At 44.2% G+C, this 60,948-nt stretch overlaps 1 protein-coding gene across 1 annotated transcript; it reads right to left on the bottom strand.

Annotated features, from left to right (window-relative positions):
* Positions 1-18,610: 18,610 nt before the first annotated feature.
* On the bottom strand, positions 18,611-29,137 carry kera (keratocan). The gene is made up of 2 exons (XM_078221133.1): positions 28,270-29,137; positions 18,611-18,783 (listed from the first exon to the last, which is right to left on the bottom strand). Exons 1-2 carry the CDS (start codon positions 29,135-29,137, stop codon positions 18,611-18,613), a joined length of 1,041 nt encoding a protein of 346 aa, XP_078077259.1.
* Between the last annotated feature and the right edge of the window lie 31,811 nt (positions 29,138-60,948).

Raw genomic sequence — 60,948 nt, 5'->3', positions numbered from 1 at the left:
AGCAGTGATGGCCTTCCAGTACTGTTATCTCTTCTTCGTAGTGAACACAGATATATGGCAAAAAAAATGTTTTTTTTATCGGGTGCTTAATTAAAAACAGTTAATCTTAAACCATTTTACTCATTTCAGAACCTCAACATCATGAAGCTACTTGTACAATTTTCCACCCTCAGTAATTCTATAGTGAAAAATGAAACATCCATGGACATTTGTTGAGATTTGAGTCTTTCAAAATTCAAATTTAAGTGCAATCTGCTTTTTGATGAACTTTCTCTCAATGTTGAAATTTTATCTTACTGGGAAAGGAATTTTAGCCACATAAATTTTAAAATAAATTATATTTGAGAAGTACCAGTAGAGGTCAGTATATCAACAGTTATGAAGAGAACCATCAAACTTTTAAGTCAGTTTTTTGTCTGCAGGTTAGAATACGCAGAGTGATTTCGCCAGAGTGATTTCCCAATCCGAGACACGCCTTGATTTTTCCAAGATACATCTCCTGTAGTCAGCGCTACTCAAGATTCCTGCCATTTTTGTTGTTGTTGTCCAAATAAGAACCAGAATGCAAGGGCTGACAGGTGCTTAGTGAAGCTGAAATCTGTAGCTCCCCAGAGCAAAGTCAACGAATCTTCGGAATCTTCCCTGGCATCAGCCAAATCATTAAGGACAGTCACCTCAGCACGTCACTGTACCACAAGCCCACGGATAACCTCACGATGCTCCACTTCTCCAGCTTCCACCCTAAACACGTTAAAGAAGCCATCCCCTACGGACAAGCCCTCCGTATACACAGGATCTGCTCGGATGAGGAGGATCGCAACAGACACCGAAAGATGCCCTCATAAGAACAGGATATGGCGCTCGACTCATCGATCGACAGTTCCGACGCGCCACAGCGAAAAACCGCACCGACCTCCTCAGAAGACAAACACGCGACACGGTGGACAGAGTACCCTTCATCGTCCAGTAGTTCCCCGGAGCGGAGAAGCTATAGCAGCTCCTCCGGAGCCTTCAACATGTCATTGATGAAGACAAACATCTCGCCAAGGCCATCCCCACACCCCCACTTCTTGCTTTCAAACAACCGCACAACCTCAAACAGACCATTGTCCGCAGCAAACTATCCAGACTTCAGGAGAACAGTGACCACAGCACCACACAACCCTGCCACAGCAATCTCTGCAAAACGTGCCGGATCACCGACACGGATGCCATCATCTCACGCGAAAACACCATCCACCAGGTACATGGTACATACTCTTGCAACTCGGCCAACGTTGTCTACCTGCTACACTGCAGGAAAGGATGTCCCGAGGCATGGTACATTGGGGAAACCATGCAGACGCTACGACAACGGATGAATGAACACCGCTCGACAATCATCAGGCAAGATGTTCTCTTCCTGTTGGGGAGCACTTCAGCGGTCACGGGCATTCAACCTCTGATCTTCAGGTAAGCGTTCTCCAAGGCGGCCTTCACAACACACGACAGCGCAGAGTCGCTGAGCAGAGGCTGATAGCCAGGTTCCGCACACATGAGGACGGCCTCAACCAGGATATTGGGTTCATGTCACACTATCTGTAACCCCCACAACCTGCCTGGATGTGCAAAATCTCACTGGCTGTCCTGTCTGGAGACAATACACACCTCTTTAACCTGTGCTTAACGCTCCCTCCACTCACATTGTCTGTACCTTTAAGACTTGATTAGCTGTAAAGACTCACATTCCAATCATTGTTCATGTAAATTGAGTTTGTGTCTTTGTGCCCTGTTTGTAATCAGAACTCCCACCCACCTGACGAAGGAACAGCTTGTTCCAAAAGCTAGTGGCTTTTGCTACCAAATAAACCTATTGGACTTTAACCTGGTGTTGTTAGACTTCTTACTGTATTTACCCCAGTCCAATGCTGGCATCTCCACATCATGTCAGCCAAATCCAACAGACAGGGGAATAAATTGAGAGATGCTGAATGTCTGATGGGCTTATTGTAGGGATTCCTTTACTTCATCCTCTCAGATATAATCCAAAGATATTAGATTGGTAGGATTTTTCACAAGCTTGGTTATTCTCCATTGAAGTTGGGCCTCCTGGCAGATACTTGATTCATGGTTGAAGGGATGTTGTGGTTAAATGAGAGCAAAGCAGGGACAATGGGGGACCAGGAAAGTCTAAATAATGATTTTTTTTCATGGAATGTGGATGTCACTTGCAATTGAGTATTTGTTGCCCATGCCTAATTGCCCTTGAAGTGAGTTGGCTTGTTCGGCCATTTCAGAGAGCAGTTAAGAGTCAACCACATTGCTATGGGTCTGGAGTCACATGTAGGCCAGACCGGGTAAGGATGGCAGATTTCCTTCCCTAAAGGATGTTCATGAACCAGATGGGTTTTTGCAACGATTGATGATGGTTGTCATGGTCGCCATTTCTGAGACAATTTCAGATTTTATTAATTGAATTTAAATTCCACCAGCTGCCATGGTGGGATTTGAACCCCTCTTCCCCAGAGAATTAGCCTGGGCCTCTGATAACATTACCACTCCACCACCATCAAACCTTAAATTTCTACATTTCGCACCAATTCCTCTGGATTGATGTGAACCCATAACCACCCCATCAGATTGCAATGGATGAGATTGTCAAATTTACATCACAAGATTTTAAGGGTAATTGCACCAGTTCCCATTCTCATCCTGGATGGGAGCATGGATAATGAATAATCTGGGTAACCAGTAGGTTAAGGAGAAACACAAGGCAAGTCTTTACTTGGTATAGATTTCTTTACAGAATGAAACATTACAGGTGTATATCTCCTCATTTCACTTTACTCCTGTGTCAGTAAGTATCTCTGTATGTGTGCTTGAGTAACCATTCAATCAATGCCCTCCACTTATTTGCACTTAACCTCAATTGATACAGATCAGAGAGAGGAATATCCTCCCTCAAAAGGCCAATTCCAAGGCCTCGGGATTTTCACAGTAACTTCATTGCAGTGTTAATGTAAGCTTACTTGTGACACTAATAAGTTTTTTTTTTAATCCTCAGCTCAGTCTGATGAGGCTCCACAACTGAAGCAAAACCTTCCAAAATACCCCTCTTCTGTCTTCTCTAATCCCAATAGGATTACCACAGATCAAACAAAAAGAGGTTGTAACAATTTTTTAAAAGACTGAACGGGACCAGTTTTGTGTAATCTTCGTTTCCCTCAGGCCCGCTCACACACGTGTTGCGCAATGGTGGCAATTGTTAACATCCATCGAAAATAGACACGAGGTGGCTCTGGGGAGCTGCATGCCCCAAACGATGGATCAAGTGAAGCTCACCACAAAGCCAGCAGCAGGAGGGCGGAACTGTTTTCATGTTCAGGTTTGGGCATCCAATTCGATCGAGCAAGGGTGGGCAGTTTACCATACTGGATGGGTGTTTGTGGAAAAACTCAGAGGCTCCATGGCCAACTCAGAAAACAGAGTAAACAGAAAGGGTTCACTGGGTTGAAGGCAGGAACGGGGTCTGTAGGAGCTAATCTCATATATGGCACTCATGGGCCCTCAGCTGTCTGAAATATATTTCTGGTGTCAATAGCAGAGACCCTGCTCCTCCTGGCCCCACAAAAATAAAAGAGAAAAGTGATTTTTGGTGTTATTTTTGGAGCTCTTTCCTACCTTATTGGACTGTCTCTGGTAGACCTCCCATTGGGTCACACGGTACAAGGGACAAAGTTTGTGCGGCACACATCTTATTACTTTTTGCTTCAGTATCACAACTGGATTTCCCTACACATTATAGGACTCCAATATTCATATGAAAATGGCTTCCAGCCTGAAAAAGACATGCGCCTTGGCCACCCGTCTAAAGACCCCAACCAAGATGGTGATGAGTCAGAATGCCAGTGTGGACAGGTACTAGTTTTCGGGTTGCCACCATCCCATTTATGATTGGGTGACCAGTTAAAATCAACCGCAGGGACATCTAAGGTTTGAATTTTGGAATTACAGTCAGCTATTTCCAGACAAATTGGTATGACTTTATTTTGTTACTATTGAGCTATGCTTGTCCAGGAACACAAATCTTTCTCTACTCTACCCCAATCTCAGCATCTATCTGGTCTTATTGCTCATCTTCCTGTCTAGTAAACTTATCCATTTGTTTTATGATCACGCCTCTGTAAAAGTATTTTGGAACATTGTTTCATCACTATTTATAAATAATGGCAATGATAGGGATAGGAATAATGGTAGCAGTTGATGTAATAGATTGGAGTGTTGTGTCCAGTTCTGGGTGCTGGACTTTCGGGGGGATGTGAGGGCATGTGTGGGAGAACGTGCAGAAAAGATTTAAAAGATGGTTCTAGGTATGAGGAACCTCGATTACATGGATAGATTGCAGAAGTTGGGGCTGCTTTCTGTGGAGAAGAGAAAGTTGAGAGTGGATTGAGCTATTCCAAATCATGATGGGTTTGGACAGAGATATGGAAAAACTATTCCCATTGGTGCAATGATCGGGAACCAGAGGGCCCAGATTTAAGATAATTAGCAAAAGAAACAATGGCGACACAAGGAAAAACATTTTCTGGCAGCATGGTTAGGATCTGGAACACATTGCCTGAGAGCATGGTGGACAAACGGACAATTGGAGCATTGAAGAAGGAGTTTGATCATTCTCTGAAAAGAAAGAATGTGCAGTGCTACAGGAAGTAGGTGGGGGAGTGACACTCGGTGAATTGAGCCTTCGAAGAACCAGCACAAGTTATGGAATCCCTACAGTGCAGAAGGAAGCCATTTGGCCCATTGAGTCTGCACTAACTCTCCAAAAGAGCATCTTACTCCCCTGCCCCTCGTCTCACCCTATCTCCAGGCATGTACCATGGCTAATCCACCTAACTTTGGACTGTGGAAGGAAACCGGAGCAGCCACAGGGAGAACGTGCAAACTCCACACAGACAGTCACCCAAGGCTGGAATCAAATCCAGGTCCCTGACTCTGTGAGACAGCAGTGTTAACCACTGTGCCATCATTCCACCTTCAAATTAGACACACGAATAGCCTCATTTTTGCGCATTGACAGTTCCAAGATAACAAACCCATCAAATCAGAGAAAACTTTATTCCGAATTTAAACCAAGCCCTACAGCTACAAGTCCAGATTGTTACTCCCAGTGCCCAATGAGACCAGTCCTGCAGTTTAATTCTGACATGGACCAGCTGTCTTCGACAAAAGCCAGGCTTATTTGGCTTGTGATTCCTGGGGACTGAGGAGAGCGTTGATTGCAGTCCAAAAAACAGTGGAGGAAAACAGCAAGCCTCTATTTTTAATGAGTAAATCAGCATGAATTGCCCAGAGAAGTGCCAGAAAATATTAAGACGTGCCAAGAAAAACACTGAGGGAAATGCTTAGAAGCTATGGAACAGAATAATAAACAATAAATAATTTAACAGCCTACTTTTAATCCATAACTGATCACAATTTTGAGTATTTGGAGTTTCACTTATTTCTTGGATTAACCATTAATGGAAAGTACTTAGGAAAATTGACATACATGAACACACTTATTCACAATTCCATTTCCAATTCACAATGGCATCAATCTGTTTTGTGTCAGTATTTTCATACAGATCTATCAATGTATACGTACATTGGAATTTCACCGCAAAGCATTGCAATTATATTTCTTTCCTGACTATTTTTTGAAGTTGCTGTTTAATTTTATTTGCACATTAATCATTTGCAAAGTACCTTTCCAAGGCAAAGCGTTCCATTAAGTTAAATTAATTGTATGGAAACTCACAGCTGGGGATGCAGATTTCCAGAGTGCAACAGGGATGCCTAAAGCAGGAAATCTTTCCCCTTACAAAGAATTTAGGTTCATTGCAATACTTAACTTTGTGTTAATCTTCTTTCTCAGCTGTGTTTTGTTGGTAGTTCTCTTGTTCTGAGTCCTTCCACTCCCCCCCCCCCCCCCCCCCCCCCCGCAACACAACTGGAGATTTCAGTGTAAAGATTAAAAATGACACCCCAGCGTAGCACTATGGGAGTGCTGCACTATCGCAGCTGCTGTCCTTCAGATGGGACATTCTTCCAAGGCCCCGTAAGCCGCTCAGATGGATGGACTGTTTTGAAGAAGAGCCGGGGAGTTATCCCTGAGTCCTGGCCAATATTTATCCCTCAGCCAACATCACAAAAGCCAGATCATTCTGGTTACCATCTCCTTTTCCTCATGTTATGTGGGTTGCCACAATGCTGCATGATCACTCGTTCACATCAACCATCATTTTTATTGAAAAATCAAAAGCTTTGGTGGTTGGTTTTGTAACTAGATGCACTTTTTCCCACTAACCCACCCCATTTACCTGAGCTGTGGGAATCAGAAACAACACACTGGCTAGTTGCTGTGTTCTATAATGGTCACCAAGTCCCAGAGTGGGATTTGAACCCAAACCTTTTCAACTCCGGGGTAGGAGAGCTACCCTCTGAGCCACTCCAGCTCCCTGCAAACTTACGGCCATGTTTGCTAGATTACAACAGTGACAACACTTTTTTTAAAAAAGTACTTCATTGGCTGCCATGTCCTTTGGGACATCCTGAAGTTGTGAAGGGTACAATGTAAATGTAACTCTTTTCCCTTAGTTACTGAACTGCTCAGTGGGGCGCAGTGCTGAGTTTTTCTGTAGAATTTAAAAATGAACAGTCCTGACACAAAGCTTTAACGACACCACACACCATGGCCAGTGAGCCCACATGGTTTTCTGCCACAATGCAGTGTGTACTGATTGCCATGCCTGAGAAACCTTGTGTACTTGCACTCCCAGAAAGAGCCTTGACTGCTCAATGCATAATGCAGAAATTGAGGCATTCATTTAAGTAGATGGAATTTTCCGGCCATTCACACCAGCGGGATTCTCTGGTCCCGCTGTCAGCGCACCCCCTCGAGTGGATTTTGCAGCGGGGTGAGGTGACATCAATGGGAAACCCCCACTGACAGCGGCAGAACCAGCGAATCCCGCCACGAGCGAACGGCTCACTGCCAAGAAACACGCGGCTGGGAGGCCGGAGAACTCCCCCAGTCTCCACTCAGAGTCCCGATGTTTGGAAAGCAAGGCTTATAGTGTGAGGAAAATATTGTTGGAAAATTGGCTGAAGAAAAATATTAATTCATAAAATACTCCTGTCGAATTTAACTCCTGGATCAGGCGTTCTTTACTCATCGAAATGACATTGCACAGATGGCTAGATTTTCTGGAACAGTTTAACATTAAATTAAATTTGCAACACAGAAACAAATCATTCAGTCTAATTATTCCAAGCTCCTCTGACGCCATCTAACTTTATCCTTCTCTTCCTTTCTCCTTCATGTGTTTATGTAGTTTCAATTTAAACACATCGATGCTATTCATCTATTGCGACCACAGCGATTTCTACATTCTAACCACGAAGCGTAGTGGAGGACATACCCCTGTCTACATCATAGAATCCCTACAGTGCAGAAGGAGGCCATTCGGCCCATCGAGTCTGTACCAATCACAATCCCACCCAGGGCCTTTCCCCATAACCCCATGCATTTACCGTAGCTAGTCCCCCTGACACTAGCATGGCCAATCCACCTAACCTACATATCTTTGGACTGTGGGAAGAAACCGGAGCACCCAGAGGAAACCCACACAGACACGGGGAGAATGTGCAAACTCCATACTGACCGTGATCCAAGCCAGGAATCGAACCCAAGTCCCTGGCACTTTGAGGCAGCAGTGCTAACCACTGTGCTACCGTGCCGCCATCAATGGGGACGAAGTAGAAATGGTCGAGAGCTTCAAGTTCTTAGGTGTCCAGATCACCAACAACCTGTCCTGGTCCCCCCATGCCGACACTATAGTTAAGAAAGCACACCACCGCCTCTACTTTCTCAGAAGACTAAGGAAATTTGGCATGTCCGCTACGACTCTCACCAACTTTTACAGATGCACCGTAGAAAGCATTCTTTCTGGTTGTGTCACGGCTTGGTATGGCTCCTGCTCAGTCCAAGACCGCAAGAAACTACGAAGAGTCGTGAACAAAACCCAATCCATCACTCAAACTAGCCTCCAATCCATTGACACTGTCTACATTTCCCGCTGCCTCGGAAAGGCAGCCATGTTTTAGTCTGGTAAACCTTCTCTGAACTGTTCCTTAATGCATTTACAGCTTTCCTCTAATAATTTTGATTAACCCAGGGACCCTCTCCATCCTTATGAAAATTCAGGGTGGTGACTTTCTGTCAACAGGCTGTTCCATTTGGCTAAACCTCTTTGCAGAAATGAGAGACCACACAACCTGAGGATCTCAATGTCCTGGGCAGTCAGTGGGACCAACACACAATGTGTTAAAACATTTTTACTGAGTATGGTGTTGTAAGCTATGTACTGTGTACAGAAAGGCAAGGCATGGGAAAGATAAAAAGGATGACGGAATGTCTGAAAGCCAATGTCCAATGTTGTGACGATCGGAAATATGTCAGATTGGGCACTTGTGTTTATGGGGAAGGGGACTGAATTCAAGACGGCAATGCAGTCTGATTAGAAGAGATTGAGGACAAAGTGCATTTTCCTGACCCTATGTTCTGCTATTATTTGAATGTATGTAGCACTGCTGCCTCACAGCGCCAGGGACTCAGGTTCGATTCCAGCCTTCGGTCACTGTCTGTGTGGAATTTGCACATTTTCCCTGTGTCTGCGTGGGTTTCCTCCGGGTGCTCCGGTTTCCTCCCACACTCCAAAGATGAGCGAGTTAGGTGGATTGGCCATGTTAAATTGTTCATTAGTGTCAGGGGGATTAGCAGGGTAAATATATGAGATTACAGGGATAGGGCCTGGGTGGGATCATCGTCGGTGCAGGCTCGATGGGCTGAATGGCCTCCTTCTGCACTCTAGGGATTCTATGATTTAGATATAGGTTGAAAGTGCGAGTTACATTTAACTACAGTTTGCTTTCCCCGATGATCTTCATGTTTCAGTCAGCTTGACATCAACATATTAAGCAAAAGGTTCTACAAACCACACTGGCACATCAGTATTTTACTTAATTCAAGGTTGGCAGCTTCTATCTTCACTCAATTCCCCCGCCCATTCAGGCTGCCAACTGTGGTCAAGCAGCTGGTTGACAACTTGCCCTGGGTCTCTGCCAGTGCTGCTTTATGCCAACCCTAAAGAGGTGTATAAGTTGTCCCTTGATGCCTCTTCTATTGGCGTTGTGGCCTCAGTTCAAAACATCCTCAGTGAGGCACCTGTCCATGTCCAGCCAATGTGCAATGTACCATACCACTTGGCACAATAAAAATAGATAGAACTGAATGTCTGCCTGAGCACTATCAGTACTTGCTCCATGTAAAGAGAGAATCTGAACTTCCCAGTTTAAATCCTTATATATGGAATCAGAGGAGGCTCCTATGGAGCAGTTGAAGCAAATGGGCACTTTCTGCACTGTATAATCTAGGTAAGTTTCAATGTAAGACCGACCACCCGTTTCCCATTCGATCCCCACCTACTGTCATCTTAACTGGGCCATTTTGTATAGGTAGCCAGCTTACTCTGTAGGAGCCTTGTTACAACATGCAAAGTGGGGCCCATGACATTTGGATGTCAACGCCACTGACCTCTGCAAATCCCAGCAGGAAGAAGGAGACCTTCTTAAGTTAATTCAAACATTTTCCTTTGTGACCAAGAGGAGCTGGAATTCCAACCAGGAAGGAAGGACAATGGAAGGACTTCCACATGGCTGTCCACCATGATGGCCCCGATTTTTCCCTGCCATTGCCTACCTAGCTTGCCTCTGGGACAAACAATTCTTGACCCACTCAAATCTGGCCAGCTGTCTCTTCACATCTGGCAGAAGGCTGGCAGGATGAATATGAGGTTAAAACAGCCCTGCCAACAAACTGATGACATCAGGCAAGATTGGTGCTCACTCGCTTTCCCCTGCTCACCCTAAAACCTGCTCCCATGCATTGATGCTACAGCCCACGGTAGCTGCAATAGCTGTATTAGTGAATCTTGATTTAAAACATACTGAAAGTTTGGCAATGCTGCGATACAGAGAGATTAGTTCCTTTTCAAACAGAGGAGCCTAAATAAAGCAGCAAAACTGAGTTAATTCCTAGATACCAATGCTTGTTTATGAAGGGAACGTTTGAAGAAGGTTAGAAATTTGCCACTTGTGCGGGGACTGTTTGTGCAGGGGTGAGGGTTTCACAATCTGCCCTGATCTAAGCAAGCTACTGTTACAGGAAGGAGCAGGATGGTATTTCAGGAACTGTTCAAAGGAACACAATCTATAGCATCAACAGATTACAGAGCGATAAGATGGGACACTAAATGGAAGGGTAACTTTCTGACCTTTCCAAGCTTCGTTACTTCAGACAGAAATTTGTTTGGAATGCAGGCCTGAATTTTCACCATTTGATCCTGGAGGAGACAAGGCTCTTCATTTAGAGCAGGAAGCCAAAGAATTACCTTCAGAATGAAAGATCTGCGTAACATTAACATTTTTCAGAATCATTGTTTTTGTGCAAAAGAGGAAACAAGCCTCCTGGCATTGAGATTTTTTTTCTTGATAATCCCAGGCAATGTTGTCATGGCCATAGTGGAAATTTGGGAATTCAGGCCTATTGTCATCATGCTGCCTAAGAACCCGTCCCCTATGCTGCTGGTTACATCTTTCCCCATTCCACTGAAAGTAGAAGCTGGTGGCAGGGACGCTGATGGGGTGAGGTTTCCCGTTCAATGTTAGGCACATCTCCCCCCTTGCTGCCTACTACTGGCCAGGCCCACCAGATATAAACGCTATCAACCTGAAACATCAAGCCGAGATTGTCCGGATCCTGATGTACGGATGCAGTTCCAGGTCAGGAACCTAGAAGTACGCGTGGCAGGATGTCAGTCCCGATCTACCCAATTAAGAATCTTTCTCCAGGAGCTCCATCTGATTGAAGATGGCAGGTGGACAAGAAACCAGAAGGCCCAATTAAAGGGTCCAAAGCTATGTCAGGCCAGCAGCTCTATGGGGAGAAATGGACACTGTTCGGAGGTGGCAACGGTGTCTCAATATGGAGGCACCCTTATTGCCTGCCATCACGATATAAATTGAAAAGCCCAAGGTTCTTGGGCCACCAGGTTAAAGGGGAAACCCATCCTATTTGGGGATGAGGCTGCCACCTTCACAGCTCCATCGTGGAGCCTCTGGCCTTCCACCAGGAGATCATCCAATTGAGCTGATGACCTTAGCATTGTAATTGAGGGTTGGGGGGGTGTCATTCTGATGTTGGCAAAATGTAAGTTCAGCTCAAAATGACACCTAAGTTGGCCCTAATTGGAATCTAGAACTAGGGAGCATTGTTTCAAAATTGCGAGTCTTCTGTTTAAGAAAATATGAGGAGGAGTTTCTTCTCTTAGAGAGTCATTAGTGTTTGGAATTCTCCCCCTCAGAGAACAATAGATGTCGGGTCATTGAATATATTCAAGGTTGAGTTTTACCAGGATGTTGCCTGGTATAGAGGCCATTAGCTATGAGGAGAGGTTGTAGAAACTTGGTTTGTTCTGACTTAAATGACGGAAGTTGAGGGGCGACCTGATAAAAGTCTACAAGATTATGAGGGGCATGGACAGAGTGGGTAGTCAGAAGCTTTTTCCCAGGGTGGAAGAGTCAATTACTAGGGGGCATAAGTTTAAGGTGCGAGGGGCAAGGTTTAAAGGCTCTATGGTACGAGGCAAGTTTTTACACAGAGGATAGTGAGTGCCTGAAACTCGCTGCCGGGGGAGGTAGTGGAAGCAGATACAATAGTGACTTTTAAGGGGCGTCTGGACAAATACAGGAATAGGATGGGAATGGAGGGATAGGGTCCCCGGAAGGGTAGGGGTTTTTAGTTCAGTCGGGCAGCATGGTCGGTGCAAGCTTGGAGGGCCAAAGGGCCTGTTCCTGTGTTGTAATTTTCTTTGTTCGTTGTTCTTTGAGTTGAACAGATTTTTAATTATGGCAAGGGAGTGGGGAGGTATGGGGAGGGAGGGCAGGGTGCGGGAAACAAAACAGTGGCGTCGAGGCCACATCAGATCAGCCTTTATCAAATGGTGGAGCAGATTTGAAGGGCTGAATGGTCTCATCCTGCTCCTATTTCTTGTGTTTTTATGGAACAGGCAATCAACCTTGGGAAAGTCCCACGGAGATGGGAACACATCAGTGAACTGTCCTGATGTGACCACCCACCACCACCACCTCTCCTCCCCCCCACCCCCTGCCAGATCCCAACCCAATCTCCACTGGTGCGAGAAAATCCAGGCTGGAACTCTATCTTTCCATAGATGCTTCCTGATCTGCTGAGAATTTCCAGCAGTTTCTGTTTTTATTCCACCAGATATGTGGGGGTACAGGGGGAATGTGGAATTGAGATAAAAGATCAGTCATGATCTTATTGAATGATGGAACAGGCTTGAGGTTCTCCTCTTGCTTCTAATTCTTACGTTCTAATAAAGTAGTGGTGACTGGAAGAGAAAGGCCTAACCAAGACATCCTTTCTTTCCAATTCAACCCCCATGCACTTATTCTTGTGGACTTTGCCTTCATTCTCGGATCCTTTTTGCCCTTTAAGGTGCCACACTGCCTCCCTGGTACTTCAGTGGTGATCTCACAGTTGCACAGTCCCATTCTCCTCTTCAATGTTGGTGAATCTTCACTTAGCCATGGTGGTGTCTGATGTAGCTTAGTTGATAATACTCTCTCTGAGTCCGAAGGAGATGGGTTCACGTCCCAATCAAGAACTTCTACCCATAATTCTGGCTCACACTCCCGTACAGTATTGAGGAAGTGCTGCACTGTTGGAGGTGCTGCCTTTTCAATGAGCAGTTCAACGCAGGCTCTATCTTCCCTCTCTGGTGGGGATCAAAGATTCCACTGCTCGAAGAAGAGCAGAGGAGTTCTTGTCTGGGCTAATATTTGACCCTCAAAAAACATCACAAAAAACAGATGATCTGATTATTGTTATATTTCTGTTTTGTGGAACCTTGGTGTGTGCAAATGTGACTGCTGTGTTTCTTACATATCAGCAATGACTACATTTCAAGAGTACTTCAGTCACAATAAATCATGTGGGGCCTGAACAGAGTAGATAGGGAGAAACAGTTCCTATTAGCAGAAGGGTTGTGAACCAGAGGGCTCCAATGAAAGATGAACGTCAAAAGAACCAATGGAAATACTGCTTAATGCAGCAAATAGTTGGGACCTGGAAAGCATAATCTGCAAAGGAGACAGATCTAATTGTGGCTTTTGAAAATGAATTTGGTAATCAAACTCCAATTTGGAATTTGGTAATCACCTGAAGATAATCGGTTTGCAGGGCTGTTGGGAAAGGGCTGGGGCAGTGAGATTAGCTGAGTTGCTCTTGCAAAAGGACGGCAAAAACATGATGGGTGGAGTGGTCTCCTTCTGTTCTGTAGCCATTCTAGGATTCCGTGTGCTTCTTATTCTTAATTCAGTGCACATTCACTGCATCGAGAGATTGCCAATTAAAGTGTCATCAAAGATTTCCAGTTAGTTAAACCAGTTAGGTTAACATGTTATTGAAAAATTACTGCAATCTATTATTAAAGAAGTAGTAACGGGTCATTTGGAAAGTCAAAACACAATCCATCAGAGTCAGCGTGGTTTTATGAAAGGTAAATTGTTTTTTGACTAATTTGCTGGAGTTCTTCGCAGGGTGGATAATGGGGATTCTGTAGATGTAATGTATCTGGCCTTCCAGAAGGCATTTGATGAGGCACCACACAAAAGGTTAATACACCAAGTAAGATCCCATGAGGTTGGGGGTAATGTATTAGCTTGGATAGAGGATTGGCTAAGGAATAGAAAACACAGAATGAGGATAAATGGGTCTTTTACTGGTTGGCAAGCTGTAACTAGTGGGGTACCACAGTGTTCAGTCCTCGAGCCCCAACTATTTACAATTTATAGTAATGACTTGAATGCAGGGATAGAATGTACGATAGTCAAATTTGCAGATGACACTAAAATAGGTGGGAAAGCAACTTGCAATGAGGAAATAAAAAAATTACAAATAGATATTAAGTTAAGTGAATGGGCAAAAAATTTGCCAGAAGGAATTTAACATGGACAAACGTGAGGTTATCCATTTTGGTAGGCATAAAAAAGCAATTTGTTATCTAAATGGAGAGAACTTCAAAATGCTTCAGTGCAGAGGGATCTGGGTGTCCTGCATGAAGCACAAAAGTTTAGAATGCCGGTGCAGCAGGTAATAAGGAAGGCAAATGGAATTTTGGCATTCTTTGCTAATGGAATCAAGTATAAAAGTAGGGCATTGGTGAGACTGCATCGGGAGTACTGCACACTGTTTTAGTCCCCTTACTTGAGGAAGGATGTAAATGCATTAGAGGCGGTTAAGAGAAGGTTCACTAGAATGATTCCAGGGGTGAAGGACTTGTTTTATGAAGAGAGATTGAGCAGTTTAGACCCATACTCGCTGGAGTTTAGAGGAATGAGAAGAGGTCTAATTGAAGTATATAAGATGCTAAAGGGGATTGATCGGGTGGATGTACAGCAGATGTTTTCCCTTGTTGGGCAGACTAGAATGAGAGGCCATAGTTTTAGGCTAAGGGGTAGAAGATTTAAAACAGAAATGAGGAGGAATTACTTCACACAAAGGGTTGTGAATCTGTGGAATTCTGTACCCCAGAGTGGACACTAAACAAATTTAAAGAGGAGATAGATAGATTTTTAATTAGTAGCAAGATGAGGGGTTCTGGGGAGCAGGCAGGAAGGTGGAGATGAGATCAGCCATGACCGTATTGAATGGCGGAGCAGGCTCAAGGAGTTGAATTGCCTACTCCTGCTCTTAGATCTTATGTTCTTATGTTTTGCAATGAAATATCCAAATATGTTGTTGTATCATGTCAGTTACCTTGTGAATGTCCAGTTAATTCAGCGAGCGCATAGTGCAAGATGGCATGTCTTGTGGGAGCTACGCCCATCATTTTCTTGTTTCAGGAGTCGGTCGTGGATTTATGCGATTGAGTTTGCAAGGTGAGCTAACGATCAACAAGGCTCCCAAGAAGTGGCATAAACTCCCAGCATTTCCCCCTCTATATATAGCACAATTCAAGTGTATACTAATGTGCCATTAATCCTTCACTGGGACATGTCCTCAATACTACATAGACATCTACTTACAAATCACAAAACTGTTTCCAATAAGAGTCAGTAAGCATTGAAGTAGAATACAAATTTGGCTAAAGGTCATTTGGCGCAATGGGTAGCATCCCTGCCTCTGAGCCAGAAGCTCTGGGTTTGAGTCCCACCCAGGACTTGATGGTCAAGGAAGGTATGTTCATAATGCGGTCAAATAGGTTGAGTATGTCAAGCTATAAATCCTTCCAAACACAGCAACGGATGGCAGTGAGAGTGGTGGAGATTCTTGGTCAGCCATGCTTGATGTGGAGTGGCGCCCCTCACACTATAAGCCCCATGGCGACAGACTAGCGACCTGTTCAGGGAATTACTAGCTATGGGAACAGATGAAAATCTGCCTTAAGTGCATGACTAGAAAATAGAAGAAACTCGGCTAAAAGACCTGTCCCCGGGGCCTAAGCAGTAGTATAATGCCAGAAGTTAATTATTTTGACCAAACAGCACAGGGAGAACTTTTGGACAAAATCACAATTTCAGATGTTTATCTGAAATTTTAGTCAGCTCATCCATAGGTCTTCCTCTTTCCACAAATTGTAATAAGTTAGACAGATACCATTTTCTTTGACATTTTATTATTCTTGCGATAATGTAAAAATGCTCCAGTAGCTTATTTATCGGAAATGGAAATAAATTAATTTTGTCCATGCATGTTTATTGTAAAGTTTTGCAATGCTGTAATAACGTACATATTACACAGCACTTTTCTATTATTACAAGCTTCTTAACTCTAAATTATTGCATAATAAAACACATTTGATGCATAAGGATCTAGTTAAACATAGACATGCCCTCTATCATGCTGTATAGGTTTCTCTACTGCGTCTAGGAATATAAAACAATTGTGTTTCAGAACATATTTTTGTGGTGCTTTAGCAGTATTATCAGATCACAATATGTCATTGTGTCATGTCAGTTCCCTTGTGAATGTCCAGTTAATTCAGTGAGCACATCGGTGGGGTCATTTTCCAAGATGGCATTTATGGCGGGAGCCTTGCCCATAGTTTCCATGCTTCGGGAGTCGGTTGTGGGCGTTACACGAGGTGAGCTGACAAGCACTGAGGCTCCCAGGCAGTGGTATAAACTTCCAGCATTTCTCCCTTTATATTTGGCACAATTCAAGTATGTACTAATGTGCTAATAATCTTTCACTGGGACCATTTGCTCAATACTACACAGACATCTGCTTGCAAATCACGAAAATGTTTCCACTTAGGGTCAGTAAGTATTTAAGGTCATTGGCAACAGAATTAAGATGGAGGAGGGTGAGTGAGAATTTTTGTTAAACGCATAGCACTGCCTCTATGGGTAGTGGGAGCAGATTCAATAGTAACTTTCAAGAAGGATCTATATACAAATTTGCAGGGCTATGGGAAAAGAGCAAGGGAGTGGAACTTAATTGGATAACTCTTTCAAAGAGTGGGCAGAGGCACGATGGACTGAATGACTACCTTCTGTTCTCCTCTCAGACGCCAGACTGACCTTCTGTCTACTTCTAGCATTTTATGGAATGGTATTATACATTTACAGAATTGAATTGTAATGTATAAACTTATTGATCAACTGAAAATGTTAAAACAGACAGTTTCTGTTTTTATTTTTTGCTTCTGTTTTGTAGTTAATTTTCTTTCATGATTTATTTTTTGAAATTACCATTTAGATTATTACAGCATATCACTGAATTCTAAGCCATTATGAAGGTTTAAGCTCAGTTCAATGACTGGTAAGACAGTCATGGTGTAGTCAGAATGGAGACAATGTCCAAAGGTGACTTGGTGCAGCTGGCTAATGGACAGGAATATACAGCATTGACGTAAAGAAGCTGTGAAGCGTTTGTCTGTAACTGGCAAGAGAAAAGGCAAGTTGGTAGTTTGGGAAAAACTTAGGCTGAAACCCACCACCTTGCCTGCCATGGACGGAAATCTCTGTTGGCCTTGGGCATGATTTTATGATCTCGCCCGAGCGAGACCATAAAATCCCACCCTTAAAGTCCTCACCAAGATACCAATCTTTATTTTTGTCTGTGGTTAGAAGCATTTGGAAAAACAGTAGGCTTTTCAATCTCTCAAACCTGCCCTGTCATCAAGTTAGATCTTGGTGAACCCACCGTTGGTGGTGATGGTAGCATAGTGGGAATATTGATAGACTAGTAATCCAGAGACTTAAGCAGATGTGCTTGGGTTTGAATCCCACTATGGCAGACAGTGGAATTCAGCAATATTTTAAATTTGGAACTAAAAACTGTAGTCTTAGTTGTGGTGACCATGAAACTATCATTGATTGTTTCACAGACCCATCAGGCTCACTAGTATCCTTTCGGGAAAGAAATCTGTTGTCTTACTCGGTCTGGCCTACATGCGAATCCAGACCCACAGCAAGATGGTTGACGTTTAACTGCTCCCAAGAGTAAATTAAGGATGGGCAACAAATTCTGGTCTTGCCAATAATGTCTACATCCCCTGAAGGAATATTAAAAATAATTCTGCCTTTGCTCTTTATCCTTTGACACCCTCCATAACACAAGGCTACTGATTTTGATGTTGAAAGTTCTAATCATACCCAAACACCCACAGCCTTTTGTGAGGAGATAGTTCTAGATTTCTTCCACTGACGTGGATTTCCAACATTTCCTGCTCGTGTTCCAGATTTCCAGTCTTTGTAGTCTTGCTTTGTATTTGGGATATATCCTGATGGCGCCTTAACAGGTGAAGTAACAATGCTCTGTAGATCAGAGGCAAATGATGATAGGGTAAAAAGCAAGTTATGTTGTTTTTGCTCTGAATGGAGTGTGTACAATACGGCTTAAAATTCCAAATTTGATTTTTACTATAACTAGAAAGATGTGTCAGAGATGACATAACCTTAACCTAAAATGTACCTTAAATGCATGCTTTGTAATCCCTCTATCAAACAATGAGCAGTTAATTCAACAGAGATAGGATCAACATATAATCTCAACACAGGGTAAATTCTGCTACCAGAAGTAATAGCAGACCGCACTTTAATCTGGTCAAGATATTTGAAATACTGTAGGTGTGAAAATGGACTGAAAAATATCAATTTTCCAATCCATACTTGTAGAGAGCCAAATACCTAACTACAAGTAAGGGCTTGGAAAATCTGCCCAAACAATTATACCAGGAGGTTGACTGTTCTTTTAGTGGCCAGAGATTTCATTTCAATTTAGTTCCTAACAGTATTTATTCCAAGCTAACACATTTGAATTTCTGCCAATGCTTTTTTGCCATTATTAGATTATTAATTGTCCCCTTTTTTTATCCAATTTAGAAGGTGTGCAACTAGGAATCATCTCAAACTGCAAGCACTAGACCAGCAAGACTTGCACTTCTTTTTTTTCCTCTCTCTCTCTGAACTGATTTGGAGAGCAGATCTTACTTGTTTAAATCACAATCCCAGTAAGAAGCCTAAAACACATCAAGAGCTCCAGTGGGATGGGAGGTTTGATTTCATTGCCATCGAGGCGTAGATAACGGAGGCGAGGCTGTTGGTCCTTTGCGAGCAGCAGGTCAACTGTGTTGACTGGTATGGGGCAGACCTGAGCTCCATTAATATCTGTGGGTTAAAAAGCAACACAGCTGTAGGTTAATTTTGTATTCAAGAGAAAAGCTAGGTTACCATTGAATTTACTTTCATTCTTGCCCTTCATTTTCAATGATGCTGAGAGATCTAAATATTTCAGCAGACCCAAGAAATGAGGCAGCAATTCCAACATCTGAATAGGTAGGCCCACTGTGCACATGATACTGGGCCTTGGGCCTCATTACCATGGAGATCAAAAAGCCTCCCAGCAATAAAATGATGAACAGCTCATTTCTGCCCACTATATTGGGGGCATAAGAGGACATTTAGCACCCAAAAAATATAAATGAATTTCCAGCCATGAATCTCTCATGATGAGGAAGACAATACTGGTTAGGAAGGGCTACTCATGATGGTGTTTAATGAGAGGCAGTTAAAGGGCAATGAGTTGAGTATCTCTAGTGCATTCTTTCAAATGGCATAATGGGGAGCCACTGGAGAGTGAACTAGACAGTTTGGAGGGGCTTAAAACTGAGATAAATTTGCCGGCTCCCTCCAGGGATATTGTAATGTTATGGATCACCAATTACCTGACTGTCTGACTTTGAGCATGTGCTGTGGATATCTCATTCACACAGGCCTTTAGAAAATCTCAGGAGAGGTGATGACACAGTGGAAATGTCACTGATTTGATTTGACTCATTATTGTCACATAAATTGGTATACAGTGAAAAATATTGTTTCTTGCGCGCTATACAGACAAAGCATACCATTCATAGAGAACACAGAGGAGAAAGAAACAAGAGAGTGCAGAATGTAGTGTTACAAACATAGCTAGGGTGTAAAGAAAGATCAACTTAATATAAGGTAGGTCCATTCAAAAGTCTGATGGCAGCAGGGAAGAAGCTGTTCTTGAGTCGGTTTGTACGTGACCTCAGACTTTTGTATCTTTTTCCCGACAGAAGAAGGTGGAAGAGAGAATGTCCCGGGTGCGTGGGGTCCTTGATTATGTTGCCTGCTTTTCCGAGGTAGTGAGAAGTGTAAACTGACTCAAATGGGCTAAATTCACAACCCTTTGTAGTTTCTTGTGATCTTGGTCAGACTGGACTGGTAATCCTAAAGGCCCAGGCTAATGCTGTGTGGGCATGGGTTCAAATCTCACCACAGCAGCTGCTGGAATTTAAATTCATTTAATAAATCTGGAATTAAATCTAGTCTCAGTAATGGTGGTCATCATGAAGCCATTGTTGATTGTCGTAAAATCCCATCTGGCTCATTCAGTGAAGGAAAACTATCCTTCTAGCCTGGCTTGGCCTACATGTGACTTCACGTCTGCAGTAAGGTGGTTGACTCTGAACTGCCCTTTGCAATGGCTAGTGACGCCCACATCCCATGAAAGAATGAATTTAAAAACGCATCCATTTATGAAGCTTTTTAGGTGCTATTGGTGTAATCGGACCTTGACTTTAATCTGGGTGAATTTTGGAGATTTGGATAACCTTGCAGGCATTCGATACACAGGCTCTTCATGAGGAAGGCACTTGTGGTTTACTCTGCACATGAACCTCAAAGCCTGATAATGCGAAACTTGACTATCGATCAGATTTGAGCAGTGGCACAGGCACAGCTTGTATTTAGAGGAAGATTAAAACTTTAATTTTATCTCCACTCTCCCGCAGGAGTGGGCTGAATGGTGAATGGTGGAGTGAGCAGTTTAAGATGACATTTCAGATTATCTTGAGCCATTTACGCTTCATGCAATCTTAACTGCTAGTGATAGCTGTCCGCCCAGACATCTTTGGGGAGGGGGGGATGTTGGTGGCAATGTTATGTTGGGGATGTTAATTAGAGAGGTAAAGCTGTGGTCCAATTACATTATTGTGATGGTCCATGACTTTAACTCTGGGTCTATGAAGGCTATACTGGCCCAAATCTAATCTCAATCTTCTCCAGTTCCTGCTCCCCACCTGGGGATCCAGTCAGAACCTGACCATTTTGGCCTGACATGTCCGTGGATCCTGCCCTAGGTTAAAATCAGGGCTATAGTGAGAGGTCATACAATACAGGCAAACATGCCAACAAGGTTAAAAATTGCCCCTTAGAGTCCTGAGATGCGTAGGTTAGAGGGATTAGTGGGTAAATATGTGGGGTAGGGCCTGGGTGGGATTGTGGTCGGTGCAGACTCGATGGGCCGAATGGCCTCCTTCTGCACTGTAGGGTTTCTATGATTTCTATGAAAATGATGACCACCAAAACTATGCAACTGAATTCATTTCATGCACCATTAGTTACACCTTAGAATCCATTGTTTTTAACAGTACAGAAAGGAAGGGATGCCAGTTGCTAGGTTCACCCAGTTAAACATTCAACACATGTTTACTTTTGCATTAAGTATGATGAATAGAAGAATGATTTTCCATATTGCAATGAGTTAAATAATAATCAGATTGGCAAATGGAAGGTAATGCATATGAATATCTTCTTCACTTCTCTGTCTAAGGGTAGAGTCTTGACCACCACCATGAGCAGGGCAAGGAGGCAGGTTTCAAATCCAACTGAAACAGGGACCAACTCTGTGTATAAGCACCAATCTGATCCACATCAGCCGGCCAACAACTCAGGCAATCTCTATGGCATCGTCCCTTCAATCGGCACACCATTCCAGGAGCTCCTCTGAATTTTTAAAATTAATTCATGGGATGTTGGGCATCACTGACTAGGCCAACATTTATTGCTCATCCCTAATTATCCTTGAGAAGGTGGTGTTGAGCTGCCTTCTTGAGCCACTGCAGTCCATATGGTGTAGGTACACCCACAGTGCTGTTTGGGAGGGAGTTCCAGGATTTTGACCCAGTGTTAGTGAAGAAACGGCAATGTATTTCCAAGTCAGGATGATGTACGGCTTGGAGGGGAACTTCCAGGTGATGGTGTTCTCGGGTATCTGCTGCTCTTGTCCTTCTATGGTAGCCAGCGTGGGTTTAGAAGGTGCTGCCAAAAGGAAACCTGGTGATTTCCTGCAGTGCATCTTGTAGATGTTACACACTGCTGCTACTATGCATTGGAGTGTGTGAATGTTTGTGGATGGGATGTCAATCAAGCAGGCTGCTTTGTTCAGGATGGTGTCAAACATCTTGAGTGTTGTTGGGGTTGCAATCATCTGGTCAAGTGGAGAGTATTCCATTACACTCCTGACTTATGCCTTTAGATGGTGGACAGGCTTTGGTGAGTCAGGGGATGAGTTAATCGCCGCAGGATTCTTAGCTGCTCTTGTAGCCACAGTATTTATATGGCTATTCCAGTTCAATTTTTGATCCAGAGTATTAGAAATAAGAGGAAGGCTTTCATAATGCAAAGAGATTTCTGGAAGTACGAATCACAGTTTGAAGAAAATAATGAGATTCACAGAGAAATTATTATTGAATTTAAGATTTCTGGGACCATCTCAAACAACAGCAAACTTTGCCCGCAGGTACATCTGTAATAAATAAAGGATATAAGAAAATTAGAATTGATGGACAAAGTTATTATTTGATCGGATAATTTTTCCATGTGTGGAGATCAGTCAGGAACTTTGCCTGTGGTGATATACTTCAGGATATTGCCGGCATTTTGTGCATCATCTTCAATAGATGCCATAAGGGCATTGCTGCTGCAATTTCACGCTTCAAGCTCTCAGCTGGCAGAGTTGGAATTGTCTCTCACATGTGTCTCTAACCCTGCAGGGGACAGTAACTTGCTTAAGTTTAGGCATCAGATTTGGAATGGTACAGCAATTGGGTACTACATAACTAACAATGGACATGATGATAAAGCGTTTGTGTCTATATTGTGCTAAAAAAAAATCTGAAGCAAGTGTTCCCAAAAATATGACTTCCTGTTGTTCCAATTTTTGATTAACACTTATACGTCACATTCCATATTAGCATTCATAATGGGAACTCCCTATTTACCCTCTCTCAATAGATGATTGTAATCCACAGGAAGACAGGAGCAGGAGTAGACTATTCAGCCCATCGAGCCTGCTCCGCCATTCACTACGATCATCCATTTCAATGCTCTTTTCCCACACTGTCCCTATCAAGGCACTATTCAGTAGTGACATTGTGGTAGCTCATTTGTCAGTCTCCCAGCTGTTTAGACACTAACACTGGAATGCTACCGCCCTGCCTGCCTTGGAATTGGAGTGGGTGAGGGACGACAACGGAAATGTCCATTGACCTGGGACGGGAATTTCCAGTCTTGCTCTAGTGAGGCTGTAAAATCCCGCCCTATGGGCAGGATTCTCCGATCTTGTCCATTCCCGCCCTGGTGCCAGTGAGAATGGAGAATTTTACACTCAGCCAAAACTCCATTCACTGCAGTGGCACTGCACAATCCCAGCCGCAGACAAGGTCAGAGGTTCCCAGCATATGTGTACATTCTTTGTCCTCCTGATTTCTGTCTATCAATCAAGGCTGATGCACTCATGCTGTACTGAGGAAATGCTACAATTTTGGAGTTCTGACTTTCAGATGTGATGTTTACCCAAATGCCCTTTCAAGTGGACCTAAAAGATCCCAAGGCAGTATTTTGAGGAAGAGCATTTTTTTCACAGAATCACAAAGTCATAGAGATATACAGCACAGAAACAGGCCCTTCGGCCTATCTCTTCCATGCTGACCAGTTTTCCTAAACTGAACTAATCCCATTTGCCTCTGTGTGGCCCATGTGCCTCTCAACCTTTCCTATCCATCTACCTGTCCAAATGTTTTTTAAATGTTGTAATTTTACCTGCTTCTACTACCTCCTCTGGCAGCTCATTCCACATACACATCACCCTCTGTGTGAAAAAGTTGCCCCTCAGATCCCTTTTAAATCTTTCTCCTCTCACATTAAACCTATGCCCTTTAGTTTTAGACTCCCCTACCCTGGAGAAAAGACCTTGGCCATTCACCTTATCTATGCCCCTGATGATTTTATAAACCACTATAAGGTCACCCCTCATTCTTCTATGCTCCAGGGAAAAAAGTCCGAGCCTGATAATTCAAACTTTCCAGTCCCGGTAACATCCTTGTAAATCTTTTTTGCACCCTTTCCAATTTAATAACATCCTTCCTATAGCAGGGTGACCAGAATAGTACACAGTATTCCAAATGTGGCCTTACCAATATCTTGTACAATTGTAACATAACATCCCAATTCCTGTACTCAGTGCTCTGACCGATGAAGGGAAGTGTGCCAAACGCCTTCTTCACCACCCTGTCTACCTGTGATGCCACTTTCAAGGAGCTATGTACCTGCACCCCAGGTTTCTCTGTTCGACAACACTCCCCAGGGCCCTAACATTAAGTCCTGCCCTGGTTTGTCCGACCAAAATGCAACGCCTTGTACTTATCTGAACTGAACTCCATCTGCCATTCCTTGGCCCACTGGCCCAATTGACCAAGATCCTGATGTAGTCTTAGATAACCTTCTTCACTGTCCACTCCGTTCCTATTTTGGTGTCATCCGCAAACTTACTGACTGTGCATCCTATATTCATATCCAAATCGTTTACCCTTCATAAACCCATGCTGACTCTAATGGATTGCATTTTGACTAAACATCCCGTTATTACTTCCTTTATAATGGATTTTAAAAATTTCCCAGCAACAGATGGTGTTAAGCTAATTGGCCTATAGTTTCCTACATTTTGCCTCCCTCCCTTTTTGAAATAAGACCTCTAGGTTCTTTTACTTCAATACCTTCGTAATAAAGGCCAACATGCCACCTGTTTTCCTAATTATTTTTTATACCTGAATGCTAACTTTGTGTCCCTTGTAGGGTACAATCAAACCCCTCTGAACATCACCATTTACAAGTTTCATGTCTTTTTTTAAAATTCTGCTTTGCCATTCTTACGATTAAGGCAAATCACCTCACACTTGCCCGCATTATACTCCTTCTGCCACCTTGTTGCCCATTCACTTAACCTGTCTTTCTGTTTTTGCAGCCTCCTCACAGGATGCATTCCCACCTAGCTTTGTATCACCAGCAAACTTTCAAAGACACTCTTTTTCTCCAAATAAAAGGTTCTGCAATGGTAACCTGTACGGGTCCTAGCCATGCCCACCTCACAATGGGATTCATTGAACATTTATTTTTCAATTCCTACACGGGGCGACTTCCCTCACCTCTTTTTTGACCATGTTGATGACTTTGTGTTCAGAGTCTTGCCACATGCTGCTTCCTGCTCTTGCTTTGAGCTGAAAATTTCTTCAACTTGGCTTCCAATTTCTACCCCATCCCATATCCATCTTTTCTCTTCTCTTCTTCAATTTTTTTTTGATTAAATCATGGGATTTGGGCAATGCAGATACGACACAGGATAATCTGTTGAATGTGCAGGCTGGTAGACTGGGTCTTTTTACAGTTCTGCTAAAAGGTCACTGACCTGAAACATTAACCCTTTCCCTCTCCACAAATGCTGCTGGGCCTGCTGAGCATTTCCAGCATTTTCTGTTTTTATTTCAGATTTTCAGTTGATTTTAGCGTCAGTACTTTACTTTACTTTTACAGTACTTTACCGTACTTTACTTTTATAAAGATTTTTGAGCTGCGTTTGTACAATTACATTTCTTTGTGTAGCACATGCAAGGCAGCAGTTTAACTTTGAAAGCTAATGAAACAGCATAAATAAAGTAAACTGTACACGTGATGGAACTGCATGAACTGAATGGAAATTAACTAGGGGAAGGTTCTCATTTTTATCTCCAGATTTTGATTACAAATCTCCGAATTAAGAAAGAATTGAAAGGTTATTAGAATGGCCTCTGAAGCACTGCTGGAACTTGGAAAATTGCTGCCCAATAGGAGTCACCATTATTTGATATAAAGGAAACAAAGACAGTGTTCCAATTCTCATCCCGCTCCTAGTGGTGTGCTAAGGCAGACTTTCATCAGTTTCCGTAACTGTAATTCCCGGAACAGGTCGCCACAGGCTTATAGCGTGAGGGAAGCCACTCCATATCAAGTATGGCTGACCAGGAATCTCTCCCGCTCTTACCACCAGCCATTGGCGTGTTTGGAAGGATTTGCGTGTTTGACCGCATAATGAACCTCCCTTAGCCGTCAAGTTCTGGAGTGGGACTCAAACCTGGAGCTTCTGGCTCAGAAGCAGGGACATTACCCATTGCACCACAAGACTTTTGTGCACTCTTTCTGTGTACTGGCCACTAATTATTCCTCAATCAACATTATTGAACAAAAAAAAATTATCTGTTCAAAACCTTCCCTTGCACACATAGGCTGCAGTGTTTCCTAAGCTATAACAGTGACTGGGCTTCAATTGGATGTAAAGTACTTTGGGTCATCCTGAGGTCATGAAAGTTGTTATATAAATGCAAATTGTTTTGTTTGGAACTCAGATCCTCAACCAGGGTCTGCCCTTCAAGGATTGCAGACATAGAGCATAAAATAGATAATACACCGAGTCCAGGCAGTTTTACCAACAAAGTCTCAAAGGAAGTGAAGACGGAAATGAATGAAGCTTTAAATGACATAATGTTGGCCCAGTAACATTAGGAAGTTGAAACAATTTTGAGAGGTCAAATGGATAATTATTGGAAAAGCTTTAGCATGTTAAAGAACATCCAACATTGCTTCACCAAGATTTCAAAGTATTCCAAGGACATCATTGATAATGGTGGGCAAGGCAAAGTAAATAAGATATATACTGTACTTGGAACTGTGGCCTGCTTTTGATAAAGTTTTACTCCAATGATTACAGTAAAAGACAAGGAATAGCCTCTCGCACAGGATTCAAAATTGTCTCGCAACATGCACCGAATTCTACCACCCCTCCCGCCACGGAATCTGAGCAGGTGAGGGACGGACAACGGAAATGTCTGTCGACCTCCAGCAGGAATTTCCGGTCTCGCTCGAGTGAGGCCATAAAATCCCACCTATGAAGTCAAGGATAGACAGAAACTCAAATGTAGGAGTAAAAAGGGAAGTCAGGTGGAATTCTTCTATCTAATAGATAATGAACTTGTGGAATGAGCTACCAAGTAGGACTGTTGGTTCATCCGGTGTAATTTTATGATTTATGAATGGAAAGTTCTGCAATGTCTACTGATCTTCATGTCCAAATTCTGATGATTTCTTACAGGAAATGGAGGTCGGGTCATTGAATATATTCAAGGCTCAGATTTTTGATCAACAAGGGTTATGGGAGCTGGCAGGAAGATGGATTTGAGGCTATGATCAGCCAAATCAGCCATAATCTTATTGAATGGCACAGTGGTTAGCATTGCTGCTTTCCAGTGCCAGGGACCTGGGTTCAATTCTGGCTTTGGGTGACTGTGTGGAGTTTGCACGTTCACCCCGTGTCTGCATGGGTTTCCTTCGGGTGCTCTGGTTTCCTTCCAAAGTCCAAAGCTGTGCAGGTTAGGCGGATTGGCCATGGTAAATGAGCGGGGTTACAAGGATAGGGTGGGGTTTGGACCTGTGTAAGATGCTCCTTCAGTGAGTCGTGCAGACCCAATGGGCTGAATGGCCGCTTTCTGCACTATAGGGATTCTATGGGCCTAATAGAACCATAGAACCATAGACCTAATGGTTTACTCCTGCTCCTCTTTCTTATGTTGATGAGTTCGCTCCCAGCAGACAAAGTTCTGCCTCAGAATTGCAACTTCATAACACCTAGAACATAGAACATTACAGCGCAGTACAGGCCCTTCGGCCCTCGATGTTGCGCCGACCAGTGGTACCAATCTAAAGCCCCTCTAATCTACACTATTCCAATATCATCCATATGTTTATCCAATAACCACTTGAACGCTCTCAACGTTGACGAGTCCACCACTGCTGCAGGCAGGGCATTCCACGCCCTTACTACTCTCTGAGTAAAGAACCTACCTCTAACATCTGTCCTATGTCTCTCACCCCTCAATTTAAAGCTATGTCCCCTCGTGCTAGCCAACACCATCCGAGGAAAAAGGCTCTCACTATCCACCCTATCTAATCCTCTGATCATCTTGTATGCCTCTATTAAGTCACCTCTTAACCTTCTTCTCTCTAACGAAAATAACCTCAAGCCCCTCAGCCTTTCCTCATACGACTTTCCCACCATACCAGGCAACATCCTGGTAAATCTCCTCTGCACCCTTTCCAACACTTCCACATCTTTCCTCTAATACGGCGACCAGAACTGTGCGCAATACTCCAAATGCGGCCGCACCAGAGTTTTGTACAGTTGCAGCATGACCTCCTGGTTCCGAAACTCAATCCCTCTACCAATGAAAGCTAACACACCGTACGCCTTCTTAACAACCCTGTCCTAAAATCTCATAGATACAAGAGCCAACAATTTGGTGATCTATTACTTCAAGTACCTAAGAGTTTGCAAAGCAACAGGACAACCATGATGAATAGCCTATCTGTCATATCTGCTCATTTCTGAACCACATTACTGTGACTTGCCCAGTTTGTGAATTATGCTTGAAATGCATTTGCTCTCATTCTCAAAACAATACAGCTTCATGATAACCAGTTACTTACTTTTGATTTTGTTGTGGTCAAGGTACAAGTGTTCAAGACTAAAATGGATGGGTGGGACTGAGGTGAGTTGGTTGTGCGACAGCTGCAAGTCTATTATGGACGACACGTTAAAAACGGTCTCAGGAATTCCAGTGTCAGAGATCTCATTATAATTCAGCCTGACAGAGGACAGCTTGGGCATGCTGCTGAAGTAGTCCTGTGGGATTGCCGTGATGGCGTTATTGTCCAAGAAGAGCTGCAGGGTTGAAGAGGGGAGCTGTGGGGGCATTGCCTTCAGGCCATTTTTGGCCAAATTGATCTGCATCAGAGCCTTCAGTCCTCGAAACGTGTTCGCCTCAATGGTAAAGTCCCTCAGGTTGTTCCCCTGCAGGTCAAGCACCATCAGCTTCCCTAGATTGGCGAAGGCTCCCTCAGGAATGCTGGAAATCTTGTTCCTGGCCAGGCGTAGGTGCTCTAGGCTACTGGGTAGGGGTGCAGGCACCGCCTCAAGATTATTATCATCAAAGTACAGGTAGAGCAGATTTTCCATCTTCTGAAAAAGACCCTTATCGATTTTGCTGCTTGTGATCTTGTTCTTATTTAAGTTTATCCAGCTCAAATGAGTTTTGTTCTTGAAGGACTTCTCTGAAAGTGCTTCAATGAAATTGTTTTGCATATATGCGTACAAGACCCTTGATGGTACTTTGGGCATCTCTTGGAGCTTTTGGCCGTCACAGTACAAGGCATTAGAAAAGTTAGGAGGGCACCGGCATTCTTTCGGGCATTCATAAAAATATTCCATGCGCTCTATATAGTTTGACATGTCCTGACACCAAGTGCCACTGCTCAGAAATAGAACAATTAGAACAGGCTGGACTGCAACTTTCATGTTTGCAATTACTCTGGAAAAGAAAAAGAGAAGGGAAAAAATCAATTGTTTCTTCACACTTTTTGTTCAGCATAACTCTATAATCATGAGAGGAATTTTATAAAGTTGCAGATACGTCAATTCTGCCCCACAGCTCATGATGGCTGGGGTGTTAAGACTAAAATCCTGTCTCCTCTTGCCTCTCTTCACTGCCCACCGAATCCTCCATCCCCCCAGTGATCAGGGAATTCATGTAATCTTCTAAAATAGAGAAAAGACTCAGCATTGTGGGTCCAGTGACAAAAAACACGGTGAAGGAATATTCTGGAAGGTTCCTGTTTGCCTACCCCTGATGACTGAAACAACCCCAGGTGATTAAATGGACCCAGTGTTCTCTCCAAAGCAGACATTGCCAAACATTTTTCTGGTGTGACGCCATTTTAATACCTCAGACTTTGTGTGGTCCCAGAGCGAAAATTTGGGGTTACGATAGCTGTTGAGCAGTGGGAGGGTGCTGTTCCAGTTGCTGAGTGGGGAGTAGGATAGGGGCGGGAGGCTTTAGTCCAAGACCAGGGGTTGGAGCGGAGGCAGGGGAGTTGGCGGAGGAACATAAGCTGAATTTTAGGGAAGCTGGTGAAAAGGCAGCATTTCTATGAAAAAGACTAACACCTACTCAGCAGCTGCAATCGGGCTTCAGAGCGCAGTGCATTAGGTCACGCCCACCAATAGAAAAAAATGTGAGGACTTAAAGGGACCTCACAGCTGTCAGACGTCAGTCCGAGTCCCATAATAGCCATTGCTGCCTCAGAGGTGCAATCACAAAATTTGTTTCGTGACCCCACTGGGGTGGTGACCCACTGATTGGGAAGACCTGCTCTAAAGGTACATGATTTGCAGATTATGTGATCTCTGCCCCATCAAGAATTGACCCGGCTCCCACCTAAAAGGCAGAGGGAGAGTCAACATATCAGCCGTGATTAATTAAGGTCAAATCTATTTACAATTCCAGCAAAAACTGCACCAAGTATCTGTTTTCCTCTGATGTGCCCAGCTCCTTGTACTGAAATTATATTCCACATGATCATCTTTCTATAAGAGTGCTCACAAAGGCCCATTTTCCAAGTTCGTGCTGCCAGCTGTGAGGCCTGTCATGTGTATACAAAGAACAAAAAACAAAGAAAAATACAGCACAGGAACAGGTTCTCCAGCCCTCCAAGCTTGTGCCGATCATGGTGCCCTAACTAAAGAAAATCTTCTGCCCTTACTCGGTCTGTATCTCTCTATTCCCTCCCTATTCATGTACCCATCCAGATGCGTCTTAAACGTTGCTAATGTTCCTGCTTCCACCACCTCCTCTGGCAGCACGTTCCAGGCACCCACCACTCTCTGCGTGAAAAACTTCCCCCGCACATCTCCCTTGAACTTTCCCCCTCTCACCTTGAACCTGTGCCCCCTTGTAATTGACACTTCCACCCTGGGGAAAAAGCCTCTGACTATCCACCCTGTCTATGCCTCTCATAATTTTGTAGGTCTCTATCAGATCTTCCATCAGCCTCCGACTTTCCAGTGAAAACAATCTTAGTTGATTCAATCTCTCATCAGTCAACACTCGCGAGACCAGGCAACATCCCAGTGAATCTTCTTTGTACTCTCTCCAAAGCTTCCACATCCTTCTGATAATGTGGTGACCAGAACTGCACACAATACTCCATATGCAGCCTAACCAAGGTTTTATATAGTTGCAACATGGTTTCCCAACTCCTGTACGCAGTGCCCCGGCTGATGAGGCAAGCATGCCATATGCCTTCTTAATCACCTTGGCCACCTGTGTGTGGGAACTGTGGACCTGCACGCCCAGACCCCTCTGTATGTTAATGTTCCTAAGGGTTCTGCCATTTATAGTATAATTCACACCTAAATTTGATCCTCCAAAATGCATCACCTCGCATTTGTCCGGTTTGAACTCCATCTGCTTTTCTGTGCCCAAGTCTCCAATCTATCTATATCCTGTTGTATCCTCTGACAATCCTCAGCACTATCAGCAATTCCGCCAATCTTTGTGTCATCTGCAAACCTACTAATCAGACCACCCACATTTTCCTCCAGATCTACAAACAACAGAGGTCCCAGCATTGATCCTTGTGGAACACCACTAGCTACAGATCTCCATTCTGAAAAACACCCTTCCACCGCTACTCTCTGTCTTCTATAACCAAGCCAGTTCTGTATTCATCTGGGCAGTCCACACCAAATCCCATGTAGAAGTATTAGTAAAACATATAGTTTTACTAATCTAGGCTTTATTAATACGAACATTGAATACAAGTTAGTGCACAGAGGTTACGCTGAACTTGTACAAGACATTAGTTGGACCTCAGCTGGAATATTGTGCACAGTTCTGGACACCACACTATAAGGAGGATGTGAATGCATTGGAGAGAATGCAGAAGAGCTTTCCAGAATGAGAAACTTCAGTTATGATGATAGATTGGAGAGATTGCTACTGTTCTCCTTGAAGAGAATCAGGCTGAGAGGAGAGAACTGGAAAGAATAGATAGGAAGAAACTGTTCCCACTCGGAAAAGGATGAAGAATGAGAAGGCACAGACTTAAAGTGATTTGCAAAAGAAGCAAATGTGATGTGAGAAAAACTTTTTCACACAGCGAGTGATTCGGGTCTGGAATGTATTGTCTGGAAGTGTAGTGGATGCAGGTTCAATCAAGGCATTCAAAAGGGCATTAGATGATTACTTGAATAGAAACAATGTGCAGGGGTACAGGGAAAAGGCAGGGGAATGGCACTAAGTCATGATGCTCGTTTGGACAGCCGGTGAAGACATGATTAGCCAAATGGCCTTCTTCTGTACTGTAACAATTCTGTAATTCATTGATTTTTTTTTAAAGCTGAATATATAGCCCATTCAGGGGAGAGGTTCAGAAACAATTCTTCATACTGGAAATGTGGAACTCTCACCCCACAAAAAGCAGTAGTTGCTACCTCATCTCATTGTTTTAAACCTGCGATCACTTGTTTTCTTTGATAGCCAATGGTATGAAGGAGTATGACGCAAAGGTGGATGAATGGAGTCAGGATGCAGAATAGCCATGATCTCACTGAATGGTGGAACAGACGCAAGGGATCCTGTTCCTATGCTCCAAATAAGCTATAGAGTGCTTTGGGATGTCCTCAGGTTGTGTAACGCATTGGATAAACACAACTTCTTTATTCTGCTTTTTATATCATTGATGATAGTGAGAAGATCAAAGGAAAGCAAGATAGGTGGGAGCACTGTGAAAGTTCAGCAAGCATTGCATCCCAAAGAGAACAATTGTCATTTGTTCTTGTTGCCCGATCTCTATAGTTTAGGCACTTTTCAGTTTGCTAATTTGGCATTGGTCCAATGAACCTTGGCCTTTAGAAGCCTCCCATATAGAACATGAGGAAATTTCACAAATACCTGGAGGCTATACTGTTCTAATGAGAAATAGCAGAGACTCTGGCACAGCAAAAACTAGAAGTCAACAGCTCTTCCAACATAAACTAATGAAAAATATTCTGAGAGAAAAATGCCTCAAATCCAACATGCTATTACACAGGGAGTCACATCATGAATCCTTAAACAAGGGTAGTCTATAGACAGAAACATCAACCATACCCTGGATTGAAACATTTAAGACTTATAGCAATCATAAGCTGGGAAATATAAATGTTCCTGCAATTGTGCTACTCTGAAAATTGATACATCGAATGACGATTTCAGTCAGTGGATTGTAGCATACTGCAGAAATTAATGTTCAACAACAACGTAATGAGCACAGGTGGCAGAAATATGTGGGCATAAGCCCCACTCCAGAAACTTGAGCCCATTGCAGTACAGAGGGAGTGCTGCACTGTCAGAGGTTCTGGCTGGGATTTTACAGCTCTGCCATGGTGAGATGCACCGTGGAGGGTGTGTCAGGTCAGCCAAAGGTTTGCTGACTTTTGGCGATATCGGAAGATCCCCATGGCAGGCAGGGCCGGAAAATCTCAGCCTCGGTCTTTCATGAAGTTACATCAAGCCTGCTCTGTCAGGTGCAATTTGAAGATCCCCCGTTGAAGAAGAGCAGGGAAGTTGTCCCCTATATCCTGTCCAATATGTATCCCTTAATCAACATTGGTTAAAAACAGATTGTCTCAATGCTGTCTGTGGGATCTTGCTGTGGCACAATATGGCTGCCACATCTTCCGACATTGCAACAGTCTCGACACTTTCAAAGTGCTCCATTGGCCGCAGTTTGGGGTTGTCTTTTCTTTCTTTCATAGTTTGAAACCACATCCCATGAAAATTAAAGCAGCTCAGAGGCCCCATTGAGGATTCAATGGGCAAACTAAGTGAGAGGATGGTAATGGTATGTGAAGCAGGGGGAGCGGATTGCCCAGGGCAGAAAGATCCATGGTATCCTTGTAGGACCTGGAGGACCTCACAAAGAAACCTGGTCTGGCTGCTATCTCTAGCAGGTTTTTCCCGACCAGAGAAAAGATATTACTCCCACTTTGGGTTAAAGTAGCAGGGCAGATCCCAGTGACATCATCAGATTTCAATTTGCATATTTAAAGAGGACCCTAGCTGGCTTGGGATAGGTATCCACACTGCCTTTAATTAGAATTGCAGTCAGTCAGTTTGGGCTGGGAAAGGTTTTGATAAATCCGTTTTAACTGGGGTGGGGCATGGCAGGGAAGGGGGGTGATATTTCAAATTCCACTGCTGAGGGGGGATAGGGGGAGAGTAGAGGATAATAAAGACAAACAATGATGTCGAGATCATATAATCCACCGTGCGGTTTACAGTCTAACTGACCAAAGACTCTTCTGCATCACTTTATATCCTGAGGGGAATTTCTGCCCAAGTAGTCCTTGATCTTTCAAAGGGAAATCTTGTGTAAATATAGGCTATTTATCCATTCAATATCCTCACTGTTCAATCCAGACCATCTGCCAGAAAACCCACAAAATATCACAGAGAATTTCAAAAATCCCACTCCCCAAACTCAGAGGCCAAAATTCTCCAAAAAAAATTTCTAAGTGTTGAATTTGCGTGAAAACTGGAGTAATTCATGCTGTTTTTTTCAGTTGGAGTTGAGAGAAGAATCTCCCACACTCTGAGCACTGCAGAGGCCACTAGTGTGAATATCATTAAATTTCAAGGGGCAAGGCCTAACCCCGCTGGAGAGGCTAAAATCAGTGCGCTGAGCTACTGTCAGTGCCGAGATCGGCGCATGCGCAGCAGCCCTGCAGCCCTGCACTGCCGGCCTCCCGATTGCTGGTCAGCTTGAACGCTGGCTAGCCCCGCGACCCCTGCAACGACAGCTCTCTGCATCCCCTTAGCCCAATCACTGGCCCCCTAACCGTTCCCAGGCCCACCCCCAGCCCGATCTTCAGCCCTCCCCCCAAACTGATCACCCCGCCCCCCCCCCTCAACAGTTATTCCCCCTGCAGTCCTGACTTCCCCCCTGCAATGCCAACCCTTCCCCACAGGATGCCACCCCTCCCAGACTTACCCAGCTCCTCCAGACTGCCACGATTGCTGGCCTTCTTTCTTCCCCCACTGATCCCGATTGCAGAGTGGCAGCGGGATCTCCCACCACCACCGATCGCCTCTAGGCCCCGCCCCATCAAGCCCTACCCCCTAGGCCCCACCCCCATTTGCCCCATCCCTTGGCACTGCCCCATGCCCAATGGGCAGGGGCGAGGTGCCCCTTGGGTGGTGCCGGGGGCCAATGCCCAGGGGCACCCCCCCACTACCTGACCTATTGGGGAGCCCTGATTGCCCCCCTTCACTTCAGCAGGGTCGCTAGTTCACCAAAAGTGGGGAGCTACTGTAATCCCCACTGGATGAAACCACTCTGGCGGGGTGGGGGATGCTAGTGGGCCCAGGACTTCAGTCCCGGGCCCACTACTCTCATTCAAATTATATTGAAATGACCATTTATCTGGTCTTTGCGCCTCCCTGCTGATTTCTGGCGTGGACTTGACTCCGCCAGAAATCCGGCACTGGGAGACACTAGCGGGGCGTGAACAGCACGCGAACCCTGTGAATTGCCCACTGTGGGATTCTCCCGGTCCCCTGCGCTAAAGCATTAGCACAGCGGGATGGGAGAATGGTCCCCAGAATTAAAAAAAAATAATGGGCGCAATTCTCCAAAAAAAAAATTTCTAATTGTTGTCCCCAGCAGGAAAAGTGGGGAGAGTCCCGCTGTGACAGTTGCTGCGATTCGGTTCACCATTCACCTACACTTAGAATTTTGTTTTGTTTGTTTTGCCGGCAAAATCAGAGCTTGGGGCACCCCCAATCTCCAGGCAGCCCCAGACACCCCATTCCACCCCTACTCGCTGGCTAAGACCACCTCTGCACTTGCCTCCGCTATGGGGTCGCCAAAGACCCCATATGAGGTCGCCAAAGACCCCCTAGCTTAAGGCCCTCCCCATCCCCATTCAGCCCCCATCCTTCAGAGCCCCCTATCCAGGTCCTCCTCCCTCTACCTCACTTGCAGCTCTTCCTTTGGCACTGACAGGTTGGCACTGCAAGGGAGCCAGGGGCCATGCCTGGGCTAACCCCAGCCACATGTTAACCTGGGTGTGAACCAGAAACCAGATTACGTCAGGACACGGGGACGGGGAAAATTCCGATGCTGAACGTCCTATGATTCTCCAGCCCCGCACGGCCCCAACGCGAACAGTGCATGAGTGCGTATGGCAAGAACTTCGCCCCCAAAATCTTTGGGCATTTTTACACCAGGAAACTGTGAGGCAGTATGTGTGGATAAGGATTAACATAATGCAAAGGCAAGCGCTTTGCCTTGTTCACCTTGCACTCCAGGTCTGAAAAGGTCACCTACCTGTCCTCCACTACTAATGCTCAACAAACTCTCCTCACATGAGGCAAGCAAGAAAGGGAGGACTGGTCTACTGGGTCAACGATTGTTGTTGCCCTGGTAGCTTCCAAAGCAGCCAATATGGTGCGTTGGCCATCTCGATTGACAGTTAATGATTACTGTTGTTCCGGCAGAGCGATGTAATTATTAGCTTGAGCCTGAATGCAAGAGACATGGGACACCCTGGTCAGTGAGCACAGGCTGATGGGTAAACAGGACTTGACATAGAATCCTGACAGTGCAGAAGGAGGCCATTCAGCCTGTCGAGTCCGCACAGACCACAATCCCATCTAGGTCGTATTCCCGTGACCCCACATATTTACCCTGCTAATCCCCCGATACAAGAGTCAATTTAGCATGGCTAAATCAATTGAACCCGTACATCTTTGGACTGCGGGAGGAAACCGGAGCACCCGAAGGAAACCCACGCAGACACGGGGAGAACGTGTAAACTCCACACAGACAGTGACCTGAGGCCGGAATTGAATCTGGGTCCCTGGTGCTTTGAGGCAGCAGTGCCACAGTGCCACTGTGCCACCGTGCCACCGATGTGAATTAGAATGAGCTCCAAACTTAAGGGGGGTACAAAATAGACCAGCTGGGAGAGCACTGGAATATCATGTCTCGAGGTGACAAACACATATTAGGTGTAGACACATTTAATCACCTTGATATAAAATAAAGTCATCTGGATTACATTTTCTACATTACCAACCATTACCAACCCAACATCAAAGGAAAATATCGAGGCTGCCTGTCGTTGCTGCTTATTGGACAGCTCAAAAAGGTAATAAGTCCTGGTTGATAACTTTTCAATGATTATTGACCCAGGAATAACAGCTGATTTCTCCAGAGGTCAAATAACAACCTTACACATAAATAAACAAAGTTTGAACAGAAATAACCTGCAGTTCAAATCTTTTTAACTCTCTCCGTGTTTATTTTAGTTCTTATTTTGCCAGATTAACTAGGGAAGAAAATGTTTAAGTGAATCGTTATTTCAATTCAATAGACAAAGACGCCATGCAGTCAACATATAGACTGTAATAATTGCTCCAATCAATTGATTGCATGCAAGAAAATAGATTGGGGTGAGAAAACATGACAAAGAGGTAGTATTCTCCACCGCAAAAACAAATGAGGTTGCCAGCTTTATGACACAACAGGAAACCAATTAACAAGCACCGTTATGTTATTATATGATTTGCACCATATGTTTTTTTATTGTGGTCACTTAGTTAATGTTGAACGCATTAAATGCCCGCATCCTTTGTTTTGAACGTGATGGTCTTATTGCTGGTACAAATGTAAACTGGCATTTCTGGATGTGCAATGCAGCATCCATCACCAAACACCAGGATACAGGATTGGAAACTGAGTGGAGCAGGAGAAGGATGACACATGGGGAGACTGCAGGGATCCTGTGAAGCAATCACATCTCACTCGCTGTCCTGTAACGTAAGGATCAATACCGAGACAGTGTAAGGACAACTAGAGACGTATCTTTGTCACAACTGCATCTCGAACCACACATGCTGTGTCCAACTGCATAGCCCCCAAACACCAGCTTAGCACTCCAACTACCTGATATGATTTGTAGATCTGACAGATAGGACAATTATATCTTAATCCTTATTTGAGACTCACGTTCCAATTGGAACACAATCACCAAAACAAAACACAAACAAATATAAATAGTTTCATCTGTCTTTGGTATTTTTGATAAATTTAAACTTCTCCAATCAGAACCAGTGTACATCACAAAACCTGAGCCAAGGTTTTCTAGAAAGCAAGTGGAGAATTCAACACAGAAGAAATGTCAGCTTTGTGATGATCATGCTTTTTGGATTTAGGAGCTGATGAGGTATGGACTAAAGATCATCACCTTGCTTATTAAATCAGCTTTCATCTGTGTAAATTAGATCATTTCCTCATATTTTCTAGAGCTAAAAAAAATAGAAAAATGTGCTGATAAAGTATGGACATCAAACAATTAAAAGTTATATATAATCGTTTGAAAATCTGTAATTATTGTTTTATGAGATTATCCAAACTCAATTTCATGTATTTAGAATTATTTAATTACAGTATTCTCTTAAATAGTCACCTAAAATGTTCTTCTGCAAAGATAGACAATTCTTCATCAAAGCATTAACTCTTGACTAATTTTGCAGACACTAGAGTGTATTTTGAAAAATATAAGTATAAACCAGAAATATTTTGAAAAATCTGGTTTATACTTTCAAAAAATGCAGTAACAGTTTACCTTGGATTCCAGAAGTTCAGCTCAACTCTCCTTTGACTGGCTTTTTCCTCTGTGAGAGCTTGCTCCTACTAAAGGGAATGCTGGATTATCTTAAATAGCTTTCATCCAATCTTGAGTTCCTCCTGAAAGTAAGCAGCTACCAAGAGCTCTCCAGGGTCTATCTTTAACCTCTTGCTCCTACGGGCACAGCAGAGCTTAATCTGAAGACACTTTTCTTCAATCCCTCTTACACCATTATTTGCCTGTTAGAGATTGGCTGAGATTGCATGCTGTGTTTTATTAAAGCAGGCTAATATATATACATCGATAAAGCCCTTTTTTTTAACCCTAAAATAGCAGACACCTCCACATATGAAGCTCAAAGGAAGGGTTGGGGGTGGAGTGGTCCTGGGGGCTAATAATTTGTAACAGCTGCTAGAACTGCAATTAATCCTTTTGTAGAAAACATAATTTAAATAATTTTACTTAACGTGGTAAAGTAATGCAAAATGTCACCGCATGAAAAGTATGCAAATTAAAACAGAACCACATGGAATGGTGGTGAAAAAAACTTCAGATCAGCTCATTTTATTCAGCCATGATATTTTGTATTGCAGTCACATTGCAAAACAGTAAGGAATTCCAGCTGTTTACTGGATGGTCTTTCTCGGATTCAGGATATAAACCAGATGCAAGGATATTTAAGTCTAACATCTCGGATAGTCGATTCATCCTGTCAATGTCTAAAACCAGACTTATTAACTATGTGCATTGAATAAATGCACTGCCTGCAGATCATTAAAATTAATTCTGATCACACACGTGCTTTAGCCACATGTGGTTGATGGCCTTTGGCCGGAACAAGAGAATTACCAGCTGCCTGGAGTCCTACCTTGGAGGTCCTCTCAGTACAATCCCCCCACCTACCTCCTCCTCACTGACTCATACATAACCAGGGAAGGGGACAACTCTAATCAGTCTGAGCAAGCATGACCATTCTCCCTAGTTCCCAGTCCCTGCCTTAAATCAACCTCAGAATCCAAGAACAAAATGCCTCAACCCTTGTGCCATTGGGCACACAGCAGTGTGGTTGCTGGGTTTGCAGTCCAGAGGCCTGCACAAATACTATCAGCCTGAACTAATACTATCAGAGAGTTCAAATCCCACCAAGATAACTTGGGAGAAACTTAAATTGAATTAACTAATAAATCACAAATAAATTGCTATTTTTATTATTTAGAATCATGAAACTAAAGAGCCATCTGATTTGCTAATGAATTTTAGGAAAGGAAATCTGCCATCTTTACCTGGTCTGGTCTACATGTGAGGTTGGTCCAACAGCAATGGGATGACTATTAACCACCTCAGAAATGGCCAAGTAAGCCGCTCAGTTCAAGGGCATTTAGGGATGGGAAACAAATGCTGGCCCTGTCAGTGATGCTCACATCCCAAAAATGAATTAAAAGTCTTCCAGCGTAAGCCAAGGATTCCTAATATGCCAGTACACTCCTCCTGTACTCAGTGGGTAGTGGATGGCATGTGGAACAGCAGCCCCGTCTGCCCTCTCAGCTAGATGAATTTTGAAGAGGAGAAGTGAGCTGCTCTCCAGTGTCCTTGTCAATATTTATCCCTCAACTAATGCCAATAAACAAAAAGGTGATCTGGTCATTTAGCACATTGCTGTTTGTGGGAGGTTGCTGTGCAAAGGTTGGCTTGCCATGTTTTCCTGCAATTCAAAGTAATTTATTGGTCCTAAAGTGCTTTGGGACATCCCATGGTCATGGAAGGTGCTATATAAACACAAATCTTTCTTTCTTTAATTAAAAATGTTTGTACCTGAATAAACTATATTCAGTGATATAAGAATACATTTACGGATGCCACACTCACAAGTAATAACATTCAAAGGGAGAATGGAATAGAAATAGGGATGCCAGACATTGGATGTTTCATATTTCTTTTCAATAGGAAGTGGGATCAGAGAATTTAGTCTGACCACTTTGGACAATTTGATGAAAGATAATTAATAAAATAAAGTGAGGGGGTGGATTTTCCGTGCCTTCCGGCAGCATGATTCTCGGCAACAGGAAGCGGCCCTCCATTGACCGGCAGCAGAATCTTCTGGTTCTGCCGCTGTCAGTGGGATTTCCATAAAATCCATACAATCCATAGATTACCGACAGTTCAGAAGAGGCCATTGGTATTTTTTGTCAATAGTGGACGAAGCGAATGTTCACAGAGTCACAGATTTGTTACGCCACAGAAGGAGGCCATTTGACCCATCATGTCTGCACCGATTCTCCAAACGGACATTGTGTCTTCGTGTCTTTCCCTGCCTTTTCCTCGTACCCCTGAACATTGTTTCTGATCAAATAATCGTCTGATGCCCTCTGGAGTCCCTCGATTGAACCTGCCTGCATTACATTTCCAGGTAATGCATTCCAGACCAGAACCACTCGCTGTGTGAAAAAGTTTTTTTTCACATCACGTTTTCTTCTGTTGCAAATCACTTTAAATCTGTGGCCTCTTGTTCCTGATCCTTTTATGAGCAGGAACAGTTTCTCCCTATCTCCTCTGTTCAGACCTCTCATGATTTTGAACATCTCTATCAAACCTTCTCTTAACCTTCTTCTCTCAGAGGAGAACAGCCCCAACCTCTCCTCCAATCTATCCACATAACTGAAGTTTCTCATCGCTGGAACCATTCTTGTAAACCTCTTCTATACTCTCTCCAAATTCATTAATATCTTTCATATAATATGGCGCCCAGAACTGTAGATAATATTCCAGCTGAGGTTTAACTAGTGTCTTGTATAAGTTTAGCATAACCTCCTTGCTCTAGTACTCTGTGCCCTATATTAATAAAGCCCAGTGTATTGTATGCTTTATTAACTGCTCCTACTATGTACCTGTCCTGCCACCTTCAATGATCTATTCACATATACACCCAGATCCCTCTGTTCCTGCACCCCTTTAAGAATTTTACCTCTTATTTTATATTGTCTCTCAATGTTCTTCTGACCAAAATGCATAACATCACACTTTAGTCTTGAAACAGTCTCTTTTGTTTTCAGAAATATATTCGTGCAACCTCCCAGTGGTGCAGTAATTGGAGACTTCATTTGACATTCAACTCTAGTGTTTTATTGCATCTTACTTAGGTATCCTTTCAGAAAACACTGCGCAGAAATAAGTTTTCTGTCCTGAAATCTGTCCTACTCTTGAGCTATTCAAATATATGAACTTGAAAATGATATATTAATATTAAGAAGCATCATACTAATATATCAAACCCTTTTAGTATCACTGGATATCTATCATTATCCTTCCCATTGTTTGAATGATTTTGATTCAGAATAAAGAATATCATATCCCATACTAGCCATGTAGAATTGTGGTTATGTCATTGGGTTAGGAATCCAGGAGGCCTGGCATAAGCTTTCCAGAGATGAGGGCTAACGTTTTACCAGCTCCTGAGTGGCAGCAAAGAGATGGAGATGATGTGGCAGCCTGAAATAATGCTGGGGAGCTGCCTCAAAACAGTTTTTTAATGCAGTCTCACTGGAGGGAATGACCTGTATAGGCTGGCCTGCTTAAAGGCCCAATTGATACCCACTGTCCCATGCCACTGGTTTGTTTTTCCAGCAGCCTCCTGAGGGGCCATCTGGACCAGAGACTCCAAGGCCCAAGCAGGGAACTGACGATGGCAATGAATGTTCCTGTGGTCCTGATCCGCTCTGGAGGACTTCACCCTCTGAACACCAGGGCAGGGTGTTTGGCTTCATTAGAAAATTGTATTGTCATCCTTGGTTCACCTTGCAGCATCAGCAATAGTTGCCTATCAGTGCCGAAGTTGCAGAGCTATCCATTGTGTATTCACCTGTTTGCAACCTATTTTATATATTTCAGAGCTGTACAGAGTTTCTAAGTGTATTTTAATTACAGTGTTTCAAATTATCTCTGCAATCACAAAATGTCAGCATCAATGTTCTATGTTTACTCAATCTCTGAGTCACCACCCAGGCTCAACCGATCAGGCACAGTGAGCATAGATAAGTTACCAGACTCTCGTAATCGAACACAGAACATTCAAACCATTGACCGCCATAATGATTGGTCCAGCACACAGCCCTTAAGAGATGGGTAATCGGGAAGATTGCTACTGCAGTCCCGCTGCCCACTCTTGCAGCTCGGAGCCCACATATTAGGACTTAACCCCTGACAGGAAATTCCTGGCCATGAGCTGAATTCCAACACAGCAGTTGGCAAATTTCAGTTCATTCCATTAAATAAATCGGATTTGGAAAACTAGGATCAGCAATAGTGACCAAGGAAACACCCGGAATGTTGTAACAGCCTGAGTGGTTGAATAATACTCTTCAGAGAAAGCTGTGGCTGGTCCATCCTATATGTAACTCTACATTCTGAAATGGCCTAGAAAGCCATTCAGTTGTACCAACATTCAGGGAGCTCTCCATCATCTTCTGAAGGTCAGTTAGGAATTGGCAATAAATTGTCAGCAAGACCCACATCCTGTGAAAGACTTTTCAAGAAGTCTAACGTACACAATGTAGATTCCCTCATTATGTTTAGGGCTCTGGTTTTAGTAAAGTCATGTTATATAAGAGTGGCCAGATTACACTCCCCGCAAACTGCTCTGAATGGTAGAGTTCCACATATACAACCCTACATTAATAACAGCTACTTGCATTCATATAGCACCTTTCATGTAGTCAAAACATCCCAATGGGTCTTCACAGGAGCCACATTCAAACAAAATTTGGCACTGAGACAAGTATTGAGATATTAAGACAGGTGAACAAAAGCTTGGTCAAAGGGGTGGATTTCTGGAGGTGTCCTAAAAGAGGAAAGAAAGATAGGGAGGAGGAGAGGTTTCAGGGGGAATTCCAGACTTTAGCCCCTTGGCAGCTAAAGACCAATGGTGGGCAAGGGAAATTCGGAATTTGCAAGAGACCAGAATTGGAATGTAGTATGATAGGAGGAAGTTACAGATTGTATCAGGTTATTTTTTATTCTTTCACGGGATGTGGGCCTCACTGGCTGGGCCAGCTTTTTTTGCCCATTAGGACATAGAACATAGAAAAACTACAGCACAAACAGGCCCTTCGGTCCACAAGTTGCGCTGATCATGTCCCTACCTACCTAGGCTTATGAATAGACTTACCTATAACCCTCAATCCTATTAAGTCCCATGTACTCATCCAGAAGTCTCTTAAAAGACCCTATCGAGTTTGCCTCCATCACCACTGACGGCAGCTGATTCCACTCACCCACCACACTCTGAGTGAAAAACTTGCCCCTGACATCTCCTCTGTACCTACTCCCCAGCACCTTAAACCTGTGTCCTCTCGTAGGAAGGAGTGGCACAGTAGCAATGTCACTGGACTAGAGATCCAGGGTAATGCTCTAGGGACCCAGGTTCGAATCCCATTGTAGCAGATGATGAAATTTGAATTCAATTTTACCTCCGGGTGCTCCGGTTTCCTCCCACAGTCCAAAGATGTGCGGGTTAGGTTGATTGGCCAGGTTAAAAATTGCCCCTTAGAGTCCTGAGATGCGTAGGTTAGAGGGATTAGTGGGTAAATATGTGGGGGTAGGGCCTGGGTGGGATTGTGGTCGGTGCAGACTCGATGGGCCGAATGGCCTCCTTCTGCACTGTAGGGTTTCTATGATTTCTATGAACCATTTCAGCCCTGGGAAAAAGCCTCTGAGAATCCACCCGATCTATACCTCTCAACATCTTGTAAACCTCTATCAGGTCACCTCTCATCCTTCGTCTCTCCAAGGAGAAAAGACCGAGCTCCCTCAACCTATCCTCATAAGGCATGCCACCCAATCCAGGCAACATCCTTGTAAATCTCCTCTGCACCCTTTCTATGGCTTCCACATCCTTTCTGTCATGAGGCGACCAGAACTGGGCACAGTACTCCAGGTGGGGTCTGACAAGGGTCTTATAAAGCTGCATCATTATCCCCCGACTCCTAACCTCAATCCCTCGATTGATGAAGGCCAGCACACCATACGCCTTCTTAACCACCTCCTCCACCTGCAAGGCCGATTTAAGAGTCCTATGGACCCGGACCCCAAGGTCCTTCTGATCCTAAGAGTCTTATCCCTGATATTATACTCCTTCATCCCATTTGACCTGCCAAAATGGACCACTACACATTTATCCGGGTTGAAGTCCATCTGCCACTTCTCCGCCCAGTCTTGCATCCTATCTATGTCACTCTGCAGCTTCTGACATCCCTCCAAACTTTCCACAACACCACCAACCTTCGTGTCGTTGGCAAACCTACCAACCCATCCCTCCATTTCCTCATCCAGGTCATTTATGAAGATGACAAACAGCAAGGGTCCCAGAACAGATCCCTGGGGCACTCCACTGGTGACCAACCTCCATTCAGAAAAAGACCCATCTACAACCACTCTCTGCCTTCTGCAGGCAAGCCAGTTCTGGATCCACAAGGCAACAGCCCCTTGGATCCCATGCCCTCTCACTTTTTCGAGAAGTCTTGCATGGGGGACCTTATCGAACGCCTTGCTGAAGTCCATGTAAACCACATCTACCACTTTTCCTTCGTCAATGTGTTTAGTCACATTTTCAAAGAACTCCACCAGGCTCGTAAGGCACGATTTGCCTTTGACAAAGCCGTGCTGACTACTTTTGAGCATATTAAACCTCTCTAAATGCTCATAAATCCTGTTCCTCAGTATTCTCTCCTCAACTTACCAACCACTGAGGTTAGACTCACTGGTCGGTAATTTCCTGTGCTATCCATATTCCCTTTCTTGAATATAGGAACCACATCCGCAATCCTCCAATCCTCCGGAACCTCTCCTGTCTCCATTGACGACGCAAAGATCATCGCCAGAGGTGATTACCCTTGAATTGAGTGTCATGATCGGTCATTTCAAAGGGCACTTAAGAGTCAACCACATTGCTGTGGCTCTGGAGTCACATACAGGCCAGGTAAGGATGGCAGATCTCCTTCCCTAGTGAACCAGATCGGGTTTAATGACAATCAATGATAGTTTCATGGTTACTATTATTGCAGCTCACTTTGAGTTTAAATTCCACCAGCAGTGGTGGGATTTGAACCAATGTTCCCAGAGTATTAATCTGAGCCTCTAGAGTACTGATCCAGTGATCCACTATACCACCTGTTCATATAATATAAGCCAATATGAATAATCCTGATCAATAAAGTATTGCATTTTGATACTGTGGGTAATGTGGCCCCTTTAAGGGGCAATTCTTTGTGGGCTACATGATCGGGCGGACCTGTGGAGTAACTGTGCGGGAAGCTGGGCCAATCAGACCTGTGCATGTGTTTTGACAGACCTTTATCCTGAACATATTAATAATAACTTAAAAAGCCCTTTGTTGATCGAGCCACATCGAGTCACCTACACTTACTACAGATACATAAACTTAATTTCTGATTTGATTATTATCCTTAGTTTAGTGGGTGGCAAATTAGGATTTATTCTGGTCTATCTAAGGTCTTTTTTGTCTTCATTTGTCCTCACTCATGTGTACCATGGAAGCTTGGGCTCGCAGATCAAGTTTAAATCCTTTCTCAAATTTACTTTCTTGCATCTCAAGTTGCCAATTCAGAAGAGTCTGACTGGGACTTATCCAACAATTAAATTACGGACCCAGAACAGCCGCTCTCCAAACCTTGCGGGCTGCGTAATCCAAACAGAACATGCCAAGAAAAAGAGTTGAGCTGCAGGGATTGGATCACCCGGGCTGTAACTGGTCCAAAGCGTTCCTGGTCCATCTGGTGCACATGTTTGGCCCTATTAGTCCTCAATGAGGCTTGTCCAATATATTTCAAATCCTTGCCTTAAACATTATGCCCTGGGTGTCTCTACATGTGGTTCAAGTTTAATAAGGATGTGCAAATCTGCATAATTTCATAACTATAATACAGACCATAATTCCTGGCAGGTGGCACACCATGACAATAGTTTCATTGTGCTGAGTTTTATTGCCTCAGTGCTACATTGGCAAGACTAATCTGGAATGTATTCAATTTACTAAAGAGAAAGAGAGGTAGGGAGTGAAATGAGGTGGAAGATAATGGGATGAATTTTCAGCCCCAACAAGAATGGGAATGGAGTGGATGGGGCCCAAAAATTACAAGGCTGACCAGCATGCTTGTTTCTTGACTCCATGTCTCTTTCCTGACGTCAGCCATTTTGGATGCTGCTAGTTCAGGGCCCCCACAAGGCAGGTAGGCAATTAGGCTCATTAAGAGCCTTGTTAATCAGGGATTAAAGAAGATGACTGAGATTTTCCTGAGGGATCCTGAGGGGTCCAGTTTGGATCCCTTAGGACATGACACAGCTTAATCTCTCTGAGGCAAGAACCCAACATGAGGCTGGGAAGCTTTTGGAACTTCTTAAATAAAGTTCTAAAAAGAGTGGCTGGGTCGATACCTTTACTGTAACTCGGTGCTCCTCTAAAGCTAGAAGGCAGCTGATTAGCTCTCCAGCTTCGGACAGCGAACCTGGCCCAATGACATTTAATGGGGTGGCCTGGTCAAAATTCTAAGCCTGTCCCTCCCTGGGGTAGTTTCAAGATGTGGAGAATCCGGTGTTGGACTGGGCTAAGCACAGTAAGAAGTTTCACAACACCAGGTTAAAGTCCAACAGGTTTATTTGGTAGCACAAGCTTTCGGAGTATCACTCCTTCTTCAGGTGATTGGATCACCCGGGCTGTAACTGGTCCAAAGTGTTCCTGGTATGTTGCTATACTCATTGGGATTCAGAAGAATGAGGGGAGATCTTATAGAAACATATAAGATTATGAAGGGAATAGATAAAATAGAAGCAGGGAAGTTGTTTCCACTGGCGATGAAACTAGAACTAGGGGGCATGGCCTCAAAATAAGGGGAAGCAGATTTAGGACTGAGTTGAGGAGGGACTTCTTCACACAAAGGGTTGTGAATCTGTGGAATTCCCTGCCCAGTGAAGCAGTTAAGGCCACCTCATTGAATGTTTTTAAGGCAAGGATACATACATTTTGAACAGTAAAGGAATTAAGGGTTATGGTGACCGGGCAGGCAAGTGGAGCTGAGTCCACAAAAAGATCAGCCATGATCTTATTGAATGGCGGAGCAGACTCGAGGGGCCAGATGGCCAACTCCTGCTCCTAGTTCTCATGTTCGTATGTTCTTATAATCTTCACCTGTGTACTTTAGCAAAATAATTACCATTACCATCATTATTCAATGTTTCTTTTCTTAGGCAGTCCCTCGGGATTGAGGATGATTTGCTTCCACTTGATGGGTTCTGAGATGGCTGACAATCCAACGCATGATTTGCAGACTCTGCCACATGTGGGGTAAGTGGTGTTTGAACAATTGTGTTTAGTGGATTGTTTGGAGTTTTGTGTGCTTTCCTCAATGCCTCGATCTCCCCTCTGCACATTCCCAAAGTCTCTCGATGTGTTCCGTTGACTTTCCGATAGACTTTCTTCGATTTGGTCAGTCACTAGCTGACCACCTAATCTCTCGTGAATCGGCGAGTATGTTTTGATCTCTTCAGGGATGCTTTGAGGAGATCCCTAAAGCATGTCTGCTGTCCTCCTGGGTGTCTCCTGCTGCAAGCAAGTTTTGATTAAAGCATTTGCTTTGGCATACAAATAGTTGAAGGGTGGTAAAAGGAGGATTAGAGGTTATGAGCAGCTAAAAAGGAAATTTATAGATGGAGGTGGAGGGCATAGCTGAGATATTAAATCAATACTTTGCATCTGTCTTTACCAAGGAAGAATATGCTGCCCAGGCTATATTAAAAGAGTAGGGTAATTCAGACAATGGATGAATTTAAAATTGATAATGAGGAGATATTGTGTATGTTATTTATATTTAAATTGATAAGGCGCTGGGACACATGAGATGCATCCAAGGATACTGAAGGTGGAAGTGAAAGTGTAAATTGTGAAGGCACTGGCCGTAGTTTTTCAGTCTTCCTTAGACTGAGTGGTGGTGCCAGAGGACTGGAGAATCGCAAACGTCATAAAGGGTAGTCGTAGAAAGCAGTTCGAGTGACTGGATGCCAGTTTAGAGCGATGTACCACAAGGATCAGTACTGGGGCCGTTATTGTTTGTTATATATATATAAACAATGTGGGGGGAATGATAAGCAAGCTTGCAGACGACACCAAGACTGGTCGAGTAGTTAATAGTGAAGAAGATGGTTGTAGGTTTAAGGAAGATATAGATGGGTTGGTCAGTTGGGCAGAGTAGTGCCCATCTTTAACTCTGATAAGTGCGAGATGATGAACTTTGGAAGAAGAAACAAGATGAAGGAGTATTTAATTAATGGCAGGACACTGAGAAGCTCAGAGGAACAGAAGGATCGTGGGGTAATTATTCATAGATTCCTGAAGTTGGCAGAGGATAGGATAGTGAAGAAGTCATATGGGACACTTGCTTTCATCAGTCAGGGTGTAGAGTATAAGTGCAAGCAGGTAATGTTGCAGTTGTACAGAGTGTTGGTTAGGCCTCAGCTGGAATAGTGTGTGCAGTTCTGGTCACCTCACTATAGGAAGGATGTGATAACACTAGAGGGGGTACAGAGGAGGTTCACCACGATGTTGCCTGGGATGGAGCATTTGAGCTATAAGGAGAGACTGGATAGGCCTGGATTGTTTTATTTAGAGCATAGAGGGCTAAGGGGGGACATGATTGAGGTGTATAAGATTATGAGGGGTATGGACAGGGTGAGCAGCAGTTCCCCTTGGTTGAGGGGTCAATCACGAGGGGCCATAGTTTTAGGATGAGGGGCAGGAGATTCCGAGGGGATTTGAAAAAAAAAACTTTTCGCTCAGGGTAGTGGGAATCTGGAATGCACTGTCTGGGAAGGTAGTCGGGGCTGGAAACCTTACAAACTTTAAACAAATTTGGATGAGCACTTGAAATATCATGATATTCAAGGATATGGGACGAATGCAGGAAAATGTGATGATCGCGCCTTTAGTGGTAGATCTTGTCAGAGCTGACTCGATGGGCCGAAGGGCCTTTTCTGCACTGGATGACTCTATGGGCCCGATTTTACCAAAATTTCGTGCCCGTGGTAAAGTTGGGCGTCGGGCCTAAAACGCGGTCCAGACCCGACCCAAGGCCAATCGCGCCTTTACCAATGGCCGATCCGGGCGCCGATCCGGCACGCGCCCGAATCGGCCATTGGGCCGATTTAAATGCGTTTGCATGCATTTAAATCGGCATAAAGAAGCCCGCGCCCAACTTACCCAAGGATTCCCACTTTACGAGGCTCCGATCCGATCGGCGCCCGCGCATTTACCGTGTTGCTGAATTCAAGTCCGATAGGGCTTCAACTCAGCAACTGAACCGCCGAATCGCCCCCAACCACCCTTCGCGGACTGCCCCCGCGAACCACCCCGGCAGCCCAGCCCCCCCCCGTCAGGGAAGAGGTGTCACATCCCCCTGCTTACCCCCCCCTCAGGGAAGAGACGTCACATCCCCCCCCCTAACCCCCCCCCCCCCCTCAGGGAAGAGATGTCACATCCCCCCCCCTAACCCCCCCTCCCCCTCAGGGAAGAGATGTTGGATCCCCCCCTTCCCACCCCCTCTCAGGGAAGAGACGTCACATCCCCCTCCTACCCCCCCCCCCCCCCCCCCCTCAGGGAAGAGATGTCAGATCCTCCCCCCCTATCCCCCCCCCCAACCAGGGAAAGTCAAAGGCAGCGCAGATAGCAGTGCTGTCAGCGCTGCCTTTGACTTTCACGCTCGGGTGCGCTGAGTGCTGTTGGCTTCAAACTGCGCATGCGCAGCTCGGTGCTCCGACAGATGCAAATACGCTAGGCCCCGCCCACTGGACCCGTGCCGAAAAAAGGTGTATGGGGGCGCTGGAGCGCGGCTGCCGGGCGCGGGTCTGATTTATGACCGCACCCGGCACTCAGAGCCGATTTGGTAAAATCGGCCCCTATGACTGAGTAGGGACCGCTCTCCTTGGAGAGAAGAAGAGGGGATTTGATAGAAATATTCAAAATCATGACGGTCTGGACAGAGTAGATGGGAAGAAACTGTTCCTACTCGTAAAAGGAGCGAGAGGGTACACATTGAAAGTAATTAGTGAAAAGAGCAAAAATGATATGAGGACAAACGTTTTTACGCAGCAAGTGGTTAGGGTTTGGAATGCACTGATTGAGAGTGTGGTGGAGACAAGCTAAATGGAAGCTTTCAAAACGAAATTAGACTGTTATCTGAAAAGGAAGAATGTGCAGGGTTACAGGGAGAAGGCGGGGGAATGGCACTAGGTGAATTGCTCACTCAGAAAGCTAGCACAGACTTACTTGATGGACCAAATGACTACCTTCTGCAGCGTGATGAATCTGTGATTCTGAGGTTCTGGGAATCTGGAGTCCGGCATATGAACAACATGTCCCACCCAGTGGAGTTGGTTTTCAGTGATTAGCATCACAAGTTGGCTTGGGAGAGATCGCTATTGGTGGATCACCTTTCCTGCGACCTGATTTGGAGGACCTTGCAAAGGAGCCACTGTTAGTGTTTCTCCAGTGCTCTGACGGCCAACTGTAGGCTGCCCAAATCTCCAAAGCAGACAGGAGCCACTGCTGCCCAGTAAACCATGACCCTAGTCTCAGATTCAGATTCTGGTTCTCAAATACTCTTTTCCTCAGTCAGCTGAAGGCTAAGCTGGCACATTGGAGGCGATGATGAATTTTACTGATTATGTCATGGGGAGGCTCACAAGATGGGTGAGGTAGTGATGTAGTGGACTAGTAGTCCAGAGACCCAGGGCAAGATCTCAGCTCCAAACTCCATGGCATGGGGTTCGGCTCCTCCCTCTGCGACTGGATCCTGAATTTCCTAACCCACAGACCACAATCAGTAAGGATAGGCAACAACACCTCCTCCATGATCATCCTCAACACCAGTGCTTCACAAGGCTGTGTCCTCAGCCCCTTACTATTCTCCTTATGCATCTATGACTGTGTGGTCAAATTCCCCTCCAACTCGATTTTCAAGTTTGCTGATGACACCACCATAGTTGGTCGGATCTCAAACGAGATGGAGTACAGAAAAGAGATAAAGAATCTGGTGAACTGGTACAACAACAATAGTCTCTCCCTCAATGTCAACAAAATGAAGGAGATAGTCATCAACTTCAGGAAGCGTAGTGGAGGACATGCCCTCAATAAGGATGAAGTAGAAATTGTCGAGAGCTTCAAGTTTTTAGGTGTCCAGATCACCAACAACCTGCCCAGATCTCTCCATGCCGACGCTACAATTAAGAAAGCCCATCAATGCACCATAGAAAGCATTCTTTCTGGTGGTATGGCTCCTACTCTGTCCAAGACAACAGGCAACTACAATGGGTCGTGAATGAAGCCCAATCCATCACTCAAACCAGCCTCCCACCCATTGACACTGTCTACACTTACTGCTGCCTCGGAAAAGCAGCCAGCATAATTAAGGATCCCTGGACATTCTCTCTTCCACCTTCTTCCGTCGGGAAAAAAATGCAAAAGTCTGAGGACAAGTACCAACCAACTCAAGAACAGCTTCTTCCCTGCTGCCATCAGACTTTTGAATGGACCTACCTCGCATTCAGTTGATCTTTCTCTACACCCTAGCTATGACTGTAACACTACATTCTGCACTCTCTCCTTTCCTTCTCTATGTACAGTATGCTTTGTCTCTATTGCGCAAGAAACAATACTTTTCACTGTACATAAATACATGTGACAATAATAAATCAAATTAAATCGAATCAAATTAATTCAGATCTGGGGACCTGGGTTCGAATCCCACTGTCGCAGATGGTGAAATTTGAATTCAATAAAAATCTGGAATTAAAAGTCCAATGATGACCAGAAAAACCATTGTTGATTGTTGTAAAAACCCATCTGGTTCAATAATGCCCTTTAGGGAAAGAAATCTGTCGTCCTTACCTGGCCTGCCCTTCACGTGACTCCAAATCCACAGCAATGTGGTTGACTCTCAAATGCCCTCTGAAATGGAGGGCAGTTAGGGATGGGCAATAAATGCTGTCCCAGCCAGTGACACTCACATACCATAGAACCATAGAAACCCTACAGTGAAGAATGAGGCCATTCAGCCCATCGAGTCTACACCGACTCTCCAAAATAGCATCTTACCCAGGCCCAACCCCATCACCATATCACCGTAACCCCGCGCATTTACCTATTATCTTTGAACACTAAGGGGCAATTCAGCTTGGCCAATCCACTTAACCCGCACATCTTTAAACTGTTTGAGGAAACCAGAGCACCTGGAGCAAACATACACAGACCTGGGGAAAACATGCAAACTCTACACAGAGAGTCACCCAAGGTCGGAATCGAACCAGGTTCCCTGGTGCTGTGAGGCAGCAGTGTTAACCATTTTTCCACCATCCCTCCCACTACCGTAAATGAATTTTAAAAATGGGAAAATGTTTGTGGAGGTAGGTTGCAAATCAGCCTTGATCCAATTGAATAATAGATTTAGCTCAAAGAATTAAATGATCTCTCTTCCGAAGATGTATACAATCACTTTGTGGCATGAATGGTGTGCTAGGTTATCTGCAAGTCCAGCACTGCAGTTTCAGCATAGTCTTGATCATATGACAGACTCTTATTTATACAGTACCTATCATGACATCAGGGTGGCTCAAAGTGTTTTACAACCAATAAAGTTATTTTAAAGTGTATAGTCACTGCTGTAATGTAGGCAATAAGGCTGTTAAGCCTTTATATTGCTTGAGGATCAGGGATAATTATTAACCAACAAACCAAGGAAAACTCCCCAATGCTTCTTTGAAATAGTCCTATGGATTCTCCCATGTCCACCAAAGGGGACAGTCGCAGCCTCAGCTTACCAAAGAACAACACTTACGAGAGTGCGGCAGACTTGAATTTAGAATGTTTCAGTCTGGGAGTTGACCACCCCTTGCTGTGTTCTTCTATTGTTTACCTCTGATTGGTTTAAGCATAAGAACAGTGGAGATGGACACTGAAAATTTCTTCCTGATTTTAAGCCTGAAAGCATTGACCCTCTGTAAGGTCTAATTTAGAGTGACGACTTTGGTTGGCAGACACTCGTACGCCAAAACAATCCTCCTTCTCCAATGCTGCTCAACTTCCCTGGCACCCACAGGTTCTTGCTCATTCAGGGAACGCTGATGTATTGGTATTCCTAAGGAAACCCCCTTGTGTAAGGAAAATTGTGCCAGGTAAGAAATCGACCCTGGAAGTATCAATCAGGATTCCACTCGCTGAATGCTAAATCTTGAAGCCAAGCTTTCTGCCAGTGTATTTTTTCAGTACACACAATGGCAGGCTGCTCCTTTGAACCACTGCTGTGTTCAGGTGTTGACAGATTAACATGAATGTTTGTTCTCTTCATGTGGGCTTTCCTATTTGTGGCACTGATTCAGAGAAAAGTGGGAGTTTAACCCAACATCACCAACATCTCATTGATGTTTGTGGGAGCTTGCTGTGCACATCTTTAGCTGTTGTGTATCCTTAATTACAACAGCAACTCCACTTCAGAAGGGACTTTATTGACCATAAAGTACTGTGGGGCAACTGAGGTTCTGAGAGATGCTATCTAAATGCTGGTCCTAGGAGTGGGGGAGTGGGCCTAGGTAAGATGCTCTTTCGGAGAATCGGTGTAGACTCGGTGGGCCAAATGGCCTCCTTCTGCACTGTAGGGATTCTATGGATTCTATAAAGACTTCCATCTGATCCAAAGATACAAGTTCAGATCCCAACATGACAGTAGTTGAATTGAATTAATTTAACTAATTAGAGGAGAAATAAAAAGCTGGTATCAGTAATGATGATCATGAGGTTATCAGACTGTTCTAAAAACCCACCTACTCCACTAATGTGTATCAGGGAAGGAAATCTGCTATCCTTACCCAGTCTGACCTACATCAGACCCACAACAATGTGATTGACTCTTAACTGCACTCTGAAATGGCTGAACAAGTCGCTAGAGCAGCTCACTGCCACCTTCTCAAGAGCCATTAGGGGCGAACAATAAATGCTGGCCTTGTCAGTGATGCCCATTTTCTTCAATTCACTTCGCTTTCACTTAACTGCTTATTCCAGTTCAGTTCATGGTCATGGGGAGTCAAAGCCTATCCCAAAAGACATTGGGCGTTAGGAAGGATAAGCTCAGGACAGAATACCAGTCCGTTATAGAGAACACGCTCAGAAAACTGAGAGGCAATTGAGCATGACCAAGCCACTAATCCACACTTCTTTGCACTGTGGGAGGAAACCGGAGCACCCAGAGAAAACCCACACAAACACGAGGAGAATGTGCAAACTCCACACAGTCACCCAAGGCTGGAATTTAACCTGGTTCCCTGGAGCTGTGTGGCAGCAGTGCTAACCACTGTGCTACCAGGCCTATCTGGTTCTCTCCAACAACAACATTTTGCATTTGTACAATGCTTTCAACTATCTAGGGTGCTTCACAGTGGGGAACACGCGTGGTGGGGAACTCGATCCTGCAGCATTTCTGGCAATGGAATGGAGTTTCTGGGCTAATAATTGTTTTCAACAAACTCAGTTTATCTCGGCCATTGCAACAGCTTACATTTATGTAGCGCCTTTAACGTTGTAATCATCCCAAGGTGCTTCCGAGGAGTGTAACTGGCTAAAACATCCCAGCAAGCTATGTGAAATTAGAAGAGATGTCCAGACATATTGTCAAAAGGGTAGGTTTTAAAGGAGAGAGAGGCATAAAAGTAGAGAGAGAAAGTCTATAGTCAAGGGGAGGCAGTGTCACAGTGGTGTGGTCACTGGACTAGTAATCCAGAGACCCAGGGTAATGTTCTGGGTACCCAGGTTCGAATCCACCATGGTAGATGGTGAAACTTGAGTTCAATAAAAAACTGGAATTAAAAGTCTATTGATGACCAAGAAACCATTGTAAAAAACCCATCCAGTTCACTAATCTCCTTTAGGGAAGGGAATCTGCCACCCTTACCTGGTCTGGCCTACATGTGACTCAAGATCCATGGTAATATGGTTAACCCTTAAATGCCCTTTGAAATGGTCGAGCAAGACACTTGCTTCAAGGGGCAGTCATGGTAATAAATGCTGGCCCAGGCAGTGATACCCACGTCCAGATCCCATGAATGAATTTTAAAAAAGCAGAATCTGACCGAGCTGATGATGGAGGAGAGACTGACAGCCCGGAGAGCGCTGAAAAGTCTTTATTTAGTGAACAGAAAGTAATCAGTTTCCAATCAGTGTGAAGCCAGTGTACCAAACGGAAAAGAAGTTTAGCCATGGCAACAAAACAGAATTCAGAGTAAGAGAAAGAAACAGAATAAGTCATCCAAGCATACAGAAGTCAGGAACTTTCATTGATGTGGTTTTGGATGTGGAACATTGTTCAAATATACTTGTTGAAATGATGTAGTGGGATTCTTGTTCCACAGCCAGTCACTTCTGTTAGTGTTTGTTTTAACTTAACAGCCACAAATTGATAGTAAACATGGACCAGGAGTGTCCATTATGTTGGTGGTTTGCTAGAGATGCATTTTGCATTTAAACCAATGTAATGCATCGCTGTTAGATTTTATTGTGAATTCTATTACAGAGATCAGATCAAATTGCACATCCATGTTGCACGTACTCAGCTCATGGTTCCCAACTTGCCTGTAACTGTGCTTCATGGTTACACAAATTTGATGAGCTTCTTCCCTTCTGGTTGTCAACCCTCCAGGGTTTCCCTAAATTCTCCAGGGATTAAAGGGCTAAAAATTCTTTAAACCGTATTTTTGAATGAGGAGGTCATGGTTTCTGAGATGCCCAAATCCATTCCCATTGAGATTCCAGTCCTATTGTGTCAAGTGGGACTCACACTGCCAGCTGTCTGTGCACTCAGCATGAGGTCCAGCTGCATGCACTAATAGCACTAATAGTGCAGCCAGCAACTCCTCTTAAAGGCAGCCTGCTTCTCTCAATGGGAGCTGCACTCATTGGGTGGAAACTGCTGTGGACTGCCCAGGTTAGCACTGGCTGCATGTTGGAGCTACACACCTAGAATGTTAGAACATAAGAACATAAGAAATAGGAGCAGGAGTAGGCCATCTAGCCCCTCGAGCCTGCCCGCCATTCAATAAGATCATGGCTGATCTGAAGTGGATCAGTTCCACTTACCCGCCTGATCCCCATAACCCCTAATTCCCTTACCGATCAGGAATCCATCTATCCATGATTTAAACATATTCAACGAGGTAGCCTCCACCACTTCAGTGGGCAGAGAATTCCAGAGATTCACCACCCTCTGAGAGAAGAAGTTCCTCCTCAACTCTGTCCTAAACTGACCCCCCTTTATTTTGAGGCTGTGCCCTCTAGTTCTAGCTTCCTTTCTAAGTGGAAAGAATCTCTCCACCTCTACCCTATCCAGCCCCTTCATTATCTTATAGGTCTCTATAAGATCCCCCCTCAGCCTTCTAAATTCCAACGAGTACAAACCCAATCTGCTCAGTCTCTCCTCACAATCAACACCTCTCATCTCTGGTGTCAACCTGGTGAACCTTCTCTGCACTCCCTCCAAGGGCAATATATCCTTCCGCAAATAAGGGGACCAATACTGCACACAGTATTCCAGCTGTGGCCTCACCAATACCCTGTACAGATGCAGCAAGACATCTCTGCTTTTATATTCTATCCCCCTTGCGATATAGGCCAACATCCTATTTGCCTGTTAGGGAAGAGAGAGGACTCCGAGGCTCATGTTGAAGTGTTGGAGGCCTTGTTGGTGGAGAGAGGCCCCGTTTCCACACGGTGACCAGGAGGCCTGCAAAAATCAAACTTTGAAGGGAATGTGAGTGGGTGGCCAGGGAGGTCAAATCCTGAAATTTGGCCCCATCGGCCTCCTATCAGAGCCATGAGAAGTTTGATAACCTTACGTGGGTCGTCAAGGTATGCATCTTTATAAAGCAAGCAGCTCCTACCCAGAACACCACTGATATCTCAACTTGCCCAATACACCACACCCTGATCAATAACCCATCAGTGCTCCCTGACACTCATTCTATTCTAACATCCAGATATCCCACCTCACCTCACCTACTTTTTATGCCTTGAATGTTAAACTGAAATAGTGTTAGCCGTGTCCTGTGTTTCCGCCCATTCTCACTCTCATCCTGTTCTTAGGCAGTCCCTCAGGATTGAGGTTGATTTGCTTCCACTTTGGTTCAGTAGGTTCTGAGATAGCTGATGATTCCAATGCACGGTCTGCAGACTCTACCACATGTGGAGCAGGTGTTGCTTGCAAGGTTGGGTCGATGCATTGTTTGGAGATTTGGTGCTCTCTCCAGTGCCTTGAATTCACCTCTGCACATTCCTGACAAAGTCTCTCGCTGTGCTCGGTGCATTCCTGAATGAGCCTTCTCCATTTTAGTTGGCCTCAATCTAGGGGTCCTATTAATCGATGGAAATGTTTGACCTCTTCAGCGAAGCTTTGCGGACATTCCTAACACATGTTCACTTTCCTCCTGGGACAGCGAGCTCACTACTCCCAGAGGTTTCACTGCAATACTACAGTGCTGTGAAGTGACGCTGGTCAGGTTTTTACCATTGGGTGCAGAGGTCCCAATGTCGAGACAGAATGTGTGTCACTGGCACGCACAGACAGATGGCGGAACTTCCACCAGAATTTTCCTATTGAGGACAGCCACCTGCCCCCAAGGTCTGCTGGTCCAATTGGAAGACCGGCAGCATCAGCAGAGTCACTGGGAGCAGCAGTTGCTCTGGAGGCAGGCAGGCAGGAGACCTGAGGCCTAGTAGGACAAAGAAAAAATTGAAAGAATCAAGTGCGAGAGGGCAAATCCCTCCAGGGACATTATGGAGGTCACATCTGCTGCCTTCCTTGTTCGCAGTTTCCTCTTTACTGCATCATGTTGACCTCCCAGCCTTCCCATGCCAGGGGGAATTTGCCCATTATAGGAAAAATGCCAATGGCACAGTTAAATAGCCCTTCATTGTGCTTTACAATAGGTAAATTAGCAGTCTGCCTTCTAGGGTGAGTATTGTGTCCACTTCTAGTCCCATTTTCGGTAAAATGCCCCAACGACAGGACTGCATCAGGGAGCAATCAGGTGCCACTCCCACCACTACCACCAGCTCCCCTTCCCCCTAGCCTCAAGTAGGCCTGTAAAATACAGCCCAATGTTCTGTCACAATGACAGTGAGGTGAAGTCAGGTCTTGTTAAATTTTGAAAATCTCATTGCTGACCCTAAGCCTCTCATTTTAACCCAAAGCAAATTTCCAGTCAGAAACTCTAACCCGCTCTGCCCACCAATACTCCATCCTCACCCAGTCCCTACCACTCCTTCCCTCATTCCCCACCACCCCTTCCCCCATTCCTTGCCACCCCTCATCTATGCAATCCTCCCTTGTCAATATTGGAACCAAAGCCTGAGTCTAAACATACAATTGGAGCGAGATGGAATCACTTTCATCGGACAGATTTCAAGAATAGTTAGAATAAAAAAAGACAATCGATTACAACAATGAATAATTATTAACAAGGCAGTTGAGTTATGCCACTGTAGGTCACTGGTTAGGCCCCAGCTGCAATGTTGCGTTCAGTTCTGGGTACCATATTTTAGGAAGGGATGTAAAGATCTTGGAGAGAGTGTGGAGGTGATTTACTGGAATGGCACTTGGAGAGCCAGTGCAGGCAAACACGATGGGCTAAATGGCCTCCGCCAGCTCCACAAAGATCTGGGCACCATTTTAAAGGGTGTCCTGATCAGCAAAGAAACTGAACAGTACCCAGCACAACCACCACCCCCCCCCCCCACTCCGCCCCCCCCCCCCCCCCCCCCCCTCCCCCCCACCCCCCCGCCCCCCACATAATCGTCAGGACTCCCAAGGATCAAATATCCTCTCACAAGCATCGGAGAGGTTGGAATATTCAGTGAGGGGGAATCATGTGGTGGGAGGCTGGCTAATGAGATCAAAATGTATTCAAAACCATTAAAATTAGGTCTCAACCTTGTGACGTCACCGGCGAGGGGCGTGGAAAATTTCGAAACATGATCTCGCCAGCAAGAGTAAAATTTCTGGATTCTCTCTAGATTTTCCACCCACATTGGCGATCTCGTAGATTGCTAACACAGGCTCAAAATCACTCACAACATGTGTGTATGTGAAATGAAACCCGTCCATCTTATGATTATTACATTAACAGTTTCCAGGCAGTCGGATTAACCCTTCACTTACAACAATTCGCATCGACGTTGTGCCTTCAATGTAGTAAAAATGCTTCGGAGTAACATCATCAAACAAGATTTAACACCAAGCCACATCAGGAAACATTAAGGCAGGTGAAAAAAAAGCTTGATTGAAAAGGTAGAATTTGAATGCATTGTGAAACCCAGACCCCAAGAAAAATGAAGTAATTCGGTACTTTGAAATTTGAATTAACTGAAGGGAGGTGCTATTCCAAGTCATACAAAGTAGTGACTGGAATAAAAAACAGAAAATGCTGGAACTACTCAGCAGGTCTGGTAGCAGCTGTGAAGTTAACATTTCGGGAAAGTGACCTTTCATCCGAGCTGGAAAATTTGGTAGTAAATTCTTTGAAGACATATCTGTCAGATGTGAAGGTCTAGACTTGTATATTTTTATTTATATATTCTTATTTTTAACCCTGAGTCATGTCTGATTTCATAATGCTATAAAATACAAATGTAAATTAAACCTGTCACAGCAGACAATTATAATATTGAGGTCTTTGTTCTAAGGAAAACACTTAAAACAAACTTTTTCCACCTTGGGCTGACTAGACTGTCACCAAAAGAAGAGTTACAAAATTTCCTGTTTTGCTTTTTCTTCACAAATTTATAGATTTAAACCACTTGAAAACAGATGTGAAAAATGATTTCACTCAGCAATAATCTTCCTTCCTTAACTGGTTCCACAAACTTGTCAAAAACGAGGCTAGCTGGAACATTTTGAATAATGTGGGTGCATCACATCTTCTCCAAAAATCAGTTTGACCAATTGCACTTTAATGAATATCTGAGTACTCGTTTTATGCTTATTTTCAAACAACAACAATCTCACTCTGATTAAGCCGTGTCTTCTGAAGTGATCTAGCAAATTGCCAAATTAATGTAGATGGGCGATGTCTTAGGGGCATTGCTCACATTCTGAGAGCAGGAATATATAAGCTTCGACTGCTTTTTTCTTTTTACTTTAATAACAGAAAATTGGAATCATACAGCCACCTGGTAGGTGGCCATTTGGCCCATTGTGCTTGTGCTACCTCTTTCAAAGAGCTATCCAATCACACCCATGCCCCTGCTCTTTGGCATAACCCCGTAAAATTTTCCTTTTCAAACTTATATTCAATTCTCTGCTGAAAGTTATTATTGAATACCTGCACCATCCTTTCAGATACCACACACCTGATCATCATAACTCACTGCATAAGTAGACATTTTCCTCATCTCCCACCCCACATTTTATTTGCCATTTGTGTCCTCCAGCTTCTGGCGGTGACAGTCAACAAACTATCCTTTTACCCTCTGTTCTATACTATTTAAACCCCTTCACCTCTATTAAATCTATCCTTAACCTTCCCAAATCTAATTATTTATTCTTTCATGAGATGTG

The sequence above is a fragment of the Mustelus asterias genome, chromosome 9 (assembly GCF_964213995.1).
Source record: "Mustelus asterias chromosome 9, sMusAst1.hap1.1, whole genome shotgun sequence".
Lineage (NCBI taxonomy): Eukaryota > Metazoa > Chordata > Chondrichthyes > Carcharhiniformes > Triakidae > Mustelus > Mustelus asterias.
The sequence above is the reverse complement of the archived record's forward strand: the minus strand, read 5'-3'. Positions and strand labels throughout refer to the sequence as shown.

Bases quoted from the DNA above. Each gene is read 5' to 3' on its own strand.
- kera (XM_078221133.1), bottom strand. From the start codon at position 29,137: ATGAAAGTTGCAGTCCAGCCTGTTCTAATTGTTCTATTTCTGAGCAGT. The intron at 18,784-28,269 runs GTAAGTAACTGG...TTTAACCCACAG, and splicing joins TGACCACAACAAAATCAAAA to ATATTAATGGAGCTCAGGTC.